This window comes from Sceloporus occidentalis, unplaced genomic scaffold (assembly GCF_023333645.1).
Source record: "Sceloporus occidentalis isolate IW3139 unplaced genomic scaffold, rSceOcc1.0.p SCAF_181, whole genome shotgun sequence".
Classification (NCBI taxonomy): domain Eukaryota; kingdom Metazoa; phylum Chordata; class Lepidosauria; order Squamata; family Phrynosomatidae; genus Sceloporus; species Sceloporus occidentalis.
The window spans coordinates 453,353-525,441 of record NW_028317161.1 but is presented as its reverse complement, the minus strand read 5'-3'; the positions used below and the strand labels follow the sequence as shown (position 1 = coordinate 525,441).

At 41.6% G+C, this 72,089-nt stretch overlaps 1 protein-coding gene across 1 annotated transcript; it reads right to left on the bottom strand.

Annotated features, from left to right (window-relative positions):
• Nucleotides 1-26,983: 26,983 nt before the first annotated feature.
• LOC149278761 (mitogen-activated protein kinase kinase kinase 7-like) lies at nt 26,984-45,977 on the bottom strand. Its single transcript, XM_089501749.1, has 17 exons — nt 45,891-45,977; nt 40,024-40,134; nt 39,203-39,268; nt 38,981-39,026; nt 38,720-38,858; nt 38,075-38,199; nt 36,764-36,892; nt 36,070-36,200; nt 35,752-35,833; nt 35,131-35,273; nt 34,514-34,673; nt 32,319-32,399; nt 30,231-30,298; nt 28,988-29,102; nt 28,232-28,293; nt 27,402-27,517; nt 26,984-27,164 (listed from the first exon to the last, which is right to left on the bottom strand). Exons 1-17 carry the CDS (start codon nt 45,975-45,977, stop codon nt 26,984-26,986), a joined length of 1,842 nt encoding a protein of 613 aa, XP_089357875.1.
• Nucleotides 45,978-72,089: the final 26,112 nt, after the last annotated feature.

Here is a 72,089-nt window from a genome sequence, read left to right as displayed (position 1 = left end):
TCACCATATTTTATAATTTTGTTTATAGTAAACAACAATACATAACTTGGGTGGGTACACTAAATGAGAGAGAGAACAAAATTACAGCTAAACATGAAAACCGCTGAAATGTTAAAACAGCCTTTGTCACAAACAGTACAAAAATAAACAGCCCTGTGATATATCAAATATTAAAAGCATGTTTTATCTTTTTTTTTTAATAAGACTTTTAAATAACAATTTAACTCACACAATATTTTTTGGGGTTTGTTTTCCTGAGCTCTGGCTGTGTAGCTAATTTAAATATCATAGAGGATTGGTAACAAGTCCAACATGCCCAAGAAAAAATTATTTTACGGGCTTGTTATTACGCACAAGATCGTTGGAACAAAGTTGGTGTGCTTTTAACATTACTTACAGGTCTTAAAACACTGGACTATACCATCATTTTATAAGGCCAAATGGACTCTACCATGTTTATTTACATGGAAGACAATAACTTGTTTTAAAGAAGCAGTCTGACGATCATGAAATATAATTTTTTAAAAGATTTTAATAACTGATATTTCATTAGCACTTAATAATATATATTTATACTACCGTTGAGACATGAAAAAAACAAAGCTTCATCAAATTTATGGGTAATGAAAATTTGTGATACTCTAATACACACATCCAGACACTAACACAACTTGAGATTCAACACTAACACACAGTAAAACATGTACACCCAAACATGTCTAGACACCCACACTTACACAACCAGACACACTAATACACATGCACACAGACACTAACACAACTAGACACATAAACACACAAACATTCATACTAACATAACCAGGCACTTACACAACCACACAGACTAACACATGTGCACGCTTACACTAACACACACTAACAATCCTAGACACTTACACTAACATACTGAGACACTCACACAATAACATACCCAGACACACGCACTCAATAACGTACCCAGACACATGCACTCAATAACGCATCCAGACACACACACACTTACATAACCAAACACACCCTAACATAACGAGACACATACACACACACACTAATATACCCAGACACATACCCACATACACTAATATACCCAGACACACACACTAACATAACCATACACACGCTAACATACTCAATCACACACATACCCAGACACAAACACAACTCGCTTACCTTGTCTTCAATGCAGCTCGCACACACAGTACAAGCTGCCTCGCTACTCCCGCTGGGTTACCCAACACAATTTTCAGACCTAGCAATGTAGCAGGAGGAAATCGCTGAGCCACAGGTTTTCCCAAACCTACAGCCTTGGATGCGACAGTCATTTGTTCTAAAGCTGAAGGAAGTGAATAGCAGGGTGCCCAATCTCAATACAGACACCTTCAGCAACATATGCAGATAGACTGTGGACTCTTAACCTCTGAGACACTAAATATCAAGGGCTTCTTACGGAGCTATTGTACATAACCAGTATATCCTTTAAAGCACACAGTGTGTTAGTGTGAAACTGAGGCATTTAAACATGAGTTCCAAACAGGGTCATTCCCAGTAGGACCCTGAACAGTTTCAGTTTTGCAAGGCCCCCATTTGTGACATCACGTAGATGCCATGAGAAATAAAAACGCTGAGAACATGATTGCTCCACTTTTTCTCACAGTGACTTCCCAGCAGCCATACTAGTTGCATGTAAAAACCAAGCCAGCTAAAATAAATGACAAATACATTACCCCTTGGCCCTATATACCCTTACACAACTGCTTTACAACTTACTAGTGCACTTGTGGAATCTCTCCTCCTGTCAGAGAGCTTAGCTTGTATCATGGACTTCTGAAGAGCTCCCCAAGATTCTTGTCTCTGCAGTGTCCTGTGAAGCTGGAAGGGGGCAGTGAAATATGCCCCCCATCACAGGTTGGTTTCCCTAGGTGCATCCACTCACTCTATCATACACTATCACATACAAGCACTATAACACCCTCACAAACACACACCCACTGACACTAACACCAAACACTAACACATACATATTCACTCTAAATTAAATTATAGAATATTCACTTCTTTGTGCCTTTCAAAAAGAACTGGCTTTCACAGTTTGCCCACGGTAGTACATGTGTGACACAGTGTGTGTGGTCTCAAAAAATAATAGGATTGAGATATTAAGGAACACATGTCTGACTACAGACCAAGGTATTATTTGGGACAAATGAGTCATGAGTGTGTGGAGCAAGACACATTTTGGAAGCACACATCATGGCCTCATTTTTTTAGATATATACCTGGGGTGGGAAAAACAAATAGGCAGACTTTCTGGGGATACAGATACAGAGCTAGGGAGCCCTGTTATCAGCTTGCATAAATAAAACTATTGGCAAATCAAGCTCTTTCTTTCTTTTATAGTGTTATTCTCATACACATGGAAGAAGAGTTGCTACACTTTCTTGTTGAGCAGCCATTTCTATTCATGTGGTTTTTATTTGTGTTTTTGGGATAGATGTAGTTATAGTATTTTTGTTCTAGTAACGCTGTCACTCTGTATACTGGTTTATATATTGACAAAGCATATCTGTTATATGTTTCTGTGAAAATCTGCATTTATTCATTATGAAGTGTGTACTGATGACAAATTAGTGGTCATATTAGATTGTAAGCTAGTTTTAGCAGACCACTCCTCATACTTGGGAACTTCTGAGCTCCCTTGGAGGATGCACCCAGGACTAGTGGTTAATCCTGCTGACATCATTGGGCTAGCCTGGTGAAGTCAGGGGCGTTCTTGCTGATGTTTGGGGCGATCTCGCTGATAACGCAGGAAACACCCCATTTAAAGCGGAAATGGGCAAGGGGCAGAGCCTGTCAAGACCCGGAGGATTCAGTTGTAAACCCAGAGAGTTCCCAGGTATGCCGCTGCTTACCTTGTTTCTGTAAGGCCAAATAGTTTTTCTATGTCCTGTTTAGTTATTGTACAACACTGCAGAATATAATGGCACAACTAAATGAATAAATAATAACAAGCAATACATTCAGAATAGGGCTAAACACAGATCACCACTGTTGTTGGAATAAAATGTCCAACATCCCCCAGAGAACATCTGGAATTATAGTTTGCAACCTCACTATAACATGAGCTTCTTGCAACAATAATTGAAATATACATCAGTGATTGCAGTTCTTGGAGACACCTAGTGGTGGTTTTGTTTATTTAATACAACTAAATACACTTAAAATGCCAGTGTCGGCATGAATAATAATAATAAGAATAAGAATAATAAACAATAATAATAACGATGCTGTTACAAATACAGTTAAAAGTTTCTAGGAATTCCAGGCAAAGACATGCGGAAAAGGACGCAAGAAATTTAACTTTTTGATTTTGCACCAAGTGTTACCTAAGCACCTTCATTTTTTTTTTACATAGCTTGGAGAATAGTGCAGGGTTGCAACACTATAAGGCCATGAACTCTACAAACATGAATGAAAAATTAGCTTTTAATAAAGAAAGGGAAAAAATGATAGGCTCATTGACACAAACAAAAATAATGAAATATATTAAGGCAATTAACAGTAGACTTGGGCACCAGGGGGCTCTTCGTGTTCTTCTTCGTACTCGTCTTCGGAGAAAAAAAAAACCTTCGTATTCCACGAATATTCGCCCGTTCCTGTCTTCTTTTCGGGCGAATATTCGTGGCCATTCTTCGTTTTATCCTGGCTGTGTAGCAGGGGTTAATACGGGGTTAAGAACACATCGGAGCAGCAGCAGCAGCAGCAGCAGCAGCAGCAGATGCGTTCGCGCCGTGAAGGTACGTGTGTGCGACTCTATTGGTCGCCGGAAGGGGGCTGGTCTGGATTCAACAAATGAATTGCAGAACTGCAGAATGCACCTCATTCGTTGATGGCAGATGAGCCCTCTGTCGAAATGACCAATAGAGTTGCACACACGTACCGAGGTGTACTGTACACAAAATGACCTAGACAAATGCTCCAAGAAACTTGGCCTCCTTTGTTTTTATCATACACAGTCACACATCCATAGATGTTTAATAAAAGAATAGGGATTGTTTTACATTTTTAAATGCCACACCGCAAACACGTGCAACCAGGGGGAGAAACTACCTTGAACATTTTGGACATTTGAGGCATGACACTAGCCAGGAAGCGAACTGGCAGAGAAGAGACGCTGGCACCACCACCAGCAGCAGCAGCATTGGGAAAGGCGAATGAGTGGGCAATTGACGACCCGCTCACCTGTTCCACCCCAGAGCAAAGCATCCAAAGACTGTCAGTTCTAGGCGTTTGGGAGCGGACTTACAGAACTCAGACACTAGGCCCTAACGTAAATTGGCTACACCGGCGGAGGTAGCAGACGTTGCCACACCACAAACACGTGCAACCAGGGGGAGAAACTACCTTAAACATTAGAGAAAATTTTTTTTACTTTCCAAGCTAAGAGCTGGGTAACCCAACTTGGGCAGATTGAATTTAAGAAAGGCAATCTGCTCCATCAGATGAGGTGCCATGCGTGAGCGCTGTGGACTCAGTATGTTTCCAGTCATAGAAAACACGCGCTCACTTTGAACAGTAGTTGGCGGACATGATAGAAGCTGCTGCGCAACCCATGAGAGTGCAGGCCACACACTCTTCTTTTCATCCCAGTAGCTAAGAGGATCAACATTAGCTGCAGAAGGAACTTCAGAGGTAAAGTTTGACCATTTCAGCAGCACTACTCTCCTTTCTGATGCTAGCTCTGTCAGATGGTCCAACTATACTCCCAAGTGCCTACTAAGTCTTCCCAAAACGCAGCTGCTCCACTCAGCTGTGTTGATGTGATGCTTGTGGCACTGCTGCTGATGCTCCTGCTAGGAGTAGCAGACCACATAATCTCTTCCTCCTCCTGCACCTCTCCCTCCTCGGACAGCATTCCCATTTTACGCTGCCAGTCACGCACCTTGGTGACCACTTGTTCCCGGTAGCTACTGAGAACATTGAATTTCAAAGCTAGCTTTCCCTTAATTCTTGGATCGCAAAGGCACGCTAGCATCATTTCGGGACTCTCTTCCATGCGTTTGCGAAGGTGTACTTTTAGCAGATCTTTCAGCTTCCTGACTATGGCTGCTACGTCAGGATGTAGAGTGCCACCTTGAACAGCCTCACGGTTTTCAAGGAACACATCCATCTTGCTGCCTAGATGGCAGAACACTGGGATTACCTGGGCCAGACTGGCAGTGTTTAAATTTTCTGTGGCATCCCTGAATGGACTGCCACTAGCTGGGCGATCACTGTCCAATCCTCCCTATTCAATGGAGATGTAATCCCAATATTGTGCTCTGAGGCAAGATTATGGATTGCCCTCTGCTGCTCCAAAATCCTCTCCAGCATGTCTAACGTGGAGTTCCACCGTGTACTGACATCCTGACGTAGGCAGTGTACGGGAAGACCTGACCTCTCTTGCTCTTCCCTCAAAAGTTGGCTAGCCTTAACACTATGGTGAAAGTGCCCAGCGATCTTTCTGCAGCGGGACAGAACTACTGCTGCCACATTAGTTCCTTCTGACATTGCTGCCTTCACTACAAGATGGATGATGACCTCCGTCAGTTACCACAAAACCAACTTCAACATTGATGCCCGCCTCTGCTCCCACCCAAAGGCTAAACGTTTTCCTCATCGCATGCAGAATATTTTGGGAAGTGTGCTTTTCATCCATCACTTCTGCATGGAGAAGGAATGATCGGTAGCCTGATGCAGCCGCTTCCTTGGGCACACCGGGCTGCCACCAGTGTGCTGTCAAAGAAAGAAAGGCATGCTGCCCACTAGGTGCACTCCACAAATCTGTTGTGAAATGTACAGACTGACCAGCAGCCTTGGAAAGCTCCTCTTTCACTGCTGCAACACAGGACCGATACAATGAGGGGACAATGTTCCTGCTGAAAGTGGAACGTGATGAAACTGTATATTGTGGAGCCACAGCCGCCATCAATTGTTTGAAAGGCTCCCCTTCGAATATAGAGAAGGATGCCCCTCCAACAGCAATGAACTGACCAATAAGTCACGTTACTTTATTGGCCTGGTGTTTGGGCATTGACCTTTTGGATTGGAATGCCACAAATTGTTCCAGGGTGGACTGGACATGCAGTGCTCCAACCTGCCTTGGCCTCTGGCTGCTAGCACTAGCTGCTGCTGCTGCTGCTGCTGCTATTGCCTCAGAAGCAGCTGTTTTTCCACGGCCACCAACCAATAGCACAGCGTTGTGTTGAGTGCTGAGGTGATGCTTCTTGCTAGCACTGGTAAAATGGCCAGACACTTTCCCTCTGCTTATTAGCTTCCCACAATGTTTGCATTTTCCATAGCGCCCCTTCTTCAACATTTTCAAAGTGCTCCCAAATTGGGGCGCGCATAGTCTTGGAGTGTGCCTTGGGTGCTGCTGCTACTGCTCGGGGTGGATGAACAGAGGCAGAACTAGTGGTGGTGGGACTGGTGGTAACAGTACTGGCCATAGTGGGACTGCTAATTGCTTTAACTTTAGATTTGCTAGGTTTTGCTGCTGCTGGTGGTGGTGGTGATGGTGATGATCGTAGCGGAGAAGGTGGAGGCTCAGGGGAAAATTGTGCACTAGTCATTTGGACACTGCTCCCTGAGGAATCTGATTCCTGACCACTCATCTCCTCTACTTCCTCTGGCTCATAGTCTAGTTCTTCATTAGCCAGATCGAATGGAATTCCTGCTAGGCTGGAGCTAAGACTGATATCGTCGTGAGACTCGTGACTAGTAGTAGTGCGAGCAGGAAGAACAGACTCTGCGCCTCTCAGTCTCAGGCTCCTCTGCTACCTCGCTAGGTGGAGTTCCACTATGTGTAGCCCTCTCTCTAACTGTCTTCACAAAAATATTGTAAGGACTTGGTGGCTTGCTAGAGGTACAAGGAGGACATGGCGTGGCGGTACCGGTGGGAACAGTAGGCGCAGCACTAGTGGTGGTAGAAGTGGTAGAGGTGGGGGTGGTGGTGGTGGTGGTTTTCCCTACAAGATCGCTTTGGTTTGGGACCCCTCTGAGTCTTGCTGCTTATTTGGCTCTGCTTGGTACCTTGCATGCTGCTCGTGGATGGGGAAGATGCTGCTTGGGGCAAAAGGCACTTCTTTTTACTCACTGGGCTAGTAGAAGTACTAGTTGTGCTACCCTTTAACTTTTATCTGGTGCTTTAGGCTTTCCGTAAAAAACCATAGAGCTTGTGGGCCTAGCCGCACTACTACTGCCTGCTTTTGGTGCCTTTCGTTTACTTGATGATCCTTCAAGCAATGCTTCCCCAAATGATAAGCGAGACTAGACTGACGCAAAGGCTGCATCTTAGAACTGGTGGTGGTGCTGGTGGTGGTGGTAGATGGAGCTTGTCTCTCCTTAGTCCCAAAAGGAGGATCCATTTCAAATTTTGTGTTGTGTGTGTAGTGTAGTGTTTAAAAAAAAAAGGGGGATAGAAAAAATTAAAGACTTTGAATTTACACGGGCCTAAGAGCCTATCCTACTACTATGCTAAACCTAAAGCTATATTAGTATTCTAGTCTAACTCTAGGCAGACGCTCTCAAGCCCACTAAGCTAAAGTGAGGTTAAGTTATATATAATATCATATTATTAATAGATTAGAATTACTTATATTTTGGATTATAGATAGAATATAGATTATGAATTATAAAGAGCGAAAAATGAATGGATCTCTCAGGTAAGCTCTGGTCTTATAAAGGCACCTTCAGAATTAAAAAAACAGCAGCACAGGCATTGGACGAGACCCTTAGCGTGACGTCACAAGAGTGAGCTGATTGGAGAGACGAGGATCAGCTCACTCCTGTTTGAAATTTTGAATCTTCGATTCTTCGTGGTTGTGAGTCTTCGTCTTCTCCTACGTTTTGCCGGCACTGTATTCTCTTCGACGCGTCTTCGTCACGAACAAAAGAACGGCCTCTTCGTGCTCGTTTCCATGTTCGCCCGAAGACGAATGCGCAAGTCGTGGATTCCTCGTGGATTCAAGCTACTTTGGCCTTAAGGCCAGGGGTTCCCCCTCACAAAGGTACATTTGATTTTGGCTAAATTAAAGCTAAAGAGCCAAAGCTTAGTTTTCAAAGTGCTTTAGGAATTCTTGGCAGACTCAATGTAGGTCACTTTTTGAGTCGTTATTCATTGTTACATGGGCTCTATCATTTGCATATGACAGCTACTTTTCGACAACAACATAGGGTTAGAAACAGCACTGACTCATACAAGTGAACCTGAGAACAGCATTATGTGTTTTCCTTACTTATTTATGCTAAATATGACCTTACAAGAAAGCGTATCTTTATCAAAAACTGTGAAAATTTGTTTTGGTGCACTACAGGAGAAATAGGAAAATTTTCTGTCTTTTTACAAACACATTACTGTGTACTTTAGGCTGGAAGAACTCCATGATAAACTCACATCCACAAAACATTCATAAGGAGAGGAAAGAGGAACAGATTAATTTGGTAGAAAAGAGTGACTGCCCTTTTCTAGGGGCAGATTGTCTTATAGGGACTTATATCCCTGTGCCCCTCTTTCATTCCCTGATGATCCTCTCTTCTAAGAGCTCCATATGTTTGGTACTTCAGAGTGTCCCACAATTTTCTACAATAATTTTTAGTTAAAAGAGAAAGGCAAAGTAAAAATGTGTTTGTAAGTGAAATTGTATTAAGACAGAATAATTTTGTAATGCTATCTAAAATGAGGAACAAATATTGGAGTGGGTCGCACAAAAGAGAATTTGTGCCTGTGGTGCTATTTGGTCTGGCACCACCCTGGACCCCATACCACTTTCAAGTGTATCCTGAGCAGCATGTAGCCAGCAATTCTAAATACTTATGGTGAGCCAAAGGTGACAAAAGTTCTGCAATGTCCATAGCATAGAGGGATAAATAAAATACATATCTGCCAACATTGATATGTCTAAACTTGAGACACAAATCACTTATGGGTTCCTTACCAATGGTTAGTTATTCTGCATTGGAAAAAAGGTTGTGTCTAAAACAGCAGGTTTTAGGTTAAGGAAGTGACATACCTTGCGACTTTGTCTGTTGAGGAGGAAAGGAAGTTAGGAATCATAAAGCTCTAAACTCCCTCATTGTACACAGTTTGATAGAAGAACGGGCATTCATTCCCCCTGCCAAAGTTATATTTGCCAGTGCATTCTTCAGTATTTACACAAACATTCACTACCTACATAAAAAGATCATACTTCTATACGTTAGGTATCTCTTTTTTATCACAGCTTCCCATTACCAACCCTGTCCCTCTGACAGCTTCCCATTGCTAACCTGATCCCAGAAACAGCTTTCCAATGCCAACCTTGTCCCTATCCCAGTTTGTCAGCTTACCTAGTTGAATACTTCAGGAGACTGAGCATCGCTCGGTCCCTCCATGCAACCTGTCATCTTGCTGGTTTCATAGCGTGCGCTGCTGTGCTGGCGCCACCCTCGAAGATCATTGGGCGGAGCCGAGGCCGTCCCCGTAAAATAATTTTCATGGGTGGGCTCAATTCTTTTTCAGACGGATGTAAACTTTCTTCCGTTCTGTAAACAAATTGAGCCAGTCCGCTGAATAATTTTCAGCGTAAAGTGCCACTCGAAGATACAAGCTCACAATCCGGGACATGTGGTCACCTTAGGTGCACTCCTTTTCTTCCTGATTAGGTAAGATGACATTTGCTAGTTGGAAATAATATTCAGCAGATGTGAACCAAAACCAACCTTATGGAGGGCACAAAGCTCGCCTTGTTCCCCATTCCATGCTCCATGGGATGAGAAGTTAAAGTAAAATCAACCAGTTAGAAAGGCACTGAGTCTTGATCTTCTCCCCGACACTTCCTTCCCTGCTCTCTGGAATGGGATTGTTTAAGAACAACAAAAATCTAAAAACTTAAATTAACTTAAAATAAGTTAGCCCTATGTACACCCTAATTGCCCCATGATTAGTGTAAAGAACTTCCATAAGTGTGCATTACACTCCTTGTAATAATGCCTTAGCCATCATGTCACACTCAGGAATATATTGTTGGAACTAAGAAGACAAATGATTCTATGAAAAGGACAGAATATAAGTATTTTAGATATATCTCTCTAAGGTTTTGAAGGTGTGCCAGGAGCACAAATTCATCTTTGCATGTTCTCTCTTGAAGAGTCGTCTATGAGTGGATTGAAAAGCTGGACGTCCGGAGCAGAGCGCTCCGGACGTCCAGCTACAGCTACGATCACAAGGAATGAAAAAAGAACCTGGAACTAATTCACAAAAACAGAAGAATAACAGTGGAAGAGGTTGCAGGAAAGCTGAATGTGAGTGTTTGATATGCCTTTGCCCTGATTCATCACAGCCTTAGGTGGGTGCCTAAGAAGCTGACAGAGGAGCATAAGCGCAAGTGATTAGACGTTTGTTCCCGACACATGGCCCGTTGTCGTGAAGAAGGTGATGATTTTCCGCAGATGATAGTAACTGATGATAAAAATTGCATCACAAAGGAAGGTGAAAAGTGATGTAATTGATTTGTGGTTATATAGAGCTGGCAAACCACAGAGCGTTGTCATAAATACATAAGGTCGTCATCAGGGCACAAGCCACATAAATAAAAAGGCACAGACTTAAACATATATTATATTAATATGTAGCTGGTCAACCCTTTGCAGCTTCCACTCTTCTTGGAAGGCTTTCCACAAGATTTTAGAGTGTTTCTGTGGGAATTTTTGCCTATAATTATCCAGAAGAGTATTTGTCAGGCCAGGCACTGATGTTGGATGGGAAGGCCTGGCTCGCAATCTCCATTCAAGCTCATCCCAAAGATGTTCGACAGGGTTGAGGTCAGGGCTCAAGTTTTTCAACAGCAAACATATCCATGTCCATATCATGTCTTGATAGACTTTGCTTTGTGCGCCAGGGAACAGTCATGCTGAAATAGATAAGGGCCTTCCCCAAAACTTGGAAACGTTGCATCGTCCAAAATATCTTGGTATGTGTTAGGACCCAGGCAAGCAGGTCGGGTAGGAGCCCAATTGCAGAGGATACCAGGGGCTCTGTCTGTACCGTATGATGCATCATGACTAGTAGGTAGGTAAGGACAGGCACACAACAGACAGAAAAGAAGGAATGGGACTGGCAAGGCTGATGTTGAGAAAGAACCAGGCAGAGCCCAAAGCCAGGGCACATGGCTGGAAGCCCACTGGCAGGGCACATGGCTGGAAGCCCACTGGCAGGGCACATGGCTGGAACATGGCTTTGAAGCCCTCAGATAGGGCACACGGTGTCACACACTGGGTAAGCAGGTTAGCGAGGGGCGTCAGTGCAGGGATAGTGTTGTCTGTTTGTACACTGCGATTCATGGTGCAAGACAGGCACACAGCAGACAGAAGAGCAGGACTGAAACTGGCAAGGCTGATGCTGAAATAGAAGCCCACCGGCAGGGCACATGACTGGAAGCTCACTGGCAGAGCACATGACTGGACACGCTGCTGGGAGCCCTTAGGCAGGGCACATGCACGACAGGAGCAATACAGGATCAGGTACAAAGGGAAGCCAGGAACAATTCATGAACAGAGCAAACCGGTCCTATTACTACAATGCCAAGGCCCAGTTTGCAGGAAGCTACAGCCCTTTATATTGCAGGGCAGCAGGTAACGAGGCCAGGTGACAACAATAGGAAGACAGTAGAAACATAGGCAGAGCGGCCACTAGAGGCTGAACTAGGAACAGTCCAAAAACCTGAATGCACAATACAGGAGCCAGGAAACCAGGGCAGAATGTCACACATGGTTGGAATGCGGCTTGGAAGCCCTCAGGCAGGGCACACAAGCCCTCAGACAGGACGCACGGCTTGGACATGGCTGGGCAGGTAGGTGAGTCTGGGACACGCCAATGTCTGGTACACAAAGCTGGATTGTGAATGTAGCCAAGGTCATATGCAGGAGATCAGACCGGAGTACACAGGAGTGGCTGAGTGACAGAAAACAGAGGGTCGTAGTCAATGGCTTATATTCAGAGCAAGGTCTTGTTACCAGTGGGGTACTTGGACCCATTCTCTTTAATATTTTTATTAGTGATATTGCAGAAGGTCTTGATGGAAAGGTATGTCTTTTTGCTGACGACACAAAAATTTGCAACAGGGTTGATGTTCCTGGAGGGATAAGCCAAATGGCAAATATTTTAGGTAAATTGGAAAAATGGTCAGAGCTGTGGCAACTGGCATTTAATGCGGATAAATGCAAAGTAATGCATCTAGGGCATAAAAACCCAAGGACAGAGTATAGAATATTTGATACTGTCCTAACCTCAACATGTGAGGAAAGAGATTTAGAGGTAATTATTTAAAGGTAGGTAGACAATGCAATAGAGCAGGGCTCGACAAATCCCAGGCGCCAGGTCGCCATGGCGACTGATACCGTATTTGCTCGATTATAAGACGACCCTGATTATAAGACGACCCCCCAAAATCTGAATATTAACTTAGGAAAAAAAGAAAAAGCCTGAATATAAGACGACCCTAAAGGAAAAAAGTTTTACCAGTAAATGTTAATTCATGTAAACTATTTTTTTTAATAAAAGCTATGATTGAGAAAAATATTTTTTTTGTTTTTATTTCTTGTATTTTCCAACCTGTCCCCCAGTTACGCACATCTGCCCCCAGGCTTGCCACTCCAATATGGCACTGTGGCCCATGATATGCCTTTTAACCCTCTATATGCCACTGTGCCCCATGGTATGCCTTTTGACCCCCTATGTGCCACTCTGCCTCCAGAAATGCCTTATACCCCTATATCCCATTCTGGCATTTAGGGGGTTAAAATGCATATTATGGGGCAGAGTGGCATATAGGGAGGTATAAGGCATTTCAGGAGGCAGAGTGGCATTAAGGGAGTTAAAAGGCATTGTATAGAGCACTCTGCCTCCAGAAATGCCTTATACCCCTATATGCCACTCTGGCATTTAGGGGGTTAAAATGCATATTATGGGGCAGAGTGGCATATAGGTGTATAAGGCATTTCAGGAGGCAGAGTGCTCTATTAAATGCCCCCTTAACGCCACTCCAGAAATGCCCTATGCCCCCATTTAACACACACACACACACACACACACACACCATATACCCCGATTTAACTAACACACACACACACACACACTCTCCCCTCCCCTCCCCTCTCAGCCCTCTCTTACCGGTGCTTCCAGCCGGGGCAGCGGGTTGACGTCGCATTCTGCTGCAGCCGGAAGGAGGTGGAGTTGGCAGCGGGGGTTTGTATCCGTCCGTCGCGTATACTTTCCCCGGCTGTCAGTCGGGGAAGGTTTGCGCGACGGACGCAGACAACCCCCGCTGCTAGCCACACCTCCTTCCGGCTGCAGCGGACGTTGTCTACGCGGATCGCGTAGACGTCAACCCGCTGCCCCGGCAATACAGCAGGAAGCACCGGTAAGTGTGTGTATGATGGGGGGGGGGGTGAGACAGGAGGATCCAGGTCCCCTGCAGCGGTGCGGGGGATCTGGATCTTAGTCTCCTAATCAGACTCTATTTGAGGTCTGATTAGAAGACGACCCCGATTAGAAGACGAGGGGTATTTTTCAGAGCATTTGCTCTGAAAAAAACCTCGTCTTATAATCGAGCAAATACGGTAATTTTGTCCTGGCGTCTCGGTGTTTTTGAGCCAAACCGGGGGCCGAAACACACATTCGGCAAAATGCTGAAATAAAAAAAAAAACGGGCAAAAATAATCCCCGCAGGGGCCGCACTGCTTAGCTGTGCGTTGCTCTTAACGTGCAAGCAGCGTCTCTTGTGCTGGAGTGGCCACAGGAAGCAGGAAACCAGAGGAGTCACATGACTGCTCTGTTCCTCCTCCCAGTGGGCGGGACATGAGAAGTTCGTGCAGAGAGACAGAGATAGAAGCAGCAGGGCCCCTATGGAAGTCTGCGTGTGAGAGATCTGTAGTGCAGGTAAGGGGGTGAAGGAGGGTGTGTGTGATAGCATGGTTGTGTAAGTGGGGGGAGGAGCATGGCACATGGGGCTCTAAGTGATGTGCAGCATCAATACACAAGGGGGGGAGCAGCAAGCCAGGTTTCAGCATGTACTCCTATCATGCCAAGTCAGCCAGTACATGCTGGAACCTGGGTATGTCTGGTCAGGACTGTGATTGGTGTTAACAATCAATAATTCAAGACTGAGTGCTGGGGCAAAGTGTGAGACTGAGTGTTGGGGCAAAGTGTGAGACTGAGTGTTGGGGCAAAGTGTGAGACTGAGTGCTGGGGCAAAGTGTGGGTGCTGGGGCAAAGTGTGAGACTGGGTGCTGGGGCAAAGTGTGAGACTGAGTGCTGGGCAAAGTGTGGGTGCAGGGCAAAGTGCTGGGGCAAAATGTGGGTGCAGGGCAAAGTGCTGGGGCAAAGTATGAGTGCTGGGGCAAAGTGTGAGACTGAGTGCTGGGGCAAAGTGTGGGTGCAGGGCAAAGTGTGAGACTGAGTGCTGGGCAAAGTGTGGGTGCAGGGCAAAGTGCTGGGGCAAAGTATGAGTGCTGGGGCAAAGTGTGAGACTGAGTGCTGGGCAAAGTGTAGGTGCTGGGGCAAAGTGTGGGTGCAGGGCAAAGTGCTGGGGCAAAGTGTGGGTGCATGGCAAAGTGCTGGGGCAAAGTATGAGTGCTGGGGAAAAGTGTGAGACTGGGTGCTGGGGCGAAGTGTGAGTGCTGGGGCAAAGTGTGAGACTGAGTGCTGGGCAAAGTGTGGGTGCTGGACAAAGTGTGGGTGCTGGGCAAAGTGGTAGAGCAAAGTGTGGGTGCTGGGGCAAAGTGCTGGGGCAACGTGTGAGACTGAGTGCTGGGGCAAAGTGTGGGTGCAGGGCAAAGTGCTGGGGCAAAGTGTGGGTGCAGGGGCAAAGTGTGGGTGCAGGGGCAAAAAAAGTCCTGGCTCCTAACTTTTTTAGCTGGCTCCTAGATTTATAACAAATTTGTCAAGCCCTGCAATAGAGCAGCAGGAAATGCTTGCAGAATGCTTGGTTGTATAGTGAGAGGTATTAGCAGTAAAAAGAGGGAAATACTCATACCATTGTACAGAGCACTGGTGAGACCTCACTTGGAGTATTGTGTACAGTACTGGAGACCGTATCTCCAGAAGGATATAGATATGTTGGAGAAAGTTCAGTGAAAGGCTACTAAAATGGTTCATGGATTACAGGATACAACTTACCAGGAAAGGGTAAAGGATCTTAAAATATACAGCCTGGAAGAAAGACGTGACAGGGGGGATATGATAGAAACGTTTAAATACTTAAAGGGAATTAACACAATAAAGGAAGACAGTTGATTTAAAAGGAGAAATACCACCACAGCAAGGCCCTGAGTGAATGGCAGAGCAGGTATATACGTGCATGGTTAAACTCAGTTGTCCAAAGTAATTAGAAAGGGGTGCTTCTGAGAGGGAAGGGTGGCCACTAGTGGCTGCAGCTAGACATGACAATGTTATAATTATCACATAGCCCAGGCAAGCAGAGTAGAACCCTGACAGTATGTCCCCTTCAGCATACTAAGACATTTTAAACAATGCTATGCTTCCAATGTTATCACAAGTCACAGGTAAGGTAATGCAAGTTATCATTCAACTTTCATATATCTCCCTGCAATTCATATACTTTAGAGCTGCATGCATGCAGCAATGTATTTACCTCCCTGCCCTAAAGCCGACCTAGGGCATTGTCCCCTCCTGCCACCTTCTAAGGCTGACTATGAAGGCTGTGCCACAGTGTAAACAGACAATGATCTTTCCTTTATTTTTGCCCGGTTTTGCAGCACTGGCCACTTTATGAGGTACACCTTGCTAGTACCAGGTTGGATGGACCCCGTTTTGCCTTCAGAACTTCCTTCATTCTTTGTGGCATACTTTCGACAAAGTGCTGGAAACATTCCTCAGTGTATTTGGTCTATATGGACATGATTGCATCACGCAGTTGCTGCAGATTTGTCTGCTGCACATCCATGATGCAAATCTCCTGCTCCACCACATCCCAAAGGTGCTCTACTGGATTATGATCTGTTGACTGTGGAGGCCATTAGAGTGCAGTGAACTCAATATCATGTTCAAGAAACCAGTTTGAGATGATGTGAGCTTTGTGACATGGTGCATTATCCTGCAGGAAGTAGCCATCAGAAGATGGGTACACTGTGGTCATAAAGGGATGGGCATGGTCAGCAACAATACTCAGATAGGCTGTCACGTTTAAACAATGCTCAAAATGTCCCCCACACCATTACAACACCACGACTAGCCTGAACCGTTGATACAAGGCAGGATGGATCGATGCTTTCAAGTTGTTTACCCCAAATTCTGACCCTGCTATCTCAATGTCGCAGCTGGACTAGAGACACATCAGACCAGGTAACATTCTTCCATTGTCCAATTTTGGTGAGCCTGCGCTAATTATAGTGTCAGTGTCCTGTTTTTAGCTGGCAGGAGTGGCCCCTGGTGTGGTTTTTGCTACTGTAGCCCATCTGCACCTTGAACCAGTCTGCCAATTCTCCTCTGACATCAACAAGGCATTTTCATCCACACAAATGCTGCTCACTGGATATTTTCTCTTTTTAGGACCATTCTCTGTTACATCCGGGTTGGTAGCTTACCAGGCATCTAGGGGGTGTGAATGCTGTAGGGGAGAGCATTTGGTGGGATGTTCCCAGTAGGCTTGGGTTTGGGCATCTTGGTATTCCCTGTGTGGTGGTTCCTAGTTTGCCTGGTAGGCTTTATAAGATTTTGCTTGAATATAAGATCAATTTTTTTTCAGAGCAAATGCTTTGAAAAATGCCCCTTGTTTTATATGCAAGGTCGTTTTATAACAAATCAAATAGAGGTCTGACTATAAGACTAAGATCCAGAACCCCTGCAGTGCTAAGGGTATAAGGCATATCTGGTAGGGAGAGTGGCATATAAGGGGGTATAAGGCATATCTAGGGGGTAGAGTGAAGTGCTGCATAAATTGTTGGCACAATATAAATAAAAGAAAATAATAATAATGTCTGGGGGGGCAGAGTGGCATATAGGGGGTATAAGGCATATCTGGGGCAGAGTGGCATACAGGGAGGTATAAGGCATATCTGGGAGCAGAGTGGCATACAGGGAGGTATAAGGCATGTCTGGGGGCAGAGTGGCATATCTGGGGCAGAGTGGCATACAGGGAAGTATAAGGCATATCTGGGGCAGAGTGGCATATAGGGAGGTATAAGGCATGTCTGGGGGCAGAGTGGCAAGCCAGGGGGCAGATGTGGATAACTGGGGGCAGGTTGAAAAATAAAAGGAAATAAAAACAAGAAATTAATTGATAAAATGTAATTAATATTTAAATCTGGGAGGGTCGTCTTATAATCAGGCTTGTCTTATAATCAAGCAAATACTGTATTTATTAAATTTATGCGTTCAGTTTGGTAGTCTTTGTCATGTTAATGCGAAAAAGGTGTCGGGCTTAAAGTTGCGTGGCAATAACTTGGTTAATAAAAAAAATTGGTTGTGGCCCTTTCAACCCAAATATCTGGTGTCTGTCGTTATTGGGTTAAGGTAAACCCAAGGGTACTTCAGTCAAGGCAGCATTACATCAAAACAATGACAGCATGTCAAAGCATGAGTTTGTATCATCTGCAAAGTACCAGAACATGTGGTACAGATAACTGTAATTTACAGAATTTAGTGTGTTTCAGTTAGAACTTTTAATTCTACCTTTAAATAATTTATTCTAACACATAAACGCAAGTATGTATAGAAAACTACAGGTCAGCAAAAACTAAATACATAAAGAAAAAGCATGCTTAATCCTTTTCTTAATATGAAAATAATTGCCCTTCTGCTACAGCCATACACTGGAAACAAGCCCACACCATCCTCTGCAGGAGCATGTAGGCTGGTGTTGAGACATTAGTCCACCCACAGCATGACTTTTACGCTGAAACCAAAAGGCACCAAAAACATTGAGAAGCATTAAGTTTCCATGTAACCTTTTAAGTCTGTAAGAAACATTTAAGTGGGATGTATGTGCGATGAAATAAAACTAAACAGGTGACTACATAAATTTTTTTTCATATGTATAAATACATATTTTAAGTAAATTTTACTCTTTCCATGGATATTTTGATTGGGGATAAGACGTCCATATCACCTATGGTACAAAATCACTAGCTCTAAACAATAGAGCAAACAAAAATACTAATTTATTATAGAAGAGCTTGACTGTTGGTGGTTGTATTGGAAACACTGTGTGGTAGGAACAGATAAGTCATAAGGAGTCACATAGATTCTGAAATATTTTTTTTGCAGCATTCGTTTTCGGACAGCGGTCTGGTTTGGACAAAATTCGGAGGGCTTTTTTTGTTTAGGAAATGAAATTCGGAGCTGTATTTTCCAAGGGAGAAGTCCCTGACACCTTCTGGACTCACCTTTTACTTCAGTAATAACATCTCAAGGTTTAGGAAGAGATTCAGACTCAATTTTGCATTGCAGGACCATCATCACCACCAGCAAAAGCAGCACTACAGCAATGGATAGAAATGGATAGACGGTTGACTAGACACACCACAAAGTAGGGCCTTGTTGTGGTGGTATTTCTCCTTTTAAATCAACTAGGCCTGGGCAGGTACTGGCAGACAGACACATCCAGCCACATGGTACAGGAATTAATTTCCCCAGTAATAAAAATATTAAAATAATCTCCCAGAGAAAGGAACGAGACTGAGCCACAGTACCAGAGGCACGGCAGGGCACTGGGCAGGCACTGGCAGGCAGACACATGCGGGCAGATGACACATCTTGATAAAGGACTGAATTTTCCTATTTTAAAAAAAAAAAAAATAATAATCCCCAGAGAAAGGAAAAAGAGAGGAGGAGCAACATTAGAACCTTACTGCCTTAATTTGGGCAGACTGACATTTAAGAAAACCATTTGCTCCACCATCCTTGGGAATGGTATACCAGGGGCCACCTGACTTATGTTTCGTACACACCTAACCCACGAAAACTGGAATCACTCTGTCTCACAGACATTTCCAAATTAATTATACTCGCTGATAAAAATTAAAATATATAATAGTTGAACATTACAAAACTGGGTACTTTAATAACCACAGATAATAGTACCGCTGTGTGCTTAAAAACCACCTGGAAAAAAACAGAAAAAGCCTCACATGCTGTTGGACCCATCAATCATTATCAATGAGACCATCCCCTGATCTTGTTGGCTACTTCTATCTAGCAATCATTTTTATGTTCCCTCCCACACAGTTCCTTCCAATGGGTTGTAATGGCAGATTTTGTTTTCGTTTGCATTGTTGGGGTCCCTCCTCATTATCAGTGATTTGTTCAAATGCATGAAATTGAAACATTTTAAATAAAAATGTATGAATTTGATTGCACAAGTCTAATAGAAACAAAAGTGTCAGCAATGTCAGATCCAACAAAGGTATTCTAAGAGACCTACAGAAACACCTCCACCTTGAAAAATGGCATACATAACCTCCAGGTAGCCAGGTATTTGTGACAGTAGATGATTTTAAGGAAAGTACTGCATTACGCAGGGTCTGTTCAACTATTCTTAAAAAAGCCCACTTATTTTGGTTCTTCATTATGCATAGTGATACCAAGAAATCAAAATGTTAAAGGGGAAGTCCTATCAATTGTTTTTATTACTAGTATCAGATTACACATATGCTTTAGAAAATATTGTGCTGTTTTCTATTTTGAAACAGTTCTAGATTTTGCATAATATAATTTTTAATCAGGCAGCTGCATATTAGACATTCGTATGTTCACTAGCTCTGTTCTCTTAGCCCAATCTATATAAACACCCTAAATCTTTATTATACAGCCCATGGTAAACCATAGAATACGTCAGAATATGTTGCCCGGCCAGACTCTCTGACTAATGAAGGTCTATGGAGAAACATTCTTCATTAGCATTGCCATAAAAATCATCTCAGCGTGGTGTTTGAGTAAAGAAAGTTATCCAAATTACCACATGACTCACAACTCACAAAAAAGCAACAAAAAAAGAGACAAAATCAAATTTGCCTTTAAATTTACCTCCAAACCCCCTGCTAGGTGAAGTAAATGCACACAGCAAGGTCAGCACCAACTGAGGTGTTCTAAACATCATACAGAAACAGTTACACCCATATATTAGACCTTATTGAGTATAGGACAAAAAAAGAAATGAAACCTAAATCAAAGTAGCATTGCAAAAGTATTCCCCATTCCCCCCCTTGGCATTTCTCCTTGTATGTTGCATTACAACCTGGAATTAAAATAGATTTGTTGGGAGTTTGTATCATTTAATTTACACAACATGCCTACCACTTGCAAAATATTTTTTATTGATACTTTGTAGAGCCACCTTTTGCAGCAATTACAGCTGCAAGTCTCTTGGGGTATGTCTCTATAAGCTTTGCACATCTAGCCACTGGGATTTTTGCCCATTCTTCTAGGCAAAACTGCTCTAGCGCCTTAAATTTTGATGGGTTCCACTGGTGTACAGCAATCTTTAAGTTATTGTATCTATTTCAGTCCAAAATCCCTCTCCCAATTGACAGACTTGCACGACTGGGTTAATGGTGAAGCACAAGGAGCAATTTCTCCAGGGCCATAATGTTACATTGGCGCCTCAAGGTGTTAATAAAGCTAAGTGGCTAGAAGACTGGGTCAGAGCTTCTCAAAAACTCCAAAACTGCAGCTCTCGTGTTCCTGGTCAGTACCTATCAAAAGTGGTCAAGGAAATGTGGTGAACCGACGACAGGGTCATGGGCAGCCAAGGCTCATTAAAGCATATGGGGGGTAAAGGCTGGCCCATGTGGTCAAATCCAACAGAGCTACTGTAGCTCAAATTATTGTTAAAGTTAATGCTGGTTCTGATAGAAAGGTGTCAGAACACACAGTACATCACAATTTGTTGCGTATGGGGCTGCATAGGCGCAGATCAGTCAGGGTGTCCATGCTGATCCCTGTCCACTGCCTACAATGGGCACGCATAAGAACGGGACCACAGAGCAATGGAAGAAGGTGGCTGGGTCTGATGAATTATGTTTTCTTTTACATCACGTGGATAGCATGGTGCCTGTGCATCACTTACCTGGAGAACACATGGCACAGGATGCACTATGCGAAGAAGGCAAGCCGGCATTGCTTTGGGCAATATTCTGCTAAGAAACTTTTGGTCCTGCCATTCATGTGGATGTTACTTTGACACGTATCACCTTCCTAAGCATTATTGCAGACCTTGTACACCCTTTCATGGACATGGTATTCCCTGATGGCATTTCCCACTTTCAGCAGGATTATGCTCCCTGCCACAAAGCAAAAATGGTTCAGGAATGGTTTGAGGAACACAAGAGTTCAAGGTGTTGGCCTCCAAACTCCCCAGATCTCAATTCAGTTGTGCGTCTGTGGGATGTGCTGGGCAAACAAGTCTGATCCATGGAGGACCCACCTCGCAACTTACAGGACTTAAAGGATCATCTGCTAACATATTGGTGTCGGATACCACAACACACCTTCAGAGGTCTATTGGAGTCCATGCCTTGACAAGTCAGGGCTGTTTTGGCAGCAAAAGGGGGACCTACACAATATTAGGCAGGTGGTGATAATGTTATGGTTGATCGGTGTGTGTGTCTATCTTTGGCCATTTAAAATGTTATGAAATATGGATAATACTTGGGAACCTCCTAGGTAGGCTTGCCCAGAGGTCAACAACTAGACACGGCTAGGTTAATATAAATGCAGAAACTAGTGGGAAATCTTAGGGACTGCCCCATAGGGCGATAACTAGCTACCATACACTGATACTTCAGTGTATACGTATGTGGGGAATTCACTGATGGGGAGTTATCCTGGATTCCATCCAATAGCATTCATTTTGCCTATAGAGTAAATTAAAACCCAGAAGAGAATGATTGTTAAACCACAAAGATAAAGATATACAAAAATAAAATCATGGGCAGTCAGGTTATATACCTGGAATCTGCAGGTAGGGTGACTTGTTTTGTGTTGGCACCTAAGCCACTTGCCAATGCTAATATAACATTTAAAAAAAATGTAGTTGTTACACGTTCTATGCTTTTTAAACCACTAAAAATCCCCACCCACACATTAAGGTAGATAGCCATCTATTGAGTATATAGTAAAGTTGTTAAAATGGAGCCACAGTGCCACGCTGTGGCCATCACTGTTGCGACAAGTACAGGCAATACAAAAGGTAAATAATAAATAATAATAAAATTTACCATAATTTATATAGCGCTAGCAGATTCCATAGCGCTTTTACACTCAGAGTCAATAGAATAATTTAAAGTCACAAACAGTAACAAACTGGTACAAAATGAGAAGAGGGCCCTGCTCTCTATTATTAGCTCATTAGAAAATGTAAAAACGTCTATAGTTTCAAATGCGAGTGTCTGTAACATTCAATCGATGAAGTGTGAAAGTAGCAGGAACATTGCATGAGACAATAAGAAAATTGAGGCATTTCTATTAACTCATGCAAATAGAACAAAGTAGAAGGAGAACTAGGATTCTGCCTCTGGATATTAATGAGTAATTATTTTATCCACCACAGATTTTTTTACCTGCGGTAACCAATCTATGGTTGTATTGTGTGTGGTGTGTTGCTTTTGGGATTGGTATGCTAGCTTTCCTTAATTCTGGGTTCTATTTTTTTAGCTACGAGGTTACTTAACTATCCAGATTTGCCTATGGTTGTATGCTCTCACATTCTAACATTCGAAAAATTATATATTTACTAATATACAAGTGCGTGTGACTTTATAATTTGCGAGTCCCAGGCGAAGTCAAGCAAGGTTGACCAATAACTTGCAAATTATAGCCTGCAGCTAGGATTGAAAACGTTAAAATTCCCATTCCCATTCTCAGTGAGATTGTGGAAAAATGTTCCCATATTACCATGAGCATGGTGATCGCGGAGGCACTACCGCTGCTGTCATCCTGAGCAGACCAGCAACAGTGGTGCAATAGACCAAGAGGAATGATCTGATCATTATGACAGCCACTTGATTCCCTCACATCATATCAGTGACCGCTGTCATAGAGAGCGAGGGATCATCCAAGGTTAAAAAAACAAAAAACAAAAAACCACACCAATTACCAGTGACACTTTAGGTCACTGATTATTGATTGGTCTCACCGATCAATGTCAGTGGCTTAAAATTCCAAGTTCAAAAGCTGTAATGCACATGTTCCAATTTGGACCCCACAGCATGCATGACATAATCATGCATGTGGGATATTGTTGTACTCAAGCGCTAGAGCTCAAAAGATACAAACCATGACATATTCATGTACTTGTATTTGCCATGGGAAAGACCCAAAGTGCTCTCACATTTTTATAAAAAATGGTTTAAAAACAGTGATGCATATCTCTTACATTTAGCCCTGTAATAAACCATTTTGTTTTGTTTTATTTGCACTCACTGTGTATAGTTTTCATATGTGCAACCGTGAAAGTTTTATATTTTTATATGCTAAATGATGGTTTATCATAAACTAGAGGGAAATCACAGTTGATTTTCAAAAAAGGGGTTTAATAAATTAGGACCCATCTTCTTTAAATTCTCATGTCTCTCAGTCTCATGACCCTATTAACGTGCTTACACGGGAGGACAGTTAACTTTTGGGCCTCGGGGGTAAGACCAGCCAAGTGGACTGGTGAAAAAATATATATCTGTATTTAGAATATCTATATATTCTAGAATGGCCGCTTCTTGTATAGAGGATATTTACCGTATTTGCCCGAATATAGGCCGCACTTTTCCCAACCACTTTAAGCCTTTAAAGTGGGGGTGTGGCCTATTTTCAGGGTCTAGCGCAGGAATGCGCAATTCGTATCCCCCCGACGCCCGGGACATGCAGTTCCGGGAGCCGGGCAGGCAGCAGGGTTAGGCTACAGATCCCCCACAGCACTGCAGGGGATCTGCATCCTACTCTCCGATACGCTGAGACAGCCTCCCCTGCCAGCACTTTCCACGGGGGGAGTGCCGGCAAAAGTTCACCGGTTGCAGTGATGCGCGTAAACGACCTCAGGGGGAGGGCAGAGTGGCAGCATATCTATTCTATGGCTTTTTTTTTTTTTACTAAGAAAATGTTTTCTTTAGAAAAGCACCTAACTTTTAGGGTGCAGCCTCTATTCGGGAGTGGCCTATAAGCGAGCCAATACGGTATATATTCCAGTGCACCAGAGGCTCTGGTTGAATGGAACATGCATATAAATTGTAGACAATTTTTTCTTCACATAAGCGTAGTAATAGCACGGAACACATTTGAGTTGTCAATTTTTGAGTTGACTTACTTATTATGCATATTGCAAATTCATACATGATGCAACAGCAGAAATGACCCTGGCTGCCTGATGTTCTGCTTATGCTTGAAAGCATCTTCAAGGAACTTAATTTACAGACTTTGCAGTGAGACACACACTGGTTCCATGTCAGGATAACACGGTCCTGTGCATTATAACTTTGCTGTAATTTACCCTTTGTTATCACCATACTAGAACTGCTAGAGACCGCTGATATATAATAATATAGATAACATACATCCTTCCACTAGATTACCACTCAAGATAAAGTAGGCTAGAGGTGCAACTGAGAGCCCCGAACAGGACCGGAATAACATTTTAATTTGTAATGGAGATATCTGTGCTGAAACTGGAATATTATAAAATTATGACCTGTATAGCCCTTGATGATCCAAGTGGTGTATTACTAAGAATGAAAAGCAGGAAGATGGCTTGTAATGATAAAAATTTCAAATACATGGGGATGGTAGAGACCACCACCTGGTATTTGCAAATGTAGAGAATATTTCGCAACTTGGAAATACAGATTCTAAGGCACACACAGGCCAGCAGACACAGGGTTTATAAATTAACTATACCAAATTGTACCAAAATCACTTTTGATACATAATCATGAATATATTGGTGACATATTTTTAAGCAGTGTCAATAAATGCACAATCCTACTGCTTTGAGCTGTAAAGTACTTGCCGGTGCCTTACCTAGAATACTACCATACATGGTTGCAATCTAATTTGAGATGAAAGTTCCCATTACCAACTGTTTTCAACTTGCATAATATCAAAACACTCCATTCTTGAGAATTATCAATCAACAGCATACTTAAAGTAATCAACATCAATTAAGGTTTTAACAGGAAAAAACAAATCTTACACATTGTTAGATAAAACTTCCTAACCTATACATTTATCCATTAATAACATTTTAAATACAAATATTCTAATCAGTATTTGGATGTCAATGAAAGCTTAACTACAACTAACACTCTAAAATGTTACAATTTTTTCTTAGATCCAAAAAATATTTTTTAGCTTGTGAAGAACATTCGAACATGGACCAAATTCTTTCATAATGTAAATTACGGTACATCTTTATGGTTACTCAAATTATTGCTCACCAATACTTTTTTTTTGGGGGGGGGGGACAAGTATCCCACATCTTATAATTTGAATCCCTGTACTAAGTAATAATACCGCCTCCTGACAAATATGACAAGTGCAAATATGCTTTGCATCTTAAAAGATGCAAATAAAAAGAATCTAGGGAAGGTAGAGCAGCATGTGAACTGGACTCTCCCCTGTGTACACTTGTAATAAAGAAGCACTTATTCAACTCACTGATCCGGTGTCGTCAAATTTCTTGCCGACATTCACAATGGTGGTAAACACACACCCACATGTAACAATTTTGTTTGATGTAGTTTTATTTGAATAAGGTTAACAGTCAATGTTTACAGATTACAGGTGTTTTAACAGTAATGGCAAAAACATTCTACATACAGTAGAAAAAGCTTAGATTAAAAATATACAATCATCTTGTCTGAGAGAACCTCAGGCATTCTGCACTGTTATTTTTTCATTCAAGGACATTTGTAGATAAGCACTAAAAGTAATAAGGATTAACGGTATTCACCACAAAAGTTATTAAAATGGAGGCAATTTAAAATAATTTTTAAAGTGTCTGACATTCTTTATTTTCATAAGTATAACAGGCAATAATTATCAAGGGACAATTGAAGAAACATTGGGTTAAGTGACCTTGCAATATTTGTAAGGGGGACCGTTTCTAAGAAGATTTAATTTGTTGCTAAATAAGTAACCATCACTAGAATTGCTCTAATATTGCATTGGTAAATATGGCCTAATGTATCTGGACGTGTGGCATAATATACCAACAAATGAATATAGTTTTTAAAAACATAACAGACATACAAAACCTTCAAAAATAGTAATACTGCTTGTATTTTAATTTAGGTTTTTTTTTCTGAATGGTGAACCTCATCAGTTAATTCATTAAACAGTAAATTGTGAATAAAATGGATCATTTCTCCTGCACAATTATACATTGTTTACATTGATGACTTTATGTTGTGTATTCATCATCTTTCTTTTGAGTTAGCTTTTCATTTCAGGTGCATGAAACATTACTCACTGGTGTAAATAGCCATGTTCTATCCCCTTCAAGATATTCCTACTTGGAGAAGGGTCTCAATGAATTATGTATTGCCATGAAGTGAATAGAATTCTTCTTCTGCATTACCGAATGTTAACTTCCGGTGCTGGAAGTAGCCATGCTACATCAGGTGATCATGAACTCTCCTCTAACTGCTAGGGCATAAACAAACATGGGAGGTAAGGATGACAAGGGATATTTACTTGTTTTGTATGCCAAATTTTGCTTCTACAGAACAAATAAAAACAAAACAAAAACTTAACAATTTATCATTAACAATATAGCAAGGTTTTGCATGAAGCATGCATACAGCTACAGTTCACAGTAATCCGATAAAGCGCTGTATTCTTTCATCAGCTTCATGTTCCAAAGCAATGAAAATGTCCATCTTCCTGTTCACAGCAAGGAAAACAATCTGGATGCCTGAAATGTCTAACAGCAGTACATTGAGCGATCTCTGTTGAAAAGGTTTTAAAGAATCATGAGGTTCCTTGTCGTTTCTGCTGTTGACTTCTGATGACATCCAACTGCTTTTTGCATTGTTGGTAATATGTTGAAAGGCTTTTACTTTCATCCAGTAGCTTTTTGTGCTCTTGGACAAGTCGAGATGTGTTTTGCTGGTCTTTTTCATCCTGGTCTAGTTCTGCTATTAGTTCCTGTCTAAAATAATAAACCAAAATAAGCTAAATTAAGCATCCTTGGAACACAAGGGACTGTTTCAACTGTATTTCAGAAAGCTGACGGTAGGGCATTTAGACATGCTTTTTAATTATGTGCTTTTACTCATTCTATTATTTTTTTTTTTTAATGCACTATAGAGTTCGCCATGGCTGATTACAGTTTGACAACAGTTTTTCAAGTTAAAAGTTCTACAATACATATACAAAATTTACTTACTTTCGCTGTAGTAATAGGGCAATTTCTGTTTGAACTTTCATATATTCCTGAGCCATTTTACAGTGCTGCTCAAACACAGCCATAGATTCTTTGGAGTTTGGACATGGTGCTAGAGGCTGAAAATAAGTCAGACATGATAAACAACAATCATCAAATATCTCAATATATAACCTGCTAGAATGTGCCCAAAATATATTTACATCAGTAAGCCTTTAAAAATAAATGTCAATCCTAGCTCTGGAAAATTCAGTGCATGGCTTCTAAACTTGACTCAGACTTAATAGTTGTTTCTGCGGTGGTTTCTTGACAAACCACACTCTTGTTTTAAATTAAAATTGTAGATAGACTTTTATCACACTGTTGTAAATGACTGCTGTATTTTCAATGTGAGATGTCTGGGAAGAATCATGTATATTAATGTGTTGATTTCATGCCTTTCAAGGAATCTAAATTGGACTCAACATACGTTTTATTTTAAAATAGATAACTGTTTGAATAGCAGAGGATTTAGACTTTTCACCACATTTTACTTAATCAGATAAAGCCTGTATTAACACCACCAGAAAGTAGGTGGCAGCGTAGTGTGTGTGTGTGTGTGTGTGTGTGTGTGTGTGTGTGTGTGTGTGTGTGTGTGTGTGTGTGTGTGTGTGTGTGTGTGAATAGCGACAGTTAAGAAACTTTAGGTATTTTTGTAATTGACAAATATGTTACATAACCATAAAGGTAAAATATGTTGAGATTTTTTTTTCATCTGTCAGGTCTGACACCCCAGACACAAAGCACGTGTCACTTGAAGCATTACTTAGAAGAAGAAAAAATGTTTAACTAACCTGTAACTGATGATCCAAAGTAAGATATGCCATAGGTATTGAATTATCAGAACCGTTGGTATCTAAAACATGAATCAGTTTATTAGACATTAAGGCATTACTTTAACCCAAAAAAGTACTTGTACATTATAAACATATCAAAAAGGACCAATGTAAATGAACAGGCAGTTGTGCAAAAAGGTATGGGTTGTCTGACCTACCCAACTCAAAAAACAAACAAACCTTAAAACAGTTAAATTCAAGGTTTTAGCATTGTTAACACTGTGTGAAATATATTTTAGAAGAACTCATATGGAAAGGTTATAAATGTTTATACTTTGATGACTAAACAAAAGGGTACACTTTTTATTTTTATTTTTTATTTATTTTTTTTACACACAGTCCTTCCAGCGATTACCCATCCTAATACCGCCCCCAACCTGCATCCCGAAGAAACCATCCATTGCTCTCCACCTTTGAGAACTCCACATCAGATTTGCTACAATGAAATCATCCTAACCCAATAGATGGTACATGTGAAAGCGTGGGGTCCTCTTTTCTTCAACTACTGGTTATGTTTGAATGTGTGTCATTGTTAATTAAGTTACATAATGTTTAAACAAAATAAAATGAAAAAATGGCCAAAGACTAACCAGAAACAAAGGCACAATTACCAGATCAAAAGAGTTCTGGTCTTGAAAGCCAGACTGTTTTGAAAAGACAGATGCCGGGAAGCCTGCAAATAGAATGCATAACATTATCTTAATAAAGAGTTACCTGAAAATTCATCAGATCCCCATGGATGGCCACGTGGGGGCTTGTCAGGGGTTGGTCCTGAGGTAGTGATCATCCTCACACTAGGACTGGAAGACCTGCTACTATTTCGACTTTCCTAAATAAAATCAGGAAGTGCAAAAGATAATAAAAATCAAATAACGACTAAACTGACAACATACTATATGATGGTTGGTAAGTGTCGAGGCTTCCAAGTACATATGTAATTACAAGTGAAGAAATTCACTCAGTGCGGTGGGCAATGCGACAGTCCTTCTCTGCTGTTAAAAGGGACCTGGCTAGTGCCAAAAAAACCCACGTGGTTTGGGTGAATTCTTAGATTTTTGGTTATTTCCAGCTTTTTATATAGGTGTAATTAAGATAAAAACTAGGGTTTACCAATAACTTAAAGATGATTCATAATTAATTGAAAACAAGCTTAGTGTACAATTGCAACTTATAGTCTGTATAAATGATTTGCGAAAATCATGTTCCTGAGATAAATCCCCTAGAGGGAGCCTGCAGATTATTCACCAAAGTGTGAATGAATGGGAAAGTCAACACCTTCTCTACGCAGTTATGAAGGGATGATACTGGCAGAATTATTCTGCAAGGATGTGCTGGCCCTGCATTTAAGTCATCATTCAATAACTAAGGTGAGTAAAGAAATCTCCCCACATTAATTATTCATCATGCGTACCAACCCAATCCTTCAGACGCCAGCTTTAGAGACTAAAGCACCATGAGTGGTGGAAACGTTTAGAAGACAAACTTTATACATGCTCTCTGATTGGCACTGATTACAGAACGTATCGTGGTGGGTAAATACAGCTATATATATCCGATACACAGTATATGTTCAGTTTGCTATCTGACAGTACAGCAATACATTGCATATACAAACATACAAAGGAAAAAGACAAAAACAATTAACTGTTTCAGTGTTTAAAACATACTATTAGAGTACACAGTCTTTGGTTTGGAACATTTTTCAATTGCCACAATCCTGTTTTTGCCTCACAAGCTCTTAAGTGATCTGGAACAAGATAGTGCTCACCAAACAGCAGGATTAGTTAGAAAACCCTCATTCATCCGTCAAGCCTACATAACATAATTTAACAGGTCTGACACAACACAATCAAAAATTAGAAACTATTGGTTTTTTTACACCAAATTAGAGGACACAAATTGTTGATTTTTGCCTTGCATCCACTTGGGCAAACATACATAAATAGATAAGTCTTACCTGATTTGATTCTGTCCCAATAATACTGAGGTCCTGTACAGATCTGCGCCTCAGCTGCCCGTTTCCTGCTGGATACCAGACAAAAATTATTTACCAAATGTTGATCGTGCAGTTAATTGAATGGGCACAACTGTGAAAGCCTGGAATCTGTCCAAACTCATAGGAAGAGAAGGGGATCTACACAGGGCAGGAAGGAGACAGCTGCGGCATTTTAACTTAAGAAGCTCAGGCACGCCATCTGCACGTATAGTTTAAGACAATGAATGCTCCCAACACACGAAGAGCTGCTCTCCTACACCATAGTCTATCACGTGTTGCATGCGAGTGGGGTTTCCAAGGCTGATGACGGCATCTATTTCCAGTGCCTTACGTTATGGGGTTTGTACAGCAGGGCTGCTGATCTAATGTGCCAGCTGAAAGCTGTTCAAGTACATTATCTCTGCTGGTTTCACTATGCTAGGCTTCATGGACAAACACTAAGAGATGGACAGTTGAAATCTCAATGATGCAGAAAATAGCACAGAATCTCTTACTCTCAGCCTCACCCACACCCCAGCACTACTAAAATTAATATTTTTAACCATTAGGTATATGGCAGAGCATTCAAAATCACGGACATCTACCAGAGTGTCCGAGTGTGCTGCAGTAATAACAAACGTTGCGGCACAAACACACCTAGTTATCTAGAAATAATAACGTAATAAGCTATGCGATCTGTTGGAGGGGAAACACCGGATTGCTATACGCAACAGCTGATGCACTGCTTAGCATTTCTACTCTGTGACAGTACATTACATCATTTTAAACGACAGAGGGTATTGGTTACAGAGCTCTGGCCAAAAAATCTGTGTGTGGCATGCTTTGAATTACATGGATTTCAAAGCAGCCAATATTGCTCAATAGACAGATTTATCAAAAGCATCAATATGACCCAGTAACAGCTATGATCCTCCACAGAAATTACACAATAAACAAATCACTTTAATACTATAGGGTGACCTCAAAATGGCTGTCCCATTTGTGACCCACCAGGTATAGCTGCACGGAAAATATTGGAATTAAACGGCACCATAAATCATTTATTTTTAATCATATGCTTATTTCAGAATTAGAAAGAAAAAAATATGCCTTTGCACAACACATTACATGTACAGAAGTTAATATAACAGCAGATCTTTTAAATCTTGTTGCCAAGACAACAGTAGCATAGCATTTTTTTTTTTTAATAAACATACGTGTTACATGTATTATCTTATGAGCACATTTTTATTCAATGGCATTGCTCTAAAATTAGCAGGAATGAAAAGCCAGGGGAAATATTTGGCATTCTTAAATAGAAACAGAACCACTTGTGAATTTGAGGTCTTGCACATGCTGAGTGGAATGAGAAATGAAGTCACGATTGTCAGGGAGGGGCAAAACAACTGACAACATAGGATGAAGGTTTAGAAGACAATCTGGGAGAATTAGCATTTAATTAGTAGCATTTTGACACAACGTGCATGTTATTGGAAAGCCACTGCAAACACAAGTAAAATAATCAACGTGAAATACATTTTGCTCCAATTCTGCCTGTGCCACATTTATGTTGCTTCACTTCTCTTACATCACACTTGCTACTCAGAGGTAAAGTGCAACTGCTCAGGAAGATACACGTTTTTAAACACAAAATAATCATCTATTAAAAATGTTGCTTTCTGATGCTGAAAAGCAATTTAAATTCCATCTCATATAACCAGGTCCAGGTCATCAGTAAACTGGTGGCGCCTACTTCTAACCCAAAGGAATCCCAAAGCTTTGCTCCCTCTTAGGAAGTTAAGCAGGCTGTGACCCATCATGGACTGTCAATACTATTAATAAGATACACACAAACACACAATATACATTAATAATCATCAGCAAGTAAGACTGAATACTGAAAGCAAAAAAATAAATGCTGCAAAACAGCCCAATAACACACATTTGCAACCTCCGGAACTTTGAATCTAGGCTAATTGGCCGGGCAATGTAGACATGTTTGGAGCAAAATCTATTTAGCATTAGTTTGCCATCATTAAGCTAAGGAAGTCTGCTCAGATTCTGTACTACCTGTTATGATGATCTCAGGGACATCCAGAATGTTGCCAAATGAAGCAGTTTTACGATGGCCTCGTTTAGGCTTGATATAGGCTGCAAAAACACATACACAATACACATGCAAACAACTACAAGTGGTATGGAAGCACAATGAATGCAAGCATGAACATGTACAGCACAGTGTTACGAAGTGAGGGGACGTGCAAAAAAAAAAAAAAAAAAAAAAAAAAAAAAGAACCATGCAAAATGAACAGCTGTTTCTATTTTAACAAAGCTTCATACAAACTAAAAGTGTGTTCACAATGTAAGGTAGAAATTATATTAATGGGCATGCACAAGACACGATCATGACGGACACATAAAAGCAACAAGGGCAGGTGGAGAACCTTTTCTAAACATCTGTTTTAGGCTATTAAAATAAATTAAAAAAAGAAAATGGAGAGGACTATTCTGGAATTTCTAACATCTCTCTACCCATTATTTTTGTATGTGTGCATTCCATAAATATAGTGGAGACCACTTACACCAACTTCCGAGGGAACTAACAATAATTCACACACTTCAAAAGGGGAAGGTATAAGACTAAGAGAAAAAAAAAAATCAAAAGAAAAATCACCGACTGATTTGCATACATATACTGGTGTGTACATGTTTACAAAATGGGTAGGCTATATTGGCCAAATGGCTTTAACAAGCTGTTTCTATGCTACTCTCATCAGGATGTTGGCAAAAGTTTCTAATGAAATGATGAGCACTGGATTATTTACGTTGTAAATAAAGTATGACAGCTTGTCCTAGAATAACAAAAGCATTTCATAAAAATATAGCACAACATGAATTTTGGCTAATGTTCTAGATGAATGCTACAACACTAACAGCACAGGCCGAAGTCCCAAATCAACGCTGTAGGGCAGGAAACCTGTATTGATACAATTTTTCCTGGGCTTTTGAAAAACATAGAAAGCAAGATAATTTAACCCTATATCACTCAAACCTTGTAAGGTTTTTTCAAGAGACATGAATATTCATGTGTCATCCCACAAAAAAATATAAACAATCCTGATTTATACATGTTAATCACATCGGGATCAGTATGATTTCTTAGCAGACAGATGACCTAAGGAGCACTATACATCACGATGAGCACTGCTAACTTACTTTGAACACCACAAGGAAATTATTACAGAGGAGCTGCATGTAAAGAAGTTTATATCTGCATGTAAAGAAGTTTTTCAAGAATGGATGGTGGGCTTCAAGTTGATATGTTTTTGTTTTTTTTTTTAAAGGGACACTTGACCCTTCATTTCTACTTTAAGGCATAAAATAGATTACTGGCCCCTTTAAATTAACATTTTCACCCTTGAAAATGCATAGTTGGGGACTCTAAATCCCTGCATGCATTTGCCTCCTTTGCTCACCTGCTCCGTCAACTCTTTGGCTTGCAGGGTATGCTTTATGCTGAATTGATGTCTTGCTCCCCAGTGTGCACAAGTGTGTGATACTTTTTATTTTTAAGGTAACACGTGATTAAATGTCATCTTAGACTGATGTGCATCAAGTTTGATGTCCTATTTATGCAGCTCTAACCTATACTTCAGCTGGAATAACAAGGTTTTCTTGTTAATGTTACTATGTTGTAAGGTAATCAAACATTTTCATGGCCAGTGGGATAACCAATAAGCCTTTACCAAACTAGTAATAATCTGCAAAAAAAAAAAAAAAGTGTTTCTGGAACAGTAGGTTTCTAGATGTGCCAAATATCTTCGTATACCTAACCCCTCAAAGGGTTCTACCTGGTGTCGTGAAGTCATACCCATAAGGGTCGTTATTTAGAATAGGCAATTAAATGAGTTCTTCTAGGATAATATCTCATGTCCAAAAGGACTTTTAATAACTGAATTATGGATTCTTCCCTGGTATATTCCATGAAATTTGAGTGAGGAAATTTCCAACATGGAGGATAAAATGGACACGCACAAGAGAATCGTTTAAAAATACCAAAATGGCTATCCGCTCAACGTGCTCCCGAAAAACTAGTGTGGAGTAACTGTCCTTGTATAAAGAAAATTGTATGCCGCAGTTTTGCAGCACACTGGAAATAGGGATTATTATAGAGAACAACGTTGGGTGCTGGATATAAAAGAATGTAATGAAATGCGTAATGGGTGATTGATTGTTATTTTCCGTTATAACGACATATTTCTTACCTGTGCTAGCAGAGCTCCTCACCTCCAGTTCAGACATGTCAGCACTCATTCTTTTGTCTTCAGATGCACCCAAATTTGAAGATGGTCTTCCTCTAATGTCCGACAAACTTTCGATGCTGCTCCCCCTCGATGGGGGCAAACTCAAACGTCCAGGCTCACCCTGTAAGAGAAGGATTACGCAACCATCTTGACTTTTTGATACTTTTTTTTTTTTTTCTCTTGATGCTACTTTATGCACTTAACAGTATCTAATCAGCAACCTATGTTACTCTACTTAGGTACTGAAACGATAACTTTTTTGGTTCTTGTGGTTTTCTGACCATACATAGCTTAGAAGGATATTCTGTAAGTCAGCTTATTTATATACACACACACATCCCCACCTAGCGCGACACTAAATTGATATTTGAAGGACTGAAGTGATAAACTACAGTATAGCAAAACGTCCCAATAGGATTCAAGGCAAGTCTTTACATAAGGTTCTCCAAACACAAACAAAACCAGTACAGACTATTTTACCCCAAATGGACATGTATCTCGAAGTCGCGCAGCTTATTATCCGATTTTCATGCAAGATTGGTTGCACTTAGGTAATGGTGTCCAGGCAATGTACTTACTGACTGCTTGGATTGACTTTTCAAATGTGGAGCTAATTTGCACTCTCTTCCTTTGATTGTATCATTATTTGTAACTGCTTGGAAATCGTTAGGATCTATGTTAATGTCGCTCTTGTTTGTGGATGTAATATCAATGCAGGAGCCTAAAAAGGTAATTGGAAAGGAATTTATTTAATTGGAAAGTTCATATATTGAATAGTTGACTACTCATCAGCTATGAATAATACCGCCATCATTTATTATTCTATTAAGGCTCGTACTTCTAGCTATTAAACAATTACTAATTTAGATTATACAAAACAATGCAGACCTATGGAATTATATGGTATACATTTTTAATTTTAAAAAACGGTAGCAGTTCTTGCTTTATCAACAAAACATTGTTGTGGAATGCAATAAAGGACAGCTTTATTATATTTTATTTCATATATATATATTTAGAAATTATCCATGGCATTTTAAAACATATGCTAGTGCACGCATACATTTAGGTTTGTCATTAGGTACGGCAAGAAATTACAAAAAAAATCTATAAAAAGTGAAAGTACATTCCCTATTTACAGTATCGATACTTTACACCAAGTGATACAGAGAAAAAGGTTTATAAAACCATAATCGCACCTGTACTTGTTGCGGAATTACTTTGTCCTTCATCCAAGTACTGACAAGGATACTGCAAAGCTTCGTCAGCGCCAGGGAAATACTGCAAAAGAAAGGAAATTTCAACTCTAGGTTTTAAAGTTTCTTCAGGTATTCAGGACTGCATAGTGTTTTCTACATTGACATCTAGCGTTTAAAATGGCACCAAGCAAAATAACATTAACTCGTTTCATAAAGCACATGCTATTTTCTAAGAAGCCTTTTCCTTCTTTCCCATTACTGCCGAGATTTAACAAAACAAGAAAAGCCGCACAGGGAAAAAAAAAAAAATCAACTTACTTGCATAAGATGTGTCATTATTTTGACAATCTCCTCCATTGAAGGTCGTTGGGGGGGATCCTTTGACCAACAGCGAGTCATTAAACTTTCAATCGGCTTAGGTAGATTTTTAATTAATGGTGGCCGAGTACCTGGGAATACATAAGAAGAGTTAATTAAGTAGATGGATTAATCATTGAAAATAATTGTACTCCCAGGAAATAATTAAAAGCACAAAAAGTTGTTTTAGCAGTTTTAAAACATCTTTCACAGAATAATGACACAAGCTGAGGAGTTCACGCCTAACTCCGAACCTCTATAACAAAAACAATGTACGAAGGGATTAAAGTTACAATGTTGTAATTCGTTTTTAATTGGCTATGCAAACATCTCAAGCATGTGGCACAGAAAAAAAATGTAACATTATATAGGACCCAATATTAAAAAAAAAAAGCGATACCCAACTCAGAATTATTATTTATTTAAAAAGGGTTAAAACAAGTTTCATGCATCATTGCAACTGCAATGTAGGATGGAAGAAGAAATAAAACCAACCAATCTACACTAGCAGTCGTTCCTTCCGTGACGTGACAAATCTAAATTGATGTGCTAGAAAAATCAGCAGTTTGCTTTTTCTTTGACATGAGCATTCATTTATTTAGGAAAAAATGGTACCTTATAAAGGTGATAATCCAGGAGGCCACACTATACTCACCATTATGTACAGCCCACATTATGCGGAATGCTGGACCTCCAATTTCATCAAACGGCTTTCTCCGAGTTATTACTTCCCACAGGATGATACCCCAACTAAACACATCACACTTCTCACTGTAATTGCTACCTAAAACAAAGTATAGAGACATTCATTTTAGTATGATAAACACGGTTTGAACAAAGGCTAGTCACTACGTATAAGGAGGCGCCATGCCAAAAGTTAAAATACAAGCATGTCACAGATCGTTCAAATGCAATAAGGTGCTTCCCCATTCATGTTTTAATTAAAATTAGTAAAAGAAGAAGCCCGTACTCTACATATTGACTGGAGCCGGGGAAGCTGACCCTTTGGCTGCATGTTAAAGATGGCCCTGGGCGCACCATTTTACAAAGAGGCTCTGTAGAGTATTTACATCAAATCCACACTTCATTATATCCTCAAGCAGTTATAATGTCAATTATGACAGGAGTAACTGCATTGGAATAAAACCAATTTGTTTGTTTGTTAGTTTATACGAAACCTGTGAATATACTTCTTTCTTTAGAACACTTTGTTGTAATACTAACTCCCTGCTACTGTTCTTGACCGTATTTGTATTGTGGGGGGAAAAAGGTTTAATGAGGACAATACATCAGAATTGTTGTTCTTGTTCATCTCAGGTATAAAACCCAAACAACGTAATTGACTTTACATACATTTATAAAGGATGCTGCTGAGCAAAATAAATAAATGTCTCATAAGTGGCCAAAATAATATTTAAGGCTATGCATAGTTAAATTGAAAAGAAAAAAAAAAAAAAATAATACAAAGAGATAGATACTTCAAACACACCAAATGAAAGTGACAGGAGGCAAAGGAGGAGACATGGTGGTGAGCTCCCCCCAACATGTCCACACAAACAATGCCACAACTACATATTTTTATCAACAGATAAAGATAGGAAAGGACTATATACAGGAAAATCGGGAAAGCTCGGGTTGAGATTTTGCTCATTTAACCGTGTGTATGCTGGAGAAAGGTACAACATACCAATTCAAAGTGCTCTACTGATAGTAAAAACGTTGCTCTATTTTGCAGTAAATTATGAGACATGGAAAATAATCAGTAATAGGTTTACTCTGCCCCACCACATATGCAAATGTTGCTTAACCACATCTTTAATGGTGCCTAAAAAGAGTATAATCCTTTCAAGCTATTTTGAGACCGCAATAGCCACATCTCTGCGCGTCTAATAAAAGCTTGTAAAGTCATGTGCGAGGAGGATTATGAAAGAATTACGGGGCAAATATAACCAAGACAGCAAGTTACCTTCAAAAACCTCTGGAGCCATCCACGCAGCACTGCCTTTGTTGTTAGTCATGTGGGTCTGGATATCACAAGCTGTGCCAAAGTCACATATCTTCAAAACCGTGCCGCCAGCTACCAGAAGCAAGCTGCAAAATGGACAAGTTGAAAAGCTGCACTATAGTATGTCAAAACATCAACATTACAAATGCAATTGCTCATTATTAGCACATTATTATTATTATTATTATTTTAAAGAAGGATAGAAGGGTTTCCACCACAAGGAAGCAGTGGGATCTTTAAGCCTTATGGTTGAACGTTAGCGTACATTTTGTGATTGTTTTAAGGAAGGCATTTGATATACTTTATACTAAATCAAAATCTTAGCAGATCCAAAAGTTCAAAACATACCAAAACAGAATAATTTTACAGGGACAATTTAAAGAGGAATTTAAACTTCATATATTGAATGGTTGACTAGTCATCAGTCTACAAGACACCTTGATTCCTCATAATATTGTCTGTGATAAGCCCTAGTTTGGCTCATCGCTAATCACCCAGCCACACATTCTGACAATGGAAGTCTGCAAGGGACTTCTTAGCATTGCCGTAAATAATCAGGGAATTCACCAAAAACATAACGGACAACTGAACGGGAAATAAACATACTTTGGAGGTTTAAGGTCCCGGTGAATTAGAGCCTTTGGTTTCATACTGTGCAAATATGCCACCCCTTGGGCGCACTGTAAACACCAACTCATTGCATGGGCTGCTGTGTAGTAAGGCAACGGCTCTGCACCATGTAAAACTGCAAAGTAAAGAAGCAAGTATATTAATGACATGCTACATAGGAAAAAATCACGTTAGTGGTGTGTGGATTAATACCCATATTATATAGTATTAAAAATGCATGTTTGTATTTTAGCTTACCATTGTACAATGAGCCTCCTTCCGCATATTCCATAACTAAACATACCTGAAACAGAAACTTAAGATTAGCAAACAAATTATTTTATAAAACTGGGGGACAAATAAATCTATAACTTAATAGAGAAAGATTTTGATAAATAATGAAGTTACCACTGTTCTAGCCTTTTGAATAATTATTGAAATTACCAACAAAAAAAACAAACGAAAGACAAAAATACGTACCGGATTTTGGCATGCTCCATACAGCTTTACAATATTTGGATGGTTCACTCGTGACAACTGCCGAAGCTGCAATAAAAAATTAAATGTTTGCCTATGGATTTAAAACGTTTTTACTAAAATATTGACTGCGCTCAGTTACAATCAATTATTTTTGTGTACTGATTTAGGGACTGGAAAGTCCTGTTGTCTGATGTAGCCTAAGATGTGCGCCATTCATTCACGAACAAATGTTTTCTCATATTAATATTTAGGACGAAAAGCTTTAGCCGCCACGAGAAATAACGTTATTACGTCTACCAAGGTCATTTTCTCGATGGACAGAAAATGAATACCCAACCCACTTTAAGCCACAATCCAAGCAGAACTAGTTTGATTCATTTTAATAATATTATATATTAATATTTTGATTTATATGACATATGTTTAAAAATAAAATGATTTAAATGAGCTTCCAGAGATAAGCGTTTATGCAGGGAACTTAATGCACAGGGAGTTTTACGTACCAAACGTTAGCATTGACAAAAACGTTGTTTTATTTCATTTTGTTCCGATACATTCACTGAGCCGTTCTATTGACTAGGTCATGATAACCGAGCTAGAACATCCAAATGGCTACCATGCAGCTGACATTATGTAACAATTAGAACTGTTAAATAAATGTAAACCATTATAAGAGCATAATACGTACTAAGACTTAATTTTAACCTCATGGGTGTTTGATTAGTAGCACAGTCATGGTACAGAAGTGTTGGGAGCTAAAGATGAAAGCTTTGGGTATAAGGAGCATGGATACATAATAAAACCCACAGATGGATATCTACCTCAACGATGAAGGCTTTTCTTTCAGATTCACTTTCTATTTGCTTGATGGCCACGTCTTTTCCTCGCCATTTTGCTTTGCAGACAACACCAAAGGTGCCTCTTCCAACTACCTGTTTAAACACATAAAATTATTATATGGCACTACAAATGAATGCAACCCCCCCAAAAAAAAACTACAATGGCGATTTATTAATCACACATGGCAAAAGGCAGATACACAGCTCAATAGACAGGCTAAAAATTTGCCAACGTACTTAACCATACAAGATATATTTGTAGCGGTACTGTCATTAACTTGAAGCATATACACTATGCTGTTCCTGTCTCCCTGCAATCTGAGCACTAGATTACTTATCCACTGCCTCCAAACAAGTGAATCAGCAGCACCAACTTTCTGTGCACGTGGTTTTATGAAGCGTGCACATTTGTTTTCAGTTTATTAGCCCTTTGTAATGTTCAGAGTGTGCTTTCAGCATGGAAGTCGGTCAAACTGGTTTCAATGCAACCACAAGCAAAAGATTATAAACTCTGAATGCTGTTCAGTATAGCCGTAAAAATAAAGCGACGAATCTGCGATAGCTTGCAGTAATAGCTTAATTGTAGTTCTTCCATTTTCACTATAATGACATTTTAAAGCTGTAATAAGAGTCCTAGGAATGCACCAAAATGAAAATTCAGGATGCACTTGGTCGAAGCCGGAAATGACAAACCCCCACCCACCTTTAATTTTAAAAAAATAAAAAATAAAAAAAAAAAAAGACACCCTGTATATGAAATATTTTATAACAGAAATCACACTCCTATCATGCCAAGTCAGCCAGTACATGCTGGAATCTGGGTATGCCTGGGCAAGATAGATATAGTTGCTGCCAGCTAAGATAAAATGTTGCCCTGCAAAATGGGGTCTGTCCCCCTGTGCCATGCTCCACATCCATGCTTACACACACACATTCATTCACTCATTCATGTACTCATTCACTCATACTAATCATGCACAGATACTCATTCTACTTCTGTTTTTTATTTTATTATTATTTATGCATTTTGCTGATAATGCCATTTTTGGCCAACAATATTTCTGTGCAATCCCTTAATAGGACACAAACAATTGATAACCAAGTACTCCATCTGATTGATGCCCCTCAGGGGACCACTTGAAGAGAATGTTTTGGTGTCAAGAGTGCCCAAGAGTTTGTGGTAGGGTAAATGTTAGCAGCACCCCTGCAAGGGGTTTGGGGGCTCAGCTGTATTGCCCCCCCAAAGTAGCAGCCCTCCCCTACTTCAGACATTCAAATCAAACAAAAATATGAATTCCACTACTACCTGCAAAATAAAGAAACAAAGAAATAAAAAAGCTTGGCAAGATCAAGATATATTCAAAAACCTGAGTGACGAACATTCTTTAAAAAAAATAATTAGTACAATATGCCTAGGAGAGTCTACAAGTAGAACACAGGGATCACCGCTAGTCCAATGGCTGTGTGTCGTAAAACTGTCAATTTCTCATCCACCTGTCTCTTCCAGGTTCAGTCCCAAGATAGCTTGTCTTAAGGAATTCATCTAAAGAAGTGTCAGATGAGTTCTGAAATCGAAATAAAGCGTATCTATGGCTCCTCCCTGATGAACTGTTCTGGTAACCTTGTCAAAGAAATCTCGGGTTTGTTTGACATGATCACTCCTTAGGGACCTTACGTTGTCTTGAATTATGCAAGTAACTGGATGCAACATACTCAATTATTCTGCTCTTCAGCAACATTTCCATTAATTTACTTACTGATGAAACAGAACTTACACTGTATGCAATGCCACATCTGTCCTTTCCTAGTGCTCTGTGACAGTGCTAGGTGAACATACAGAATTGTTATTCAACACAGTCTATCACATCTCACTGAGCTGTCCTAGTCTTTCTGAACACGTTTCTACAGCCCTTCAGAATTTTCTAATGTGGGGGGAGCCCATCATAATTCAGGATTTAGTTTATTCAAAAGCATCAGTTCCATTATTAATTCAGCATGCCCTAACACCCTAAATTTCCTGGCTAATGCTTGCAGGGTGGTTCTGTGTAGTAAGGGCACTATTATGACAGCAGAATCAAAAACAAAATACTTACGCTCACACAAGCATAATTACACACGCATACTAACACACACCGACAGTAACATACTGACAGACACAGTAACATACTTATAAACCTTATGCACTTTTGGACCCCTAACTTTGTTGGCTCAGGACAGATCTTTTGCTGATCTCACACTGCTTCCATCTGAGTGCTGGAAATGTTGTAGTTTCCCCATGGCCAGACTAACTCAGTGTTCTGGTACTGGAGGAGCGCAGGCAAGCAGTATGCCGGGAGGGGGTTCAGTGTTAGCATCACTGGGGGGGCTCCCCTTCAATGTGGGGGCCTGCGTTACTACAGTACTTTCCTGCAAAACCCTAGGCGCCAACAAGCGATTTCATGACACCATGACGACCTGGCACTAGGGGTTTCAAGCCCTGTCTATAGTAAATTGTAGTAATCCTCAGCATTAAATGCACACCAAGCAGTTTGAGATTACAAAGTTACAAATTTGGAAAAGCAGTCTGACTCACTGAACTCTAGAAACAGATTATCACATTAGAATTAACAAAGTATTACAAAAACTGATACATTGGGATTATTTTTTCTTAAAAACACTGGCATAAGAATTTTCAGACAAGTATTACTAATTTTGCAAGCTTGAGAGCAGGGCCCTCTTTACCTACTGTATTGGTTTGTCAATTGTAGGTTTATCATGCCCTTTGAAACAATTTACTGGAAGAAGCGAGGAATAAGAGCCTAGAATTGATTGGTACATTGTACACTTGTTTTTGTCTCCGAGATCAGCCTGTGTTCTAATTCAGCCAAATAGTAACTTGCAATGATTGCTCTTTGCTTTATAGGCATTTAGCTTCTTACAATCCTACCCACCAGAAAGCTTTAATATCTGGAATAATTTGACAACATTTTATAACACCTACATGAGGAAGAAACCTTACAATTCCACAAATGTCTTGGGAAGAAGAATGCTTAAGAACAATATTTTGGGATATCAGAAAGTGGTGTATTCTGGTCTAGGGCAGCAGACACTCTGTCACATAACAGGGATCCCGATCGCCCCGTAACACCACTACTCAATGGACTAGTTCAAAAGGGAGATCACTGATCCCTCCAACTGGTCCATAAACCCTATGGAGGGCTGTGTTGACCGATTCCTTCATCGTTTTCTTCTATGCCGCGCTCCCTTTAGAAAGCAATCACGAAAAATAAAGCATGAAACCCAGAATACGATTTGCTATTCTACACTTAAAACTCCTTAATTTGAAACTCTTGTATTCTACAACATTCCTAGTGGACTTAACATTTCAAGTTCATGTGTAACACATGCCTCAAAAGTCTATCCTTGGTGTGATTCTTGCAGTTATCACTTGATCCCGCATTAAAATTATCACCAGAAGGGTAACAGTATGCAATACTGTACAAAAACTATTATGGGCAAAAGGAAAACATTTTCGTTAAAATAGGGAGTTTCTATTTAATGCAATAGGAGAAAATAAAAATAAAGATACGTTTTCCTAAATTTGGTTTAATATAACGGAAAACAGATAAAACCAGAAACTAACATAAAAAGACATCTGGGAATTAATACTTGTTTGCGTAAACAGCAACAAGGCTACTAGGAGCTGGCAGGTAATACGGCTTCCATAGAGTCATCTGTCAAATTACAATGTACATAGATCTGAAATGACAGAATAGATTTGCTTAATCCGGGAACTACACACACAGCTGCAAGTGTGACATTGCTAAATGTCATCGTTGCCAAAGCAAGAATTGGGGACGCTGAAAGTTTATACAAAACACATGCCATTCAAAGAAGCATTCATTATAATAAAAAAAAGACTAAAACCTGTAATTTAAGTATCACATAGCCCGTAAGAAAATATGTATGGAATTTCTACTGACAAAAAAACAATCTAAATGGATAGTTTAATACACAACAAAAGGTGAATGCATATTAGCATACTTTCAAATATGCATTCTTATTACCCAAAAGATGCCAAAATATTGGAGCTGTTAATCATTGGCATGAAAGTCCACTATATTCTATATTCTTGAGGATTCTGTCTGAGCATGTACAAGGGGCGATGCTGTGGAAGAACTGCCCCTGGAACTATCTTGCTGGCATAGACTATCCCGAGCATTTGTACTGTTGGGCAGGATAGAACATCTCCTGCAAAAGCATTTAACCGGGTGCGGGGAAAGGGAGCAACTACATAGAGGGGATTCTGACAATTCATATATACATTTGCATGCAAAAAATAAAAAAGTAATAAGGTAACACTTTCAGCCGTTATCAGATGCATTCAAGTGCATATAAGGGCTAAAGTGTACTTTTAACGCTCTTCAATGAGTAAAAATAGCAAGATGTCAACTATACCCAAAAATGCAGCATTTGGTAGCCTTACTATGTACAGCGCTTAACTTATGTATCAGACAGGTATACTCTGTGAACCTTTCAACTGTCCAATGGTTCCAAACAATGTACAAGTAACTAGTATGTTAAGGAGGTAGTGCTTTTATCCAAAGCAAATGCAGACAACAACCCATGTCTAGTTTTTATTTCAAATACTGGCTTTTGCAGTCACATGAGTTTGAGTTTGAGCCAGTACTCAACACAGGACTGCAACCACAAGAAAAGATTCCTGCAGCACACAGTAACGTCTTTCCGTCACGATAAGCCAGGAATAAAATCCCAGACCTGGCCTGGAACAGAGACTACAAAGGAGAGGATAATACCCTATGTCTAACACCCTTTTCCTACACATCTGCTGATATAACAGCTTGAACAATACTCATCCTACAACCCGACCACCTTGTATTCTAGGCTAAGATTATGCTGTATTTACTAAACACCGTTTCATACTGGATAATATAGGGTAACAGACATTGAAAACTGATAAAAGTGCCCAAGACACAGCCTGCATTGAGAGGTAGGTAGGACTCTGTAATTTATTGTTACAATGTTCTACTGTAAAACCTTTATATTCTTAACAGTAAGATCTTCCTTGGCGTAGCCAACACTTCAATGATGAACATTATGAGATTTGTTAACGTCAAAATACATTGTCTGCTTGCAAACGATGGGGTTTCCCATTATAAGGGTACTCTGTCCAAAAAACAATAATCATATGTGCACAGTGTCTTACAACCTCATGTCACTAGAATCAATGGTGTTAGTTACTATGGCAACATACCCAGCAACTATATTCATGTTAAGGGAATGCACTGGGTTGACCCCATCAATTTCAGTTGTATAACCTGCAGAAGCTTTTAAAGTATTTCCTTGTAGACTTGTTGGGGTAAGTAGGGTGATTACATTAGAAATGCAACCATCCGCAAACAGACTACATGACAGCATTGTGCCTGAATACCCAGCATGATAAAAGGTGTCCATTAGTGAACATACCACACTATAGTACCTTAATAGAATATATAGCATTATAGAGGAATATACATGGGGCAGGTAGAACTTGACCATCAGTGGACAGACTACACCATAGTATCAGAATAGGAAATCTAGAATTATAGGAGTATATCCTGCTTTCCTTTGCATTTAACGACAGGCTGTGGTGGATGAGTGTGGCTAAACTCTCTACACTTAGGTGTATCTACTACTAATTTAGATGTTGACACTTGGGAAGCAACACATTCTCCAGGTGAATCCAGCTGGAGGAAAAACCAGTCCCTGTGTTGGCACTATGCCCACTCACCTTCACACAATCTACCTTTCTATAAATCACTCCGCCCCATTACCCGTATTAGTGTCCCTCCGCAGGGCCCCTGGCTCACCTCTTCCACCTCTATCTCCTTGTAGTCGATCTCCTCGAAGTTCAGTACGGGGGGAGTTTCAATCATATCAGCAGAGGAGGCAGACATGCCTTGCCTTAACTAACTGGAGAAAAGAAAGCTCCCACCGGGGAGAAGCTGGGACACAAGACTAGGGCAGCAACTGCAGCTATTGCCAGACTCGGAAACTGAAGTGTCCGGGGCCGGAGCTACCATACAATTGGGTTATGCGGGCGGCCCCGGCCCGGCGAGGACCAGGTGAGCCCCGAATAAATTCCCAGGCCTGGCCTGGTACGCAATAGGTACTACGGAGAAGGAGAAAGGATAACTGCGGCCACCGCTGCACTGACACCTTCCCGATCCGACCATACATCTAGCACCGGAGTCAGCGCAGGCCGGGAGCAGAGTGGCGGTGAAAATGGGGCGGACCCTGACAAGTGACGCACCACCCGTCAGAGAAAAAAAAAAGGTCCCGGAGAAGAGTGGCTTTTTTTTTTTAAAATAAACTTTATTGTAAATAAAAACTAGCGTGTATTGACAAGTCCCTTTATTGTACCAAGTGACGTATATTTTACTTAGTGGAATCGTGATTCTGGTATATTCACGCATTATCTTTTTTAATGCGTTCCTAATTTTGAAAACCTCGTTGTCAGACTGCATTATAACAATGTGGGTATATAGGGGTGGAACATATTTACTTGTTTCTGTATTCCTATTTTTTTTTGTTTTAAAAATGCAACCGTTTTAGTAGATGTGGCCTTTAACATAAAGAAATTCTCTTTGAATTGATCGGTTAAATCCAAGGGAGGACAACTCAGCTCAGGGAGTAATACAATGAACACTGTTTTCAGGAGGTCTCCTTACCAATGAATAAATGTGAAAGTACTTTGTAATTACTTTCATATGCTTATATTTAACCTAAGAAACCTCTAAGGTTGTGTACCACTGATTGGCTGTTTGGAGAAGCCAATTGGCATCAGTAAAGCGCCGACATTGGGAATTCTTTTCCACCCTTGCATGTGAGGGTGTCTATACACATCACCTAGCTGGGAAATGGGCAAATGCATATGGGAGGAATTCTACAGAACTTAAAGGGACCTCAGCTGTCTTATGCGTTAAAATGCATATGGTGGGTCACGTGTCCCTGTAAGAACCACAAAACACCCTAGGCAGGCAACTCTCAAAGGGCTGTAGATGCTGCCTAAGGTCTCTGTTACTTTAGACACCCTAGCATGGGCGTAGGAACCCCTAAAAATCTGGGGGGGATAGCTTTTTTACTGGTAGGGTACACCTGACCATTTCACCAACAGGGACTTTTATGACATTGCATTCTAAATACATAGACATTAATATGTAGTTGGTCCCCCTTTGCAGCTATAACGGCTTCCACTCTTCTGGGAACGACTTCCACAAGATTTTGGCGTGTTTCTGTGGGGAATTTTTGCAAACCATGCCTTTATGGACCTTGTTTTGTACACTGGGGCACAGTCATGATGGAATAGAAAAGGACCTTCCCCAAAACTGTTCTCACAAAGTTAAAAGCATAGTGTTGTCTAAAATGTCTTGGTATATCACCTTCAGCTCATAAAACGTTCTACTAGATGAATGGGAGAAAATTCCCAGAGAAACTCACAAAAAAAAAAAAATCTTACAACCACAGATGGACCCCACTGGACACGGCCACAGAGACTACTATGATGTACTGAAGGAACAATCTAAGACTCCCTAACACGTCATGCACACAGGAACATATCCACACGCTTAAACACTTGAATAACATACACATGCACACACTAACATACACACACACAATGGGTTAAACATGTGTTACAGGGAATCATCTTCCCTTTAAGTATGACATGCCTGCTCATACACACATATGCACTGCTCTTACGCATGCCTGCCCACAAAAACACACATATACGCTGCAATTGCCTGCAGATACACACTTGCCAGTACTCACACAAATGCACTACCCTTATACACGCCTGCCCAAACATTCATAAACTGCTCACACACACACGCCTCCCCATAAATATACACTGCCGTTGCACATACTTACACAGACGTATACACTATAAGACAAATACACTCCTTATATACACACATATACACTGCCCATACAGACGTACACGTATACAATGCCCATACAGACGTACACGTATACAATGCCCATACAGACGTACACGTATGCACTGCCCATACAGACGTACACATATACACTGCCCATACAGACGTACACATATACACTGCCCATACAGACGTACACATATACACTGCCCATACAGATGTACACATATACACTGCCCATACATACGTACACATATACACTGCCCATACACGCGTATGCACATACATGCACATATACGCAGCTGCCCTATACACAAACACATATGCCTGCCCAAGTACCCATACACATGCCTCACCATATGTATATGCACACACAAATCTACCATCAGACCCCCCACCTTCGTTCTCCACATCAGACCCCCCCCCCAAACCTTTGTTCTCCACATCAGACCCCCCCAAACCTTTGTTCTCCACATCAGACCCCCCTCCACAACCTTTGTTCTCCACATCAGACCCCCACCCGTTTTCCACATCATACTCCCCCACCCACCTTCGTTTTCCACATCATAACCCCCCACCCACCCACCTTCGTTTTCCACATCATACCCCCCACCCACCCACCTTAGTTTTCCACATCATACCCAAGACACCCACCCACCCACCTACCCACCTTCGTTTTCCAGATCATACCCACCCACCTTCGTTTTCCACATCATAACCCCCCACCCACCTTCGTTTTCCACATCATACCCACCCACCTACCTACCTACCCACCTACCCACCTGACCCACCTTCGTTTTCCACATCATACCCCCCCACCTTCGTTTTCCACATCATACCCCACAACCTTCGTTTTCCACATCTCTTACCTTTCTCTTCCTCCTTTCTGCTTTCTCTTCCTCCTTTATGCTTTCGCTTCCTCCTTTCTGATTTCTCTTCCTCCTTTCTGATTTCTCTTCCAACTTTCCTTTTTGACGCTCGCAGTCTGTGCAGTGCGGCTGCGCACAGCTGTTTATACTGAGCACCGGGGCTGGATATAAACGTCATATCCCGTCGCCCCGGCGCTCAGTTACAGACAGCACGCTGGTGAGTGTGACCTTAATGCAGCTGCAGCCTGCAGGACTGGTTGGGGAGATCACGGATTTCCCTAACCAGTCCTGCAGGCTGCAGCTGCTGATCGGGCAGCTGTGAATGCACTCGACTCACGTACAGCCCTGGGGGGATTTCTATATTATCGGCCCCCCCCCTTATGATTTCCTGGGGGGGATCCGTCCCCCCCGTCCCCCCCGTCCCCCCCGGTTCCTACGCCCGTGCACCCTGGTGGTTATATACATGGAATTTGCAGGGATAGTTTTTCCTGCTGACTCCTATAGCAGCGACCCAAAAATGTGAGCTGCCAAGAGGATAATTTCTCCTCTTGGCATACCAGAATAAGGGCCTAAATCAGCCAGGTGCCCCTTTTTTGGAGGGACAGTTCCTTTTAGGATCTAAAATCTCAAGCAGTCTCTCTTTCCTTCCATGATGTGTCTCTTTTTAAGTGGTCATAATATTTGGTAGGTGTAACAGATCTCTGTACCCAACTGGGAATATCTGCCAGCTTCCTGTAATAAACTGACCACTGAAACTCTCACTTATTATCAGCTGATGTCAGGAATATCAGCCGGGAACAAACAGCTGGGTCGGCCGGGAATAAAGACATCATGATTGTATATTAGACAATCGATAGAAGAGCCAAGAAAGGTAGCTGTGCTGGATTTAGTGTTTACAAATGGATACTTATTGGTTTTGAATATCACTGTAGGAGAGTGGGCTTCAGTAGTCATGAATCAGTGTTGTTTAATATAACAGAGGTTGCACCGCACTTCTAGATTTTAGAAAGGCTGATTCTTCTAAAATGGAAATATATATAGGTAAATCTGTGATGGCCTGGACACATGTGGCTCAGGAGAAATGGAAAAATGTAAGAGATGTTATGCTGTAAAAATGAAAGAGAAAGGAAACCACTGTGATACTTTGCAAATGGGACACAAATATTGAATTTGAAGAAGTTAGAGTTTAGGAACAGGTAATAATTAGTCTAAAGACAGGGGCGTAACTAGAATCCTCAGGGCCCCGGTGGGAGAATCTGTTAAGGGCCAACCCCAACCCAATCTACCCCTAACCCAATCTACCCCCTTCTCACACCATCTACCCCCTCTCCCCTCCTTCTCAGGCTATCTACCCCCTTTCCCTCCCTTCTCACTATCTACCCTCTCCCTACCCCCCATTCTCACTATCTACTGTCTCCCTACCCCCCTCTCACACTATCTACCCCCCTCTCACACTATCTACCCCCTCTCCCTCCCTTCTCACTATCTATCCTCTCCCTACCCCCTTCTCACTATCTACCATCTCCCTACCCTCCCTTCTCACTATGTACCCTCTCCCTACCCCCTCTCACACTAGCTACCCCTCTCACACTATCTACCCCCTCTCCCTCCCTTCTCACGATCTACCCTCTCCCTACCCCCTTCTCACTATCTACCATCTCCCTACCCTCCCTTCCAGGCCCGGACTGGGACAAAAAATAGGCCCAGGCATTTAAGCCAGAGCAGCCCATTTTTATTTATTTATTTATTTATTTATTTATTTATTTATTGTTAAAGCCCACCCTTCATGTACCATCTTTGCATTTACTCACTCATTCACACAAATCATTAACACATTCATTAATGCAGTCTAACAAATCATTCAAGCAATTCATCCACACATGAATTCATTAATTGTCATACGCATTCACACAATTCATCCACACATTTATTCATTCATTCTCATATGCATTCACACTACCCCCCTCTCCCCATCTTATCTGCCCCTTCTCACTATGTTCCCCCTTTTCACTATGTACCCCCTCTCACTATCCATCTCCTCTCCCCATTTCTCACCATCTAATCCCCCTCTGCCCCTTCTCACTGCACCCCCCTCCCTCACCCTACTTACCTTGTTTCCGGAGCAAGCAGCAACTGCGACCGGGTCCGCGGCAGGGCCGGATTGACTTAGGGGCTAATGGAGCTGCAGCTCCAGGCCCCTACCTTAAATTAGGCCCAGTCAGGGCCTCTACGGCCGCATTAACGCAGGGCCCCTTAAGCCCGCCGCAACTGCGACCGGGTCCGCCACTCTAAGGGGCCGGGAAGACCCTTAGGGGTCTGCAGCCGCACAGGGCTTAAATTAAAACATTGGGGGTTTTTTTAACTTTATTTAACATCCTCCATGTTAAATAAAGTTAACAAAAACTTAATGTAACATGGAGGATGTTAAATAAAGTAAAAAAAAAAAAAATCCGATGTTTTAATTTAAACCCTGTGCGGCCGCACACCCGTAAGGCCGGCCCTGGTGGGGGCTTCCCGACCCCTTAGAGTGGCGGTCCCGGTTGCAGTTGCGGCGGGCTTAAGGGGCAGGTGCCCCTTATGCCCTGCATTAATGCGGCCGTAGAGGCCGCATAGGCCCAGTCAGGTAGGAGCCTGGAGCTGCAGCTCCATCAGCCCCTAAATCAATCCGGCCCTGCCGCGGCCCGGCCCACCAGGCAAATGCCCGGTGTGCCCGATGGATAGTCCGGGCCTGCTCCCTTCTCACTATCTACCCTCTCCCTACCCCCTCTTACACTATCTACCCCTCTCACACTATCTACCCTCTCTCCCTCCCTTCTCACTATCTACCCTCTCCCTACCCCTCTTCTCAATATCTACCCTCTCCCTACCCCCCCATTCTCACTATCTACCCTCTCCCTACCCCTCCTTCTCACTATCTTCTCTCTCCCTACCCCCCCATTCTCACTATCTACCCTCTCCCTACCCCTCCCACTCTCACTATCTACCCTCTCCCTACCCCCTTCTCACTTTCTACTCTCTCCCTACCCCCCATTCTCACTATCTACCCTCTCCCTACCCCCTTTGTAGGTCACTTACCGTGCAGTCCTGTGGTGGGGGCGTGAGGCCTCTGTCTCGCTGCTCTGCCGCGGTGGGTGCGGCTTCACTGTTGAGCGCCTGCATTTGATGTCATATGCCACCCGAGACAGACGCCTCACGCTCCCACCACTGCAGTCGGGGCAGCGCTGAGGCAGGCGGCGGCAGGAAGCAGAGGAGACAGAAGGGCGCCGAGCGGTTGCTGAAAACGACCGCTCGGCACTCCTTCGGCCCCCTGACTGGCAGTTCCGCCACTGACTAAAGACAAATAAAGATCATAAATGAGGCTAAAGATCTAGCTGACAGTTTAAATAAATGCTGCTGTTTTAACAGAGGAGGATGAACGAAAGGGACCTTAGTTAGAAAGGGAAACATGTAAAGCATGTGTGTTTACAGATGAAGACATTGACTTTTACCTCTCCAAAGTAAGAGCAGACAAATCAATGCGACACAATGGAATTCATCCAAAGTGTTCATTGGCAGATTTATTTAACCAGTAAGTATTGACAGTAGTAGTTTCAGAAGATAGGAAGTTGGCAGCCGTAGTAACATTAAAAAAAAAATAAAAAAAAGGCAGACTCTGCCAACTATAGACTGGCAAGTAGTAGTTGGTAATTAAAGGAAACCATGCTAAAGGAGAAGATTGTTAAACATTTGAATGTTAATGGTTTGCAAGATCAGGTTTATTGTAGGGATATCTTGTCAAACTAGATTATCTTTTTACTGAGTTCCCCAGAGGAGCTTTTGATATAGCCTATCTAGATTTCAGTAAGGCATTCAACACTGTCCCTCATAGACTTATTAATTGCAGTGTTTAAGTTTGGAAGTTAATATAGTTGAGTAGATAAGGCAATAGTTCAGAGATAGGAGACAGAAGATAAATGGTGTATATTCAGCTGAAAGACTTGTTACTAGTTGGGTAGATCAGGTGCATTCCACGAAAGTTTTACTCCAAGAGAGTGGTTGATAAATGGAACAGCCTCCTATCAGAAGTGGTAGAGGCTAATACAGTGAAGTCTTTTAAAATGCATGGGGCACACTAAATGCCCAAATGGTCCAGGTATAAAGTGCATATAGAGGCAAAAAGATGAGTGTTAATGTAATTTGCACATGCCTATCCAGAATTCCCTGTAGCAGTGGCAGCGCCACTGTCACGCCCTCGGGTTCCGTTGCCAGCAGGCGGGGGTCTGCCCGCGGTACACGGAGACCCAATACGATCACCCCGGGGTCCGTGGGCCGCGGATGTTTCCCCGCTCGCGGCACACGGATGCCCGAGGCACCAGTGGTCTCCGTTCCCGCCGGCGGTCGATCCATTGACCGCCAGCACGGGAGAAGGAGGAGCAGTTTAGGGAACTCCTCAACGAGCAATCTTACGATTGCTCACCGGTATAGGAGTTCCCAGAGTAGTGTACTCACCTCTCCTCCGGTCGTCCGTCGCTCCTCTAGCGGCGCTGCTGTGTGGCAAGGCAGGACCCGGGGAATTGATGGACAGCTGGAGGCGCGGTCATGACGTCTGTAGAGGCACCCTGTTGTGGTCTTCTTTAATGTTCCTGTGAGTTTTGCTGCTATTTACCAGTATATTGACCCTTGCATTTCCTGACAACTCTTTGTCTTATGATTCTGCACCTCTGCCCGTGATTCCTGTGTACTGACCCGGATTGTCTGCCTACCTCCTCGCGTTACGAACCTCGGCTTGCCTGACTACCTGCTTTGTTTCCGACCTGGCTGCCCTGACCACTCTTCTGGAATTAACCCCTTCTGTCCTGATCCGCTGGTATACCTCATATTGCTGTTTCACCTTGCAAAGTACTCAGTGCATACCTACATTCTGCTTTCACAGAGGCCTCCTCACTGTTGGGATCATCTAAGTGGAAGGGTTTTCCATCACCTTTACCCCACTACAACCTTGTGTGTACTTTGTTTCATGAAGGTCAGCAGACAGCATCTCAAGAGTATCTTGTTATCTGGGAAACAATACATTTATGCAGACAACTGATCCCGTTGAGTTAAAATATTCTGCTTTTCTTTCTTCTTCATAATTTTTTTCTGACATGCCTACTTAGTAGAAAATTTATACAATAGGCACTAAAACATATCCATATTGGATATTTTATAAACTCATTTTGATAAATTACTCTCCCCATAGCAACTGATAAGAGAAAAATAAGAGCTGTATGTCTACAATACATAATGGAAATGCATTTTTTTTCTGTGAATTGAGTGAGCTTGAGCTAGTACATAACACTTTCTTTGAAGATATTAATTGTTGCAGCTTAGTATCATTTTTATTAACGTACTGACCATATACAGTACAGAGTGTCCTCAGTGTAGCCAATTGCCTCCTCATCTTCAATGAAATCCATCAGCTGTAACTGCTCTGTTTTGGACTGCTAGAACCCTGCCATGTGTTTAATAATGTGCAATTTTTTAAAATCTAAAATATATATGATATCTTTCATATATGCAGCAGATACTTAAAAAAAAACATTGTTGAGATAAGGAAAAACAATATAAAGCACTGGTCTGGATTTATTAAACCATGGTCCAGATTTATGAAACCATAGTACTTCAGATGAGCCATTGTTGAAATATAAAGTATTGGTCTAGTCTTATTGCACTATTGAATTTTAGAGTGTGGCAGGAAATTCCTTTTAATTACCGTATTTGCTCGATTATAAGACGAGGTTTTTTTCAGAGCAAATGCTCTGAAAAATACCCCTCGTCTTCTAATCGGGGTCGTCTTCTAATCAGACCTCAAATAGAGTCTGATTAGGAGACTAAGATCCAGATCCCCCACACCGCTGCAGGGGACCTGGATCCTCCTGTCTCACCCCCCCCCCCCATCATACACACACTTACCGGTGCTTCCTGCTGTATTGCCGGGGCAGCAGGTTGACGTCTACGCGATCCGCGTAGACAACGTCCGCTGCAGCCGGAAGGAGGTGTGGCTAGCAGCGGGGGTTGTCTGCGTCCGTCGCGCAAACCTTCCCCGACTGTCAGAGATCAGAGTTCCCCACACCGGTGCGGGGAACTCTGATCTCTGACAGCCGGGGAAAGTATACGCGACGGACGGATACAAACCCCCGCTGCCAACTCCACCTCCTTCCGGCTGCAGCAGAAGGCGACGTCAACCCGCTGCCCCGGCTGGAAGCACCGGTAAGAGAGGGCTGAGAGGGGAGGGGAGGGGAGAGTGTGTGTGTGTGTGTGTGTTAGTTAAATGGGGGTATAGGGTGTGTGTGTGTGTGTGTGTGTGTGTGTGTTAAATGGGGGCATAGGGCATTTCTGGAGTGGCGTTAAGGGGGCATTTAATAGAGCACTCTGCCTCCTGAAATGCCTTATACACCTATATGCCACTCTGCCCCATAATATGCATTTTAACCCCCTAAATGCCAGAGTGGCATATAGGGGTATAAGGCATTTCTGGAGGCAGAGTGCTCTATACAATGCCTTTTAACTCCCTTAATGCCACTCTGCCTCCTGAAATGCCTTATACCTCCCTATATGCCACTCTGCCCCATAATTTGCATTTTAACCCCCTAAATGCCAGAATGGGATATAGGGGTATAAGGCATTTCTGGAGGCAGAGTGGCACATAGGGGGTCAAAAGGCATACCATGGGGCACAGTGGCATATAGAGGGTTAAAAGGCATATCATGGGCCACAGTGCCATATTGGAGTGGCAAGCCTGGGGGCAGATGTGCGTAACTGGGGGACAGGTTGGAAAATACAAGAAATAAAAACAAAAAAAATATTTTTCTCAAGCATAGCTTTTATTAAAAAAAATAGTTTACATGAATTAACATTTACTGGTAAAACTTTTTTCCTTTAGGGTCGTCTTATATTCAGGCTTTCTTTTTTTCCTAAGTTAATATTCAGATTTTGGGGGGTCGTCTTATAATCGAGCAAATACGGTATAAGTGTTTGCATATGACCATTGTATTGACCCATTGACAAAATATTTTAACCCCTTCAATCTGAGGGGTTTTTGGTACCTCAAGTCCTGGAACAATTTTGCCATTTTTTCGCTATGTCGGTTCAGCGATTATTCTCTTTTCCTGTGAATAGTGTACCCATGTAAACTATATATTGTTTTTTCAAGGAGAGATAGAGCTTTCTTTTGATACCATAGTTAGATGATTAGCTGAAAATTTTGAATGAGAAATTTAGTAAAAACTAGTGAAAATTAGAAAGAAACACCTATTTTTTAAAATACATTTTCCCTCTGAGTCCTCACAAAATTAGGTAAAGTGATGGAAAATCCCCTCCAAGTTTATCAATTCAGGTGTCCTGACTTCAGAAATACCTAATTTATATAGATTTTCCATACCTTCCCGCACTTATAGAGAACATACTTGTCACGAACCGAGGACACAGGTTGATAAGGAGCCCAGGTGCAGGGGATACGAGGGGCTCTGTCTGTACCCCACGATGCATTATGGTCTGGGGTTGTTACAGACAGGCGCAGGAATAAACCACAGACAACAGATCTGGATTAAGAGTTGTATTGAATGCGGTGGTACAACAATATATACAAAGAGTCACTCGACTTGGCAGGAAGCCCACTTGCGGGGCACAGCAGATAAGCCCACTTGCGGGGCACACGGAAGATAAGACCACTTGCGGGGCACACGGCAGATAAGCCCACTTGCAGGGCACACGACTTGAAGCCCTCTTCCAGGGCACACGGCAGGTTGCCCACTTGCAGGGCACACGGCAGGTTGCCCACTTGCAGGGCATTCAACCAGGGTAGTCCGCTAGTGGGCAGTCATCCTGGGAGTCGCGATGCAGGGCACTCCTCTTGGGAGTCCACTTAGTGGGGCGCAGGCCGCAACTCAGGAACACGGCAGGTACTGGAACAAGGCAGGTACTGGAACAAGGCACATGGCAGATAAGCCCACTTGCAGGGCACACGGCAGGTTGCCCACTTGCAGGGCACTCAACCAGGGTAGTCCGCTAGTGGGCAGTCATCCTGGGAGTCGCAATGCAGGGCACTCCTATTGGGAGTCCACTTAGTGGGGCGCTGGCCGCAGGTACTGGAACAAGGCAGGTACTGGAACAAGGCAGGTACTGGAACAAGGCAGGTACTGGAACAAGGCAGGTACTGGAACAAGGCAGGTACTGGAACAAGGCAGGAACCAAACAGGTAGTCCTCCAACTTCAATGTCAAGGCCCAGACTGCAGGGCTGGGCAGGTTTATCAAGGCTGACTTGATCAGGTAAGCCACTGCAGCTGGGCCTGATAATTGGTCTGAGAGGTCCTGAATGGCCAGGGCGGCCACTAGTGGTCGGCAAATGAAAATGGAAAAACAAAGTTTGAACAAGTCCAGCTAGCGCATGGTGAAACGTGACATACCCCCACTGCAAGGAGCAGCCTCCGGATGCTTGCGGACCTGTGGTCTCTTTGTGTCTGGGTCTTCGTGTTCACCACCGATTCCCGTACTGCAGGTATCCCCGCGAACTCCTTGTATTGGCCTTGACATTCTGTCACGAACCGAGGACACAGGTTGATAAGGAGCCCAGGTGCAGGGGATACGAGGGGCTCTGTCTGTACCCCACGATGCATTATGGTCTGGGGTTGTTACAGACAGGTGCAGGAATAAACCACAGACAACAGATCTGGATTAAGAGTTGTATTGAATGCGGTGCTACAACAATATATACAAAGAGTCACTCGACTTGGCAGGAAGCCCACTTGCGGGGCACACGGCTGGAAGCCCACTTGCGGGGCACACGGCAGATAAGCCCACTTGCGGGGCACACGGCAGACAAGCCCACTTGCGGGGCACACGGCAGACAAGCCCACTTGCGGGGCACACGGCAGACAAGCCCACTTGCGGGGCACACGGCAGACAAGCCCACTTGCGGGGCACACGGCAGACAAGCCCACTTGCGGGGCACACGGCAGACAAGCCCACTTGCGGGGCACACGGCAGACAAGCCCACTTGCGGGGCACACGGCAGACAAGCCCACTTGCGGGGCACACGGCAGATAAGCCCACTTGCGGGGCACACGGCAGATAAGCCCACTTGCGGGGCACACGACTTGAAGCCCTCTTCCAGGGCACACGGCAGGTTGCCCACTTGCAGGGCACACGGCAGGTTGCCCACTTGCAGGGCATTCAACCAGGGTAGTCCGCTAGTGGGCAGTCATCCTGGGAGTCGCGATGCAGGGCACTCCTATTGGGAGTCCACTTAGTGGGGCGCAGGCCGCAACTCAGGAACACGGCAGGTACTGGAACAAGGCAGGTACTGGAACAAGGCACATGGCAGATAAGCCCACTTGCGGGGCACACGGCTTGTAGCCCTCTTCCAGGGCACATGGCAGGTTGCCCACTTGCAGGGCACACGGCAGGTTGCCCACTTGCAGGGCACTCAACCAGGGTAGTCCGCTAGTGGGCAGTCATCCTGGGAGTCGCGATGCAGGGCACTCCTATTGGGAGTCCACTTAGTGGGGCGCTGGCCGCAGGTACTGGAACAAGGCAGGTACTGGAACAAGGCAGGTACTGGAACAAGGCAGGTACTGGAACAAGGCAGGTACTGGAACAAGGCAGGTACTGGAACAAGGCAGGTACTGGAACAAGGCAGGTACTGGAACAAGGCAGGTACTGGAACAAGGCAGGTACTGGAACAAGGCAGGAACAAGGCAGGAACAAGGCAGGAACAAGGCAGGAACAAGGCAGGAACAAGGCAGGAACAAGGCAGGAACAAGGCAGGAACAAGGCAGGAACAAGGCAGGAACAAGGCAGGAACAAGGCAGGAACCAAACAGGTAGTCCTCCAACTTCAATGTCAAGGCCCAGACTGCAGGGCTGGGCAGGTTTATCAAGGCTGACTTGATCAGGTAAGCCACTGCAGCTGGGCCTGATAATTGGTCTGAGAGGTCCTGAATGGCCAGGGCGGCCACTAGTGGTCGGCAAATGAAAATGGAAAAACAAAGTTTGAACAAGTCCAGCTAGCGCATGGTGAAACGTGACAATACTACAGTATAAGGTGTACATTATTTGTAGAATTATGCTTATGGCTTAACGGGTTTGGGGGGCAGGAGGGTTATACTGGGTAGATGTTGTGTTAGGGCAATGCGATGTAAGTTTTTTCTTATTTTTTTTTATTATTATCAGCAACAGGAGTAATGCACAGTACAAGGCATATAAGAGCTCAGTAAGGTACAATAACTGAGCACTGTGCGTGACATCATGGACGTGCATTCCCGCCTTCTCCATTCAGGGACAGATAAAGTGGAGTGGGGGCTCGCGCCCAAAATCAGCCATGCAGGAAGCAGTCGAGGATGGAGCAGGGGAAGCGGCGCTGGATCCAGTTCCCGCATCTAGCGGGTACTCAGGTGAGTAAGTCCGCCGGCGTCTCGGATGGGGATCCCGACAGTGCCAAATGGGCTGGTCTGAGTATTTCAGAAACTGCTGATCCACTGGGATTTTTACACGCAACCATCAGAGAAAATATCCAGTGAGCGGCAGTTGTGTGGACGAAAATGCCTTGTTGATGTTAGAGGAGAATGGGCAGACTGGTTTGAGATGACAGAAAGGCAACAGTAACTCAAATAACCACTTGTTACAACCAAGGTATGCAGAATACTATCTCTGAATGCACCTTGAAGGAGATGGGCTACAGCAGGAGAAGACCACATCGGGTGCCAATCCTGTCAGCTAAGGACAGGAAACTGAGGCTACAATTTGCACAGGCTCACCATAATTGGGCAATGGAAGACTGGAAGAACATTGCCTGGTCTGATGAGTCTCGATTCTGCAACGATGGCAGGGTCAGACTCTGGTGTAAACAACACGAAAGCATGGATCCATCCTGCCTTGTATCAACAGTTCAGGCTGGTGGTGATGTAATGGTGTGGGGGATATTTTCTTGGCACACTTTGGGCCCCTTAGTACCAACTGAGCATAGTTTAAATGCGACAGCCTACCTGAGTATTGTTGCTAACTATGTCCATCCCATTATGACAATAGTGTACCCATCTTCTGATGTCTACTTCCAGCAGGATAATGCACCATGTCACAAAGCGCACATCATCTCAAACTGGTTTCATGAACATGACAATGAGTTCACTGTACTCCAATGGCCTCCATGTAAGTTTGTGTATTATGTTCTAGGAGCAAGGGGCGCATGGGCCACTTGGCTTTACTTGCACCGCACAAGGTTTTAAAATATGACTGAAATATAACATGAACTTCAGATTATAGTAAATAAATGGTCTGTTTCCTAAATTTTGATATTTATGGGGAAGAGGAGTACTACAACAAAGACTTAAAAAAAAAAAAAAAAAAAGCTGATGTGAACAGTTGCAACAGATATGTCAGTGGACATTACTCCCCCTGGCTTACAAACATCCCCTAAAAAATCAATTGCAGAGAAATGTAATTGCAGTGAAAAAGAGGACAATTGGTTCCAGAAGCAATTAAAGAAGTAAGCATTGTAGATAGGATTGACTTATTAAAGTATAAAGTGTGAATGATACTAGGGTGTCGTTTTTAACTGATTTCAATCAAAACCCTATGTTTATTTAGAAAATATTTCAGCACAACTGGCCCTCACTGTTGAATGATCACGATCAGAAACAAGTACTAAGCATTAAACAACATTACATATAGGGGAGCCTATAGTTTGAAGTCAATACTATCACAATGCTATTTAAGTGAACAGAAACTGTGTCATAACCATTTTGGTGCCCCTAATGGTTTTTATAGCTATACAATGCGCAAAAAAAACTGTATCACGACTAAAGGTAATAAATATACACATTTTAGTATGAAATCAATTCTTTAATCACATGCAAAACTATTTTTTATTTGCTCACTTGCCCAGGTGAACACATGAACAATATTAAGAATACATGGGGCATAGCGTTTCTGCACATTTTGCACTGTGCCACAACAGGGATGCTAGTAATCTGCACTAGTACTGTAAAGTACAAAGACACTGGTGTGGGAAAAATGTTATATATAAACTAGATCAGGTGTCTTATATAAACTCAAAACCCTGCAACCTTGAGTTATATTGGCATACACTCTTGGCTTTGTGTTTTGTATCTCTCTTGTACATATACTGAGACAGCTTGTAACAATTTGAATACTGAGTAGCAATCCCCGTTAGTGATTTGAAAGATTTGTAGGTTATTTTACTTAAATCAATAAATAATAATATTCACATAGAAAAGGACATGAGAAAATAGTATAGCGAGGCAGGGAGATGCCCTTTGCGATGCCATTTGTCCCATATTATAGAGCTACTCGATCTTGTAAATTCAGGTTGGTAACACCAACTTTAATTCTGCACAATGCAGCATCTAGATTCTACATGTCTTGTTGCATCCAAGCACCTTAGAAATATGAATGTTTTAACACCTCAACGTCTACTGGCATCATTCCATAGATAAATCAGGTAGCCTACGACAAAGACATCATGGATTGTGTTCCCTCAGTCTCAATTATATTGTCTGCTAAACAATCATAAACACAGTAACAATGAATCCATTAACCTAGATCTGTCATTTTCCTAAATCTAAGTGTGAAATAAAAAAAATTTGATATATTTCTAAGGTGGCATGCAATTGAGATTTAAATCCATTAAGACACTTCTATACTTTAATCAACGTTTGGTGAGGACTATGAAGAATGGGTAGTGATTTGCATTCACTGAGCTGTGTTCATCCTGCACATTCTGTCCTGATTAGCTTTGGGATTGGTACATGCTTGGATGCTTCTGTTCAGTGATACTTAAGCTGTTAAGTAGTGGCAGAAGGAAAACATTATCATACTTATGCTTAACAAAGAATATGTACTGCCAGCGTAAGAAATTAATCAGGGTTTTAAAGCACATGAAATAATAGGAAAGGCAGCAGACACAGTACAGTGACTGAGCGCAGTACAATGACCATATATCAGATTAACAGGATAAGCAAAATGGTGTTTGCATGTTTAGAGGGAAGAAACTAGTTATATAAAGAAAGATGCATATACATGTATGTTTTTAATTTATGGCAGAAACACTTCCATGCAGACATGGCTCTAGGTTTTTAGGAAAATGAAAGCAAATTTAAGCAAATTAAGAAGCGTCTTATGAGCCCCATAAGTCTTTAGTGCCCTCTCGGATGATATGGAAGAGGCAAGACACTGATTCTTGTTCAATTTATATAATTTTTACAAAAGAGTTGAGTGGTCAGTCAAGTCAAGGGTTTGCTGAACTGACCATAATCACCTCCAGTCGCATGGTGTCACATGCAAACACTTGCACAACAACTCACAGATTCATTAATCTGCAAGTTGTTTGCGAGGGATTTTGAGAGCCTGGGACTTACTTGTGTAAGGTACAGGCAATGGCATACAAATTCAATGTGATATCCCATGTCCTCGTCTGTAACCTGTAAAATCAGCACCCACCTGCATTACATGAAAAATATATATGAAATATATATATATATATATATATATATATATATATATATATATATACCGTATTTGCTCTGAAAAATACCCCTCGTCTTATAATCGGGGTCGTCTTATAATCAGACCTCAAATAGGTCTGACTATGAGACGACTAAGATCCAGATCCCCCGCAGCTGCAGGGGACCTGGATCCTCCTGTTTCCCCCCGCTGCCCCACTTACCGGTACTTCTGAGTCCCCGGTGTGTACCTGGGGCAGCGTGTAGCGTGGGGCTGTCAGAGATCAGAGTTCCCCGCACCGGTGCGGGGAACTCTGATCTCTGACAGTCGGAAGGTCTGCGCGATGGACGCAGACAACCCCCGCTGCTAGCCATGCCTCCTTCCGGCTGCAGCGTAAGTGCGTGGGATCTACACGCTGCCCCGGCTACATGATAGGGAAGTCAGAAGCACCGGTAAGTTTCGGGGGGGGGGCATGGGAGTGTTAAATGGGGGGCATACGGCATTTCTGGAGGCAGAGTGCTCTGTGAAATGCCTTTTAACCCCCTTAATGCCACTCTGCCTCCAGAAATGCCTTTTTTGCCCTCTATACGCCACTCTGCCTCCTGAATGCCTTAAACCTCCCTATATGCCACTCTTCCCCATAATATGCCTTTTATCCCTCTAAATGCCAGAGTGGCATATAGGGGTGTAAGGCATTTCTGGAGGCAGAGTGGCACATAGGGGGTCAAAAGGCATATCATGGGGCACAGTGGCATTTAGAGGGTTAAAAGGCATATCATGGGGCACAGTGGCATATAGGGGGTATAAGGCATTTCTGGGGCAGATGTGCATAACTGGGGGGCAGGTTGGAAAATAGAAGGAAATAAAACCAAAATATTTTTCTCAATCATAGCTTTTATTAAAAAAAATAGTTTAGATGAATTAACATTTACTGGTTAAACTTTTTTCCTATAGGGTCGTCTTATATTCAGGCTTTTTCTTTTTTTCCTAAATTAATATTCAGATTTGGGGGGTCGTCTTATAATCAGGGTCGTCTTATAATCGAGCAAATACGGTATATATGAAACAAGGGTCCTCAATACCTCTATAACAATTGCCCTCTCATCCACCACCAACATGTGCGAGGTGTGCGAGGTATGCGAGGTATATGCAGCTGTATACCCTCTCTATACCTCATTTGCAGAGGGTGGGGGTTAAAAATATATTTATTAAGAAACCTTAAGAAAAGGCCTTTGCCTCCTCACCCCATCGCTGCTGAAGTGGTTAAAATACATACAACCACCTGAAATAAACCCATACAGAGAAATGTGCGCTGATCCTTGCCTATACCCTGCAGCCGATGCCCTAGATTATATCACACAGAAATGTATGTTTTTAATATCAACTTAATATAAAGCATTTCTTTTTTGTTTTAGAAAAAAATGAGTATACATTTTTAGACAAACAAGAAAACTTCCTGTGATTGTGATGCCTATCCAGTAATTCTAATAGTCCTGAGTACACATTAACATTTTTAGTGTGCATATTAAAGGATACAGAGAAAAAGCAAATGAAGTTAATTCTTCAAGTTACCAGCAGGTAGATAACAAAAGAGGAATATCAGTTAAACATTAATTTCTACCTCATATGGGATTGGAATTCTATTATTACCTTGAAAATGCCAAGGTTTGTAACTATAGTACTCGCAGAATTATTTGCTTTCTTTATCACAATCTAAACTTATACACGTACACAAATAAATAGTTTCCTTAAATTGCAGTTCTTTCTGGAAAAGTTGTTTCTTCTGCAACAGAAAGAAAACAATTATAAAACAATAGGTTTTTACTCAGTGAAGCAAGAGCATGTTAATGGCTATTTAATAATAGACTTAATGTGCCTGTGATTAAAAGAAACAAACCAAAAAGTTACAATAATTAGAAAAGTGAGAAAAAAAATCTCAAAATGGTGACTGCCAGGTTTTTAAACAGACAGTACAATATTACAGTCTGTGTAACAAAAAATTTAACTAAATAAGGTATAGTAAAAGGTGCGTACATCAAGCTACAGAGTCAAACCTTTTAATCTGTAACAAAATGTAGTCAATGAATATGTTTCAAGCAGTCCATGGTGTGAAAAGAGAAACAGATCTTGGGGAATGCATTAGACACGTGCAAACGGTACAAAAAGGTTTGAAAGGTTTCCGGCCCATTAGTTTCAGGGCCTATTTTAAATTCCGATATGAAATTCATTGTCCTATGCCCACATTTACTCTCACTCTCTCAAACTCTCTCAGACTTTCACTCATTCTCTCACACTCTTATTTTTTCGTTCACTCTCCCTCCCTTCTCTGCCGACCACTTCCGTGTCTTGCAGCTCTGCTTCCATGTCTCGCATCTCTTTGTTCTGCATCTTCTTGTTCTCCTTTCTCTTATCTTCTCTTTTCTCTCTTCTTTTCTCATCCACATCTCCATGGACATAACCTCCCAGCCAACTTCTGCCAGCTTTCGGTGACACTCTCTCCTCCTATCCTCTAATAACACAAGCTTATCTTTGGGCAAAATGGTGGAGCTTCCGGTGGCGTCTTCTACCCTTACTCTCCTATGAAGGAGAGGATGTCACCAGATGTTCGCAAGGAGGGCATGTCCACGGAGTTGTAGACAAAGAAAGAAAAGGGTGAAAAGAGATGAGAGAAGAACAAGAATATATGAGACACGGAAACAGTGTGAGAAGTGGTTACCAGAGATGGTAGGGAGACATTCAGAAAGTGGGAGACAGTGAAAGAGCCAGCAGATTTTGTATGAAAATACTGAGGTTTTTGCTTTGTTTTCATCTGTTTCATGGGGAGTCTGCCCTCGTTTGCGTTAAATTTGAAATTCGTAGGAATCTACACAAATCTAGAGTGCATTTACCCTAATATAAACGTACTGCTCAAACCATATTAATGGCCCCAACCTTCATTTTTTATTTATTTATGATATTATTAGACATGTCCTATTTACTTACCTGCCAATGTCTTCTGATGCTTGTGCACCTTGTTCATTTTGTTCACTGTCTCCAACCTTACATGAGCTGACTGAGTCCAAATAAAACTCTTTCAGATACTAACTTAACAGTGAATATCCAACTACATATTGCTTACCATGGTATTTGACGTTTTTGTGATGCTTAGCATGTAGGTAAACACGTGGTCAAAAATGATTTAAGTATAATGGGCAATGTTTGAAAAAAAACCCTAAAATCATATATGCTTACAGTGTATGAAAATGGACCTGAACAAGTCCCTCTTGGGCATCATGGAAAACTGCGGGAATGGTTTTCTTTTACTACAGACACCCGCCAACTGGACATTTGACCTAGTGAAAGAAGGTGAGCAATATCATAACATAATATGTGAGTTAAAATGCTCATACACCAAGAGTGTCTGTAAATGAAACATCCAATTGTTTAATAATTATCCAAATAACTGACTATGACCTCAGTGGTACTTAAATGGTTATAGAGAATGGGTCCCCCAGGAGTAGATTCAATAACCTTTTATTATTGTTACGGTTATTAGATCTCCCCTTTAAACCAGTTCCCTTATTGCCTCAAATTAACTTGATCTAACCTTCATTAAAGTGAATGTTGTTCGTTAAGGGAGCTTTATTCTGCTGCATTGTTTGTTTCATAAGCATCAAAAGGTGGCCTGACCTCCCCTTATTACTGTGATGGGTAGATTCATAGCAGTGTGGGGATGTCTTAAACCTCGATATGTACATAGTCATAGTGGCATTGATAGCTTTTTCTGTACTCCAAACACGTTTTACCTTTTAAAAAAATCAACAAAACTACATCTCAGTATTAGTTTCTCAAAAGATGAGTCTCTGAACCACTGACTCCAGCTCCAAAAAAATTAATTTTGTCTGTACAAAGTTAGCATACCATTAGTATTGACAAAAGACAAAATTAACACACATAGGATATACTGGTAAGGAAAGAAAAGAGGTCCCTGCTCTTGCTAGCAAACAGTCTATTAGGAGGTTAAGGGGGGAATGAGGCAGAATGTGAGAATAGCTTTTGGGCTAATACAGTGACAGAATGTAGACATGCATGGGGTTCAGATAAGACAGAGGAAAGACCAAGAGAAATTCCAAGTCTTACAGCAAGTAGCATAAGCAAGAATGGACTTTGGTTTCTATATATCATTGTTATGTTTTTTATGTTTCTATTTGAATTCAACTAATACCAACCAAAACCCAATCTAATGGCTGTGAATTCATTTGTGTGTCCCTTTTGCTTTTTGCACTGAATTGCACGTGAACACAGCGCTCGGAGTAAGGTTTTTGAACAGTTTAACCCCTAGGTGGCACTGTGGCACTGCATGTTTCATTACAATATTAAAGAAAGTTTTACTTCTTAAACTATTTTTAAGAGATATTTTATGGAAGCAAATCACAGACAGGTTCAGCTAAACGACAATCTTCATGTTTGGTTAAATATTTAGAGCGAAGGTATACATACCAATACTATTGGCTGTGAAGAGCAGGGACTTTGTATTGACCAATTAGAAGCATTTAAGATCTGGATCAAATTGCTTTACAATATACTGTGAGTCAATTATTATTATTATACTTTATTTATAAAGCGCCGACAGATTCCGCAGCACTGTACAAGGTAAACATTTTACAGATAATGACAAGTACAAAATGACAAGCAATTGACATACAGATACAAGAGGAATGGAGGGCCCTGCGCAGGAATTTACATTCTAGGTCAATAATCTATGTTGCAGATTATGCCCAAATCGGTTCAGCCATTATTCTCTTTTCCTGTGAATAGTGTACCCATGTAAACTATATATTGTTTTTTCAAGGAGAGATAGAGCTTTCTTTTGATACCATAGTTCAGGGGCGTCCAACATGAGGCCTCGAGGTGCGGCCCGCGTGAGATCGGCAGCCAAGATCACAAGAGCCCTGCTGCTTACTTGTGGGAGGGTCTATTCTCTGCTCCAGTCCTGCTTCCTCTGTGGGGAGAACCAGGGAGGCCGCGCCCCCTGCTGAAATCTGTGAGCAGCATCTAGAGCTGTAGAGCAGGTAAGGGGGTGGGGTAGGTTGTTTGAATGACTATGTCTGATTGAGGGAATGAATCTGTGAATGAATGAATGAATGAATGAATGAGTGTGTGTGTGATAGCATGGATGTGTAAGTGCTGGAACCTAGGCATGATGGGACTGTGATTGCTGTTAGCAATCACACTCCTATCATGCCAAGTCAGCCAGTACATGCTGAAACCTGGCTAGCTGTCCCCCTTGTGTATTGATGCTGCCAGCAGTATGGGGTCTGCACTTACAGCCACCCTGTACCAGCATGTACTGGCTGACTTGGGATGATAGGAGTGTGATTGCTAACAGCTAACAGCAATCACAGTCCCATCATGCCAAGTCATATTGTTGATTTTTTTTGTCCAATTGTGGTGTGTTACTTTTAATTAAAGTGTGGTTACACACTAAAATTGGACAAAAAATACAATGCCCAGCCAACCAGTACATGCTGGAATCTGGGTATGCCTGAGATTGCTGTTAACAATCATAATATATAATTTTTTTGTGCAATTTTGGTGTGTAACTTACTTTTATTAAAAATGTGTGGGGGGGTCACTTTCAGTTTTGGCTAAGTGAACCCTGAATTTTCGGTTTTGGTCCAGAATTTTCATTTTGGTGCATCCCTAAAATAAATAGAACTATTTTATTTTTACTAATCCAGAATCCTGAATTTGTAGGCCCAGAAATCCCAGAAATCAGTGAGAGGAAAAGTAAAGGTTTTGTGTCATTTTCTTTATTTTAATCTGCATCTCTTATTAAAGGCTATATTTTCTCTCAGTGAAAAATGAGTGCGGCCCTCGCAATTCTGATGAAGTGGCCCACTGCAGAAAAAACTTGGACACCCCTGCCATAGTTGGATGATTAGCTGAAATTTAGAATGAGAAATTTAGTAAAAACTAGCGAAAATTTGAAAAAAACCCTAATTTTTTTACATTTTCCCTCTGAATCCTCACAAAATTAGGTAAAGTGATGGAAAATCCCCTCCAAGTTTATCAATTCAGGTGTCCTGATTTCAGAAATACCTAATTTATATAGATTTTCCATACTTTCCCAGCACCAGGGAGCATACTATAAGGTATACATTTTTTGTATAATTTTAATGTCTATGGCTTAACAGGGTTTGGGGGTTGTGAACGGGGGCAGGAGGGTTATACTGGCTAGATGTTATGCTAGGGCAATGGTATGTAAGGTTTTTTAATATTTTAAATTTTTTTTAATTTTATTTATTATTATTATTTTTAATATATTTACACAAAAATGGTTAGAGGTCCTCTTAGGGACCTCCTGAACATGCCAGTGATGTCACAATGACATCACAGCTCACATTATTATTTTTTATTATTATTTATATTAATATTTTAATGATTTTTTAATTATTATATTTTAAATGAATTAACGTTTTTTTTTCTGCTTTTCTGTTTCAGGACGGGAGGGGGAGTGAGAGACATGGTTTCTCACTCCCCTCCCTGCGATCCCCCCTGCACCAATCACCGATACCCTGCAGGGTATATCCTGTCCTCCCATGAACTTCAGTAGTGATGCAACCCGGAAGGGAATGCCCGATCGCGCGATCGAGCAGTTTGAAATGTAACAGCTTTCCGGCTTTCATGCCGGGAGCTGTTACATCAGATCGGACAGCAGAAAGCCGGCAATGTCAAACGACAGCCTGATCTCCCGTGCAGCGGCAGGGATGTGTCCCTGACGCTGCACGAAGGGCTGGACGTACCGGTACGTCCATAGGGGTTCCTTAATAGGCGTTTTTAGACGTCCCAGTACGTCCATAGGGGATTGAAGGGGTTAAGATACACAGAACTGTGCTTCACAGTGACAAATTACCAAAACACAAAAACAAATCCTACTCCATTTTGGAGACTAATTATACAAAGTATTCCCTCACTAACCAACTGCCCGGCAAATCCAGTTCCCAGTCATAAACCGAGTAGTCACAGCAAAACACAAGAGTCTTGGGGGTCATGGCTTAACTGCCTCTCTCCCTGTTGTCAGACTCCTAATGCCTCCAACGGCTGACCTTTCAAACATTGCAGTGCAGGATAATTGGATTCACCTGAAAAGGCTGACTTCCATCTAGTAACCCTTTCATGCTTGGAATAGAGAGCGCTCCAATCTGCAACTAATATAGACAGCCTCCCTCACTTTTCCACAAAGCAAACAAGAATTACTGGGTAGGCACTAGGCAGTAGCTCATTGCAATCCTTCCACACCTGAAGTGCACAAGAGGAACATAAGCAGTGGTAGAAGTATAGGGTTAATAGGTTATGCAGATGTGACACCCAGTTCTGCACATTCTACAACTAATGTATTTGAGGTCTAGTTGGAGGTGCAGATCATGTCACCCTGTTCCTTCTCCAGGGTGTGCGAGCTTTAACTAAGGACACATGGGTTTCATGTCATATGCCAACTCCCTTGGTTTCCACATTTTTGTCACACAAAAGAGCAAGAGAAATATGCATGTTGTCTTAAAGCATGAAAGGCAGGTGGATGAGGATAAATGTTGTTACTGAATAGTCCTACCCAGCTCCAGTTATATCTTGTGTTTCCTCCTAATCACCAATTAGTCAACCCTACTGTTCCATTTTATTATTTTGGAGAATTTGATGGTCTACTGTAGTATATTTGCTAAATATCAGGGCATCTCAAACATTAATTTGGTGTAGGCTTGAATGAGGGTAAAATATAAAAATGGGTTTGGGACAAAGATATTCTGACAGTGGGACCCAATTATCTTAATCCTTCGCTTGTCTTTACTAATTATGTTTCTGCAGCTTCAAGGGAAATACAATGAACAATTTATTATCATAATATGAATTCTGATAGATTACAAGTAGGCATGCTTACAGGAGACAACAAAGTAGCTTGAAAGAAATGTTGCCTCAAATTCTTTATCAGACTAATATGGCAGCTGCATTCTGAGAATTCACACATTACGTGCCTGCTCAGTTTACCATCTGTTCGTAAAAAGATGATAATTAAAATGTATTTTTGGAGCATAATTAAGCCATGATGGAACATAAGTGATTAATATAATATCAAGAAATGGACATAATATGTAAATTGGCATTATAAAGATTTTTGCAGACTTTAATTAATGATATATATATATATATATATATGTATATATATAATTGTCCATAAGGGTAGTCATATTCAGTAAGATAACTGTACAATAACTGGATCTTATATTGGTAAAAAAAAATATTGCAAGATAATTCAACTGAATTAACTCTATACTCTCCACTGCCTTTTGGAAAAAAAAAATGTTTAAGATTGTGTAAGTGATGTCTTAATCATCTGCGGTGGGACCTGTTGTTGATATTCCCAGGAAGGATGAACGGTATTTAAAATGCAGTGTAAACTCATTTCTGGCTGCACTTTCAAACAGAAATATGTGTCTTTGATAGACTCCCAAGACAAGTGAATTCAAACAGCATGAGTGGCTGGCTAAAACACTAAAACCCTAATTGGTAGTTACTCATGGCTTATTGATGAATGGTAGCTGCACAGCACAAGATGTTACATGAATTATATAAAAGCCATTGGGGAATTCTATATAACTATGTTGCAGGAGAGATAGACACAGTCTGTCTGTTGAAAAGAATTTTGCAATTACTCAGTCAATTCTGGGTAAACCTATTTTGACCTACAACATACTGTAGTTTATTTAATTATATGTATTATAACTTATACACATTCAAAATGATAACACACTTTCATGAAATGTGTTTTTTTCAAGTTGCAAAAAACCCAATTTGGCAAAACAAGCACCTCTCTTAGTGGACTATGAACGTTGATATTATTGAGATTTGGAGATGTTAGTGTCAGTGTTTCAGGCAGCGTTTCAGCAGAGTATAATGGGTTAATGGCTTGCATTGGTAATAATTTCCCTAGAATGAATGCATAATTCATTTCCATTGGGAAAGTAGCATGATAAAGCCCTGTATCTCACTCTTTCCTTCTAAGTGGTATTGCAGTTCATTAAGTAGCTTATGGTTTGGTCTTAGACCATACATATTGCTCTTCATCTCCTGTGGAAAAAAGCATTTTAGGTTTAATTAAAAAGAAAGTCCTTCACTTGAACACATTTAATGAGCCTATAAGAACACAAAAGCACCCATGGGAGCTGGTTCCAATAAAGTTAATTTTGTAGTAATATAGCACCTTTGACCATTTCTTGCTTGTTTAGAACTTTTGAGAATGTTCAGGAGAAGACTTGAGTTGCCAGTTATAGTCATTATATAATTGTTTGGCTAATTCTTAGCAGAAGGGCTCCACTTATGTCATGTCGAGGTTGGGGCAGGAATGGGTGTGGCAAGCTAGAAATATCAGAGGTCGAGCAAGCCCAGTTATTGTTTCTATGAGGCAGAGCACAAGCTGACATTGACAAAAGCATTACTGTGGTACTGAGATCAGTGCTGATCGAGTGGTCTATAGGTGCACACCAGGTCCTCATTAAATAATTCCACTCTCCGCCAAAGAGACAATTTACTTCCAGGGCAGGACAAAGTGATTAGGTTCTGCAGTTCATAGACTGTTGTTAAAAGGAGCTAGTCTGCTACAAGATAAATTTCTTACTTGCATATTATGCGTGAGCTGATTTCTAGGGACATGTTTCAAAACTTTCTAACTTTGGAAGCTGCTCAAAAAGGCTGGTGATTAAGTTACCATAATATGAACAATGGTCAATAAAAGTAACAAGGAAAGAAGTTGTCA

What these genes read in the sequence shown, in the direction of transcription:
- LOC149278761 (XM_089501749.1), bottom strand. Translation starts at nt 45,977, where the DNA reads ATGTCTGCCTCCTCTGCTGATATGATTGAAACTCCCCCCGTACTGAAC. An exon ending in AAAGTCAATCCAAGCAGTCA is followed by an intron (nt 34,674 to 35,130) that starts GTAAGTACATTG and finishes CTTCTCTTACAG; the next exon opens with GGTGAGCCTGGACGTTTGAG. An exon ending in GCCCTATTACTACAGCGAAA is followed by an intron (nt 27,165 to 27,401) that starts GTAAGTAAATTT and finishes TTATTATTTTAG; the next exon opens with ACAGGAACTAATAGCAGAAC.